This window comes from Dendropsophus ebraccatus, chromosome 9 (assembly GCF_027789765.1).
Source record: "Dendropsophus ebraccatus isolate aDenEbr1 chromosome 9, aDenEbr1.pat, whole genome shotgun sequence".
Lineage (NCBI taxonomy): Eukaryota > Metazoa > Chordata > Amphibia > Anura > Hylidae > Dendropsophus > Dendropsophus ebraccatus.
This window is the reverse complement of record NC_091462.1, coordinates 3,935,737-4,007,825: the sequence shown is the minus strand read 5'-3', so window position 1 is coordinate 4,007,825 and position 72,089 is coordinate 3,935,737. Positions and strand designations below refer to the sequence as shown.

At 50.4% G+C, this 72,089-nt stretch overlaps 1 protein-coding gene across 2 annotated transcripts; it reads left to right on the top strand.

Annotated features, from left to right (window-relative positions):
- The first annotated feature begins 13,740 nt into the window (after nt 1–13,740).
- Nucleotides 13,741–65,104, top strand: SMARCAL1 (SNF2 related chromatin remodeling annealing helicase 1). Of its 2 annotated transcripts, XR_011364482.1 has the most exons (18): nt 13,741–13,811; nt 18,945–20,167; nt 21,204–21,254; nt 22,442–22,702; nt 32,985–33,035; nt 33,896–34,079; nt 34,665–34,815; nt 35,875–36,033; nt 36,114–36,179; nt 51,636–51,776; nt 51,856–52,074; nt 53,385–53,455; nt 54,039–54,141; nt 56,438–56,620; nt 62,865–62,965; nt 63,046–63,142; nt 64,282–64,500; nt 64,850–64,933. XR_011364482.1 is itself a non-coding variant. In XM_069982377.1 (17 exons), the coding sequence occupies exons 2-17, from the start codon at nt 18,985–18,987 to the stop codon at nt 65,015–65,017; spliced, it is 3,189 nt and encodes a 1,062-aa protein (XP_069838478.1). In that variant the 5' UTR covers nt 13,741–13,811; nt 18,945–18,984; the 3' UTR covers nt 65,018–65,104. The 2 variants fall into 2 exon arrangements, 1 of the variants encoding a protein (XP_069838478.1); XM_069982377.1 differs by lacking the exon at nt 64,282–64,500 and having other exon boundaries at nt 64,850–65,104.
- Nucleotides 65,105–72,089: the final 6,985 nt, after the last annotated feature.

Sequence of the window (72,089 nt, the reverse complement as noted above, 5' to 3'; positions counted from 1 at the left end):
TGCAAACTTTCCGCAGTTGTTTAGGGATCTCAGGGTCCTTCTGGGGAAGTGGGCCTCCCAGTATATCTCCCTCTTGGGTCGCATAGCCTCGGTAAAAATGACCATTTTGCCAAAGCTCCTATATTATTTTGAAACCCTCCCTGTCCGAGTTCCCTTGAGTGAGCTGAAAACATTGCAGGCGGCGGTCTTTCGTTTTGTATGGGCTAATAAGCGTCATAGGATGCCTAAATCAGTGATGATGCATAGTAGGTCCCAGGGGGGCTTGTCTACCCCCAACATCCTCCATTATTATTGGGCCGCTCACCTGCGCCAGATCTCAGGATGGGCGTCCCAATCCACGTTTAAAGTCAGTAGTAAGCCATAGGATAGGTAGACAGTTGTTCCACTATGCGGACATTGTGGACCCAGTGACGCGAATCCTCCAGCCCTTTGACAAGCTCAGGGATAAGTACGACCTCCCTAGGTCGGAGTACTTCTCCTATCTGGCCATACGACACTATATGCACTCGATTTTTGGGTCATTCACGGTCTCGAGGGCCACAGCCTTTGAGCAGTTGATAAGGGCGGGAGGATCCACCAGAGGCCTCATCTCGGCCATATATCAAATTTTGAACTCTCCTGTGGGGGATTTGCCTGTTCGACACAAGTATATGGATAGATGGGAGGCTTCACTGGGTAGAGTGATCTCCCCTGAGCTATGGCAGGTGATATGGAGCAGGGCAGCCTCTTCTTCTATCTGTACAAACTATAAGGAGACCCACTACAAGTTCCTGATGCTCTGGTATCACACCCCTGAATTGCTACATAAATTGAATAGCAGTATTCCCTCGGCCTGCTGGAGGTGTAATGGTGCAGTGGGTACCCTGCTCCATATCTTCTGGGACTGCTCGCTCATAACGGGCTTCTGGCTCCAGGTGGCTGCAATGCTTTCATCAGTCTTGGAACTTTCGGTCCCTTTAGATCCCCTAACCTATCTTTTTAATGTTACGCATAAAACACTAGGTAAAAAACCCACCAAATTGATGCTTCAGATACTTACAGCAGCCAAGACCCTCATCCCCCGTAATTGGAAGCAGACATCCCCTCCATCCTTTGAGGACCTATTGGCTAGGGTAAAAGAAATCAGGGGCCTCGAAAGATTCACCGCATCCCTGAACAACCAACTTCCATTGTTTGAATCTGTTTGGGCTCCCTGGGAGGCTTACTGCGGGCGCTCTGGAGTACCTCACTAATAGAGTAATGTTTTGGATATGTTGATCTGTACCCCCCCCCCCTCCCTTTCCCTGCCTTTCCTTTATGTGTATTCCCTAAGTCTGCGTGTATCTGTGTTTCCACTCCCAGTTCTATTTTGATGTGGGGCTACACATTGTTTTTGGTAAATTGCATAGGTGTATTGATGGTTTCGGCTGATATGCTGTCTCTTTTGGTTCGAGATGTTATGTGTCTGTTTTCTAACTTCTCATTTAGCCATACACCCAGATCGGCATGTATTGGGTAGCCCTATATTCCTGTTTACCTTGTTTTTCTTCTAAAAATGTTAATAAATATTACACTTATAAAAATAAAAAAAAATCTGATGTCAAGCAAGAGGTCAGAACACGGGCAGAGCAATAGCAAGGGGATTCGGAGAGGGAATGCTGGGAAAGGAGCAGGGGAGCTGGGACTAGTAACAACTAATAGCCAGCTCTGAATGCTGGGCTTACCTACTATTTATACAGGATCAGGAACTCAGTCCAGCAGCTAATTGAACCAGCCCCTGATCCTCCACACAGCTCACCTGCACAGCAGCAGGTTAACCCTCAAGCTGCCAAGGTACAAGAAGCAAGACGGGTGGGGCTGAACAAACCTAAAATAAACCTGTGTTCAGACAGGATTCTGGAATGCAGCAGCTCAGCGCCTTCTCAGCCGCACAGCTCGAACCGAGGAACACCAGCGCACAGTCCTGACACTCCCCAATGAATATAGTCCTTAGGGAGGCAATGAACAGGCTCTGCCCTCTACTGGAAGAATACTCATAAGAAGAAGATTTATAAGAAGACCCTGTATTTCCCATAGAAAAAATATAGTTCTATAGGAGACCACTGGAACTTGAAGGAAAAGAATGATAGTGAGAGTAAAATCACTGATAAAAACTGGCTTAGTTCCACCTTACTGCAAGGTAATAAACAATGCGGACCATGTAAATACTGTTCCTGTCTGTTACATGTGGCTTACATTCGCTTAGGCCAGGGGTGGGGAACCTCCGGCCCGCGGGCCGCATCCGGCCCCTGAGACCTCCCGATGCGGCCCGCGGCCCGCGGCTCCCCTGTGACACGCGCTGCTTTGGAGGAGGAAGGAGCCGGCGCACACAGCATCCTCTGTGACAGCTGCCGTGCTGTCTGTGTCGGCTCCTTCCTCCTCCAAAGCGGCGCGTGTCTTCAGTCTCCTGCGGGCCGCGCGCGATGACGTCATTTCATCGCGCGCCGCCTGCAGGAGAAGACCGGCACAGAGGACCTGGGAGAGAAGAGGACCTGGACAGCGTGGGAACGGAGGAAAGGTGAGAGGGATGTTTATTTTTTTTATTTGGGGGTTAAATAGGCTACCAGGGACATGCCTGATGGGGGGGGGGGGGGATAACTAGGCTACCAGGGACATGACTGATGGGGGGGGATAACTAGGCTACCAGGGACATGACTGATGGGGGGGGGGATAACTAGGCTACCAGGGACATGACTGATGGGGGGGGATAACTAGGCTACCAGGGACATGACTGATGGGGGGGGATAACTAGGCTACCAGGGACATGACTGATGGGGGGGGGATAACTAGGCTACCAGGGACATGACTGATGGGGGTTAACTAGTCCACCAGGGACATGAGTGATGGGGGGGGATAACTAGGCTACTAGGGACAAGACTGTTGGGGGTTAACTGGTCCACCAGGCATATGACTGTTGGGGGTTAACTGGTCCACCAGGGACATGACTGTTGGGTGTTTACTGGTCCACCAGGCATATGACTGTTGGGGGTTAACTGGTCCACCAGGGACATGACTGTTGGGGGTTAACTGGTCCACCAGGGACATGACTGTTGGGGGGGGGGATAACTAGGCCACCAGGGACAAGACTGTTGGGGGTTAACTGGTCCACCAGGGACATGACTGTTGGGGGTTAACTGGTCCACCAGGCATATGACTGTTGGGGGTTAACTGGTCCACCAGGGACATGACTGTTGGGGGTTAACTAGGCTACCAGGGACATGACTGTTGGGGGTTAACTAGGCTACCAGGGACATGACTGTTGGGGGTTAACTAGGCCACCAGGGACATGACTGTTGGGGGTTAACTGGTCCACCAGGCATATGACTGTTGGGGGTTAACTGGTCCACCAGGGACATGACTGTTGGGGGTTAACTAGGCTACCAGGGACATGACTAATGGGGGTTAACTAGGCCACCAGGGACAGGCCTGATGGGGGGTTAACTAGGCTACCAGGGACATGACTGAGGGATTAACTAGGCTACCAGGGACATGACTGATGTGGGTTAACTAGGCTATCAGGGATATGCCTGATGGGGGTTAAATAGGCCACCAGGGACATGACTGATGTGGGTTAACTAGGCTACCAGGGACATGACTGATGTGGGTTAACTAGGCTACCAGGGACATGCCTGATGGGGGTTAACTGGTCCACCAGGGACAGGCCTGATGGGGGTTAGCTAGGCCACCAGGGACATGACTGTTGGGGGTTAACTAGGCCACCAGGGACATGACTAATGGGGGTTAACTAGGCTACCAGGGACAGGCCTAATGGGGGGTTAACTAGGCTACCAGGGACATGGCTGATGTGGGTTAATTAGGCTACCAGGGACATGCCTGATGGGGGTTAACTAAGCCACCAGGGACATGCCTGATGGGGGTTAACTAGTCCACCAGGGACAAGACTGATGCGGGTTAACTAGGCTACCAGGGACATGACTGATGGGGGTTAACTAGTCCACCAGGGACATGACTGATGGGGGTTAACTAGGCTACCAGGGGCATGACTGATGGGGGTTAACTAGGCTACCAGGGACATGGCTGGGGGTTAACTACAATAGCAGGGGCACTAGGCGAACAATACTTTGCCTTGCCCTGGGTGCTGCAAACCCCCGCTACTAACTGCCGCGCACGGTATGCGGCCCTCGAATGATTTTATAAATGCCTGACCGGCCCTCGACATGGAAAAGGTTCCCCACCCCTGGCTTAGGCGGTGAGCAAATTCTGATTCGCGATTTAATTACCTGCAAGTCCTGCTACGTGGTATACGCCCTTACATGTGACTGCAATATGTTCTACGTGGGAAAAACTAATGCTGTGTTTGCACGGAGTGATAATTCGCCCAATCGAACGATTAACGATTTCGAAGTAACAATGTGTGTTTTATAACGATTAGTGTTTAGACAGAACAATGTATCGTTTGGAAAATTCGTTGTTGCGATAGTTTTGAGATCACTAAAGCCCATCTCACGCACAGGGTTAGTGAAAGTGAAAGACCGTTTACACAATGCGTTCTGCAAATTTTTAGCGAACGACCAACGACGATTTGAAAACATGTTGCAAGATCAAAATGAACGATTTCTTGCTCAATGCTGATCGTTACACAAGCCGATTATCGCTCAAATGCCATCGGTATCGCGAATATTCTAAGGATTAGAACAGGAACAGGGGGACCACGTCTAATAGAACAGGAACAGGGGGACCACGTCTAATGGAACAGGAACAGGGGGACCACGTCTAATGGAACAGGAACAGGGGGACCACGTCTAATAGAACAGGAATAGGGGGACCACGTCTAATAGAACAGGAACAGGGGGACCACGTCTAATGGAACAGGAACAGGGGGACCACGTCTAATAGAACAGGAATAGGGGGACCACGTCTAATGGAACAGGAACAGGGGGACCACGTCTAATAGAACAGGAATAGGGGGACCACGTCTAATGGAACAGGAACAGGGGGACCACGTCTAATAGAACAGGAACAGGGGGACCACGTCTAATGGAACAGGAACAGGGGGACCAAGTCTAATAGAACAGGAACAGGGGGACCACGTCTAATGGAACAGGAGGACCACGTCTAATGGAACAGGAACAGGGGGACCACGTCTAATGGAACAGGAACAGGGGGACCACGTCTAATAGAACAGGAACAGGGGGACCACGTCTAATGGAACAGGAACAGGGGGACCACGTCTAATGGAACAGGAACAGGGGGACCACGTCTAATGGAACAGGAACAGGGGGACCACGTCTAATAGAACAGGAATAGGGGGACCACGTCTAATGGAACAGGAGGACCACGTCTAATGGAACAGGAACAGGGGGACCACGTCTAATGGAACAGGAACAGGGGGACCACGTCTAATAGAACAGGAACAGGGGGACCACGTCTAATGGAACAGGAACAGGGGGACCACGTCTAATGGAACAGGAACAGGGGGACCACGTCTAATAGAACAGGAACAGGGGGACCACGTCTAATAGAACAGGAACAGGGGGACCACGTCTAATAGAACAGGAACAGGGGGACCACGTCTAATGGAACAGGAATAGGGGGACCACGTCTAATGGAACAGGAACAGGGGGACCACGTCTAATAGAACAGGAACAGGGGGACCACGTCTAATAGAACAGGAACAGGGGGACCACGTCTAATGGAACAGGAACAGGGGGACCACTTCTAATGGAACAGGAATAGGGGGACCACGTCTAATAGAACAGGAACAGGGGGACCACGTCTAATGGAACAGGAATAGGGGGACCACGTCTAATAGAACAGGAACAGGGGGACCACGTCTAATGGAACAGGAACAGGGGGACCACGTCTAATAGAACAGGAACAGGGGGACCACGTCTAATGGAACAGGAACAGGGGGACCACGTCTAATGGAACAGGAACAGGGGGACCACGTCTAATGGAACAGGAACAGGGGGACCACGTCTAATGGAACAGGAACAGGGGGACCACGTCTAATGGAACAGGAACAGGGGGACCACGTCTAATGGAACAGGAACAGGGGGACCACGTCTAATGGAACAGGAACAGGGGGACCACGTCTAATAGAACAGGAACAGGGGGACCACGTCTAATAGAACAGGAACAGGGGGACCACGTCTAATAGAACAGGAACAGGGGGACCACGTCTAATAGAACAGGAACAAGGGGACCACGTCTAATAGAACAGGAACAGGGGGACCACGTCTAATAGAACAGGAACAAGGGGACCACGTCTAATAGAACAGGAACAGGGGGACCACGTCTAATAGAACAGGAACAGGGGGACCACGTCTAATAGAACAGGAACAGGGGTAACACGTCTAATAGAACAGGAACAGGGGGACCATGTCTAATAGAACAGGAACAGGGGGACCACGTCTAGTAGAACAGGAACAGGGGGACCATGTCTAATAGAACAGGAACAGGGGGACCACGTCTAATAGAACAAAGGGAATACAGGAACTTTGAGATTCCTCGGACTCGAGAGGGTTAACTCCCTTCCTGACGGTCTTGATAGACATCAGACTCTCTTGAAAAGAGAATCCTTATGGATTTCACGTCTCAATGCTGTAGGTCCTCTCGGGCTCAATAAGTGTATTTGTCTGATACTTGTTGTTTTTATGTTTAGACCCTTTTTGTCATGTGCACCTTATCACTAGGTATATAGCACTCCTCCATGACACATGCACCTGGTCGACAAAGGGCTGGTCCCCGAAACGGCCGTCCCAGGACGCGTCTGCACCCTTCCACTTCCCCTCCCCGCTAACCTCAGACTATGGGTGAGCGCAGCATTTATTTCTCCCCATACATAACTACTATAATAGTGCTGCTGCTATGGACAGGTCAGGGTTGTGCTGTGGACGTCACCATCTGAAGTCTCATTACATTACATGGATGACCGCTGTTTATCGGCAGTTAGCGGGGAGGCAGAGATCATTATTTGCAATCCCATAGAACATAGCGATATGTGATGTTATCCGCCCTATTTCTGCTACAAATTTCCCCTGAGTTTCAGCATTAACAGATGGGATGAAATGATTTATCGGTGACAGAATGAGAGACGAGCGGCGGCCGATCATATTAAAGGGGAATGACACCGCTGCGGTATTCATTACTGGAGAGAAATGGCAGAAATAATAAAAATGTTACAAGTTTACAAGCAGAGGTGTCAGTGTGGTTGGTGCAGAGCGGCGGAGGTATTGTGCTGCCATATACATGCCCCCATACATCTACACCTCCCCCCCCATTAATCCCTCAGAGTGCTGACAGGTGATGTCACTGCTGTCACTGACCCCTCAGAGTGCTGACAGGTGATGTCACTGCTGTCACTGACCCCTCAGAGTGCTGACAGGTGATGTCACTGACCCCTCAGAGTGCTGACAGGTGATGTCACTGCTGTCACTGACCCCTCAGAGTGCTGACAGGCGATGTCACTGCTGTCACTGACCCCTCAGAGTGCTGACAGGTGATGTCACTGACCCCTTAGAGTGCTGACAGGCGATGTCACTGCTGTCACTAACCCCTCAGAGTGCTAACAGGCGATGTCACTGCTGTCACTGACCCCTCAGAGTGCTGACAGGTGATGTCACTGACCCCTCAGAGTGCTGACAGGCGATGTCACTGCTGTCACTGACCCCTCAGAGTGCTGACAGGTGATGTCACTGCTGTCACTGACCCCTCAGAGTGCTGACAGGTGATGTCACTGACCCCTCAGAGTGCTGACAGGTGATGTCACTGACCCCTCAGAGTGCTGACAGGTGATGTCACTGCTGTCACTAACCCCTCAGAGTGCTGACAGGTGATGTCACTGCTGTCACTGACCCCTCAGAGTGCTGACAGGTGATGTCACTGACCCCTCAGAGTGCTGACAGGTGATGTCACTAACCCCTCAGAGTGCTGACAGGTGATGTCACTGACCCCTCAGAGTGCTGACAGGTGATGTCACTGCTGTCACTAACCCCTCAGAGTGCTGACAGGTGATGTCACTGCTGTCACTAACCCCTCAGAGTGCTGACAGGTGATGTCACTGCTGTCACTGACCCCTCAGAGTGCTGACAGGTGATGTCACTGACCCCTCAGAGTGCTGACAGGCGATGTCACTGACCCCTCAGAGTGCTGACAGGTGATGTCACTGCTGTCACTAACCCCTCAGAGTGCTGACAGGCGATGTCACTGCTGTCACTGACCCCTCAGAGTGCTGACAGGTGATGTCACTGACCCCTCAGAGTGCTGACAGGTGATGTCACTGACCCCTCAGAGTGCTGACAGGTGATGTCACTAACCCCTCAGAGTGCTGACAGGCGATGTCACTGCTGTCACTGACCCCTCAGAGTGCTGACAGGTGATGTCACTAACCCCTCAGAGTGCTGACAGGCGATGTCACTGCTGTCACTGACCCCTCAGAGTGCTGACAGGCGATGTCACTGCTGTCACTGACCCCTCAGAGTGCTGACAGGCAATGTCACTGCTGTCACTGACCCCTCAGAGTGCTGACAGGTGATGTCACTGCTGTCACTGACCCCTCAGAGTGCTGACAGGTGATGTCACTGACCCCTCAGAGTGCTGACAGGTGATGTCACTAACCCCTCAGAGTGCTGACAGGCGATGTCACTGCTGTCACTGACCCCTCAAAGTGCTGACAGGTGATGTCACTAACCCCTCAGAGTGCTGACAGGCGATGTCACTGCTGTCACTGACCCCTCAGAGTGCTGACAGGTGATGTCACTGACCCCTTAGAGTGCTGACAGGCGATGTCACTGCTGTCACTGACCCCTCAGAGTGCTGACAGGTGATGTCACTGCTGTCACTGACCCCTCAGAGTGCTGACAGGTGATGTCACTGACCCCTTAGAGTGCTGACAGGTGATGTCACTGCTGTCACTAACCCCTCAGAGTGCTGACAGGTGATGTCACTGACCCCTCAGAGTGCTGACAGGTGATGTCACTGACCCCTCAGAGTGCTGACAGGTGATGTCACTGCTGTCACTAACCCCTCAGAGTGCTGACAGGCGATGTCCCTAACCCCTCAGAGTGCTGAGAGGTGATGTCACTAACCCCTCAGAGTGCTGACAGGTGATGTCACTAACCCCTCAGAGTGGTGACAGGTGATGTGACTAACCCCTCAGAGTGCTGACAGGTGATGTCACTAACCCCTCAGAGTGCTGACAGGTGATGTCACTAACCCCTCAGAGTGCTGACAGGCGATGTCACTGACCCCTCAGAGTGCTGACAGGTGATGTCACTGCTGTCACTAACCCCTCAGAGTGCTGACAGGCGATGTCACTGCTGTCACTGACCCCTCAGAGTGCTGACAGGTGATGTCACTGACCCCTCAGAGTGCTGACAGGTGATGTCACTGACCCCTCAGAGTGCTGACAGGTGATGTCACTAACCCCTCAGAGTGCTGACAGGCGATGTCACTGCTGTCACTGACCCCTCAGAGTGCTGATAGGTGATGTCACTAACCCCTCAGAGTGCTGACAGGTGATGTCACTAACCCCTCAGAGTGCTGACAGGTGATGTCACTAACCCCTCAGAGTGCTGACAGGTGATGTCACTAACCCCTCAGAGTGCTGACAGGTGATGTCACTGCTGTCACTGACCCCTCAGAGTGCTGACAGGTGATGTCACTGCTGTCACTGACCCCTCAGAGTGCTGACAGGTGATGTCACTAACCCCTCAGAGTGCTGACAGGCGATGTCCCTAACCCCTCAGAGTGCTGACAGGTGATGTCACTTCTGTCACTAACCCCTCAGAGTGCTGACAGGTCATGTCACTGCTGTCACTAACCCCTCAGAGTGCTGACAGGTGATGTCACTGCTGTCACTGACCCCTCAGAGTGCTGACAGGTGATGTCACTGCTGTCACTAACCCCCCAGAGTGCTGACAGGGGATGTCACTGCTGTCACTAACCCCTCAGAGTGCTGACAGGTGATGTCACTGCTGTCACTGACCCCTCAGAGTGCTGACAGGTGATGTCACTGCTGAGGCCATGGTGTGGCCTGGGTTGTCTGCCAGTAGTGCACACATAGGGATTTCTTTCCCTTCCTTGTCGGACCACTCACAGCACTGCACATACTCCTCTCTGCTATGAGGTAGTGCTGGTAAAGGTGCACTGAACTAGCTGGTTGTAATGTTGTCATGTTGCGGCAGTCCCAGTCCATCTCTGGTTACCAGTCACACTGACAGTGCAGCTGGTTAACCCTTCAGGTATTGGGCATGCTGGGTCGGTTAGGCTTGGGACCTTTTGCTGGTCACAGTCACTTTCCTGCTTCGTACTGGTCCTGCTGCCCCATGCTGACTCCTGAGTTGCTCCTCTGGTTTTCACCTCCTCACATCCCCTCCTGGTTCCGCTTCTTTGTCCTTGATCTTACCTCCTGGCTCTGGTGAGTGACTTCCGTTTTGGTTCTTACCCGGCGTGCTGACTAGCCTTACCTTTACTCCGCACTTCACCAGGGGCCATCGCCTACGACAGATACTTCCAGTAGGTAGGGAGGGTGGTGCGGGTGGAGTATATGGCTGTATTTTCCTGTCTCCTACCATTTACTGTGCTGGGGATGAGTTACAGTGTACAGCACAATAAATGCTATGTGTGTGGGGGGGAGGGGTTACTGATACACTGGGTCTCCAAAGTGCCATATGAGCAGCAGCAAGGAAGGGGTTAACTGAAGTGCTGAACTTCTGCTGCTGAGAAGCCAAAGGGCGGGGGCGGAGAGGACTTACACTGCAGCACAGTGAACAAACAGCAGTAGCATCACTGATATTTACACAAGACACATCTGCCCTGAGCTTTATCAGTGGTGAGAGAGAAGCCCTGATTTACCTTGTGTGAGCAGTGTGGATCACCTTCTGCAGGCAGCACGTACACAGCCCAGGCATTGTCAGGCTCAGACAGCCCAGGCACACAGCACATGCTAAGCCACTCCCCCACTTCCTGTGTTCTGTCTTGATTTAGCTCTTACTAGAGAAAGAGTTTCCCTAAGACCGGACAGTGGACAGCAGACTGCAGGGAGGGGATACAACAATTTTTTAAGGTGTATGGAGTAATTTGTTTTGTATGGAGTAATTTGTTTTGTTAAATCTGTTACAGATCACATGGCTGATCACATGACTGATCAGCACGAGGGAAGATGTGTGACACCACAGCCACCATTTTTAAATGACTTTAAATTCAAGTGATTGAAATAAACTGCACAAATATGGATCCACGTGCATAAAAGCGGTAGCTGAAATGTGACCCGGACCCCCGGAACGCATCGCCACAACGTTTCAATGAGTAAAGATGTAAATAATACAGAATAATAATCTGGAAGTGTGAATGAGGCCGAATAATGGCGACTCTGTGCTCACCCTGGTGGAGCGCTCCTCCCATTACCCCATCCGACTTATCTATACCAATCTACTGCCATGATGACACACCCGCCCCCGATGACCACACAATCTAATACCAGCCACACACAGCTGTACAGTGGATATGATGGTAGATGTGGAGCCCAAGGGTGAGGAGCGCTGCTCTGCAGTCACCAGGATCACATGCATTAAAGGGGAACTCCAGCAAAAATCTTTTTCTATCAAATCAGCTGGTGTCCGAGAAAGTTATATAGATTTGTAATTTACTTCTATTAAAAAATCTCCAGTGTTCCCATACTTATCAGGTGCTGTATGTCCTGCAGGAATTGGTGTATTCTTCTCCAGTCTGAAACAGTGCTCTCTGCTGCCACCTCTGTCCATGTCAGGAACTGTCCAGAGCAACGTCCTGCTCCTCCTGGGGATCCTGCACATCTTTGACCGATAACCGCACATCACTACTAATCCTAATAAAACCCCTAATGGTAAGATACTGTACCTAATGGTAAGCTACTGTATCTAATCCCATCAAGTGCGATACTACTGGGGTGTATATAAGCCCTTAAATTAATTGATACTATTGTATCTACGGATTATCGTGTGAGCCCTTGTATCTAAGCCTATCATGTGGTATACCGTCTGCTGAGCCCATGTTTTTAAGCCTATCATGCGGCATACCATCTGCTGACGCCTTATGTATCTAAGCCTCATGCGGTATACCATCTGCTGAGCCCATGTATCTAAGGAGTTCCATGTGTGATATTATCTTTTGAGCCCAGGTATCTAAGCTTATCACCTGGTATACCATCTGCTGAGCCCATGTATCTAAGGAGTTCCATGTGTGATATTATCTGCTGAGCCCATGTATCTAAGCTTATCACCTGGTATACCATCTGCTGAGCCCATGTATCTAAAGAGTTCCATGTGTGATTTTCTCTGCTGAGCCCAGGTATCTAAAGTGTATCACGTGTTATATCACCCGCTGAGTCCAGGTATCTAAAGTGTATCACATGTTATATCACCCGCTGAGCCCATGTATCTAAGCCTGTCATGTGGTATACCATCTGCTGAGCCCATGTATCTAAGCCTGTCATGTGGTATGCCATCTGCTGAGCCCATGTATCTAAGGAGTTCCATGTGTGATATTATCTTTTGAGCCCAGGTATCTAAGCCTGTCATGTGGTATACCATCTGCTGAACCCCTGTATCTAAGCCTATCATGTGTGATATTATCTGCTGAGCCCATGTATCTAAGCCTATCATGTGGTATACCATTTGCTGAGCCCATGTATCTAAGCCTATCATGCGGCATACCATCTGCTGAGCCCATGTATCTAAGCCTATCATGTGGTATTCCATTTGCTGAGCCCATGTATCTAAGCTTATCATGTGGTATGCCATTTGCTGAGCCCATGTATCTAAGCCTATCATGCGGCATACCATCTGCCGAGCCCATGTATCTAAGCCTATAATGTGGTATACCATTTGCTGAGCCCATGTATCTAAGCCTATCATGCGGCATACTATCTGCTGAGCCCATGTATCTAAGCTTATCATGTGGTATACCATCTGATGAGCCCATGTATCTAAGCCTATCATGTGGTATACCATCTGCTGAGCCCATGTATCTAAGCCTATCATGTGGTATACCATTTGCTGAGCCCATGTATCTAAGCCTATCATGTGGCATACCATCTGCTGAGCCCATGTATCTAAGCCTATCATGTGGTATTCCATTTGCTGAGCCCATGTATCTAAGCCTATCATGTGTGATATTATCTGCTGAGCCCATGTATCTAAGCTTATCATGTGGTATACCATTTGCTGAGCCCATGTATCTAAGCCTATAATGTGGTATACCATTTGCTGAGCCCATGTATCTAAGCCTATCATGCGGCATACTATCTGCTGAGCCCATGTATCTAAGCTTATCATGTGGTATACGATCTGATGAGCCCATGTATCTAAGCCTATCATGTGGTATACCATCTGCTGAGCCCATGTATCTAAGGAGTTCCATGTGTTATATTATCTGCTGAGCCCATGTATCTAAGCCTATCATGTGTGATATTATCTGCTGAGCCCATGTATCTAAGCCTATCATGTGTGATATTATCTGCTGAGCCCCTGTATCTAAGCCTGTCATGTGGTATACCATTTGCTGAGCCCCTGTATCTAAGCCTGTCATGTGGTATACCATCTGCTGAGCCCATGTATCTAAGCCTATCGTGTGCTATATAAGGCTGGTAATTATGTGTATCTAATCCCATCTTGTGATACAGCGCTGTCGCTCTCCTCCCGTATAGCGGGCGGCTCTGCCAGGAGTCATCATGGCGGCCGGAGCCCGGTGACGTCACTCAGGCGCCTCAGGTCTCCGCGGTCGCGGACTGATGACGTCAGATGGTAACAGGCGGGCAGCGCCGCTGGTAACAGTCATGGGGAGTGAGGCGGGTAAGTTATTCTATGGCTCGGTGTGGGCTGTGGGGATGCTGGGAGTGGTAGTCATCTCCGGGGGTTATACCTTACACTGTATACAGGGCGCAGTGAGAATGTGACGTATAAGCTGCAGGATACAGACAGCTGCGTGATGGTGGATATACATATATATATATAGTAATATTCTCACACACACCAGCCGCCATCATCATCATATTCTATGGCAGAGTCTCCTGCTGCTACAAAACTACAGCCTCCCATCATGTCCTGACGCCTTATAGCATGCTGGGAGTTGTGGTTCTTCCATAGCTGGATACCCTCAGGTATTGTGTCATGTGACCATGTTGTCTGCTTCCTGATTGGTTGGAGAGCGATGACATGAGATAATCGCCATCTCACACAGCACACCTGGATATAGCAGCAGAAAGCTCCTCCCACACAGCACACCTGGATACAGCAGCAGGGAGCTCCTCCCACACAGAACACCTGGATACAGCAGCAGGGAGCTCCTCCCACACAGCACACCTGGATACAGCAGCAGAAAGCTCCTCCCACACAGCACACCTGGATACAGCAGCAGAAAGCTCCTCCCACACAGCACACCTGGATACAACAGCAGAAAGCTCCTCCCACACAGCACACCTGGATACAGCAGCAGAGAGCTCCTCCCACACAGCACACCTGGATACAGCAGCAGAAAGCTCCTCCCACACAGCACACCTGGATACAGCAGCAAAGAGCTCCTCCCACACAGCACACCTGGATACAGCAGCAGAGAGCTCCTCCCACACAGCACACCTGGATACAGCATCAGGGAGCTCCTCCCACACAGAACACCTGGATACAGCAGCAGAGAGCTCCTCCCACACAGCACACCTGGATACAGCAGCAGAGAGCTCCTCCCACACAGCACACCTGGATACAGCAGCAGGGTGCTCCTTCTACACAGCACACCTGGATACAGAAGCAGGGAGCTCCTCCCACACAACACCTGGATACAGCAGCAGAGAGCTCCTCCCACACAGCACACCTGGATACAGCAGCTGGTAGCTTCTCCCACACAGCACACCTGGATACAGCCTCAGGGAGCTCCTCCCACACAGCACACCTGGATACAGCAGCAGAGAGCTCCTCCCACACAGCACACCTGGATACAGCAGCAGGGAACTCCTCCCACACAGCACACCTGGATACAGCCGCTGGTAGCTCCTCCCACACAGTACACCTGGATACAGCAGCCGGGAGCTCCTCCTACACATCACACCTGGATACAGCCGCCGGTAGCTCCTCCCCTACAGCACACCTGGATGCAGCCGCAGGGAGCTCCTCCCACACAGCACACCTGGATACAGCCGCAGGGAGCTCCTCCCACACAGAACACCTGGATACAGCAGCAGGGAGCTCCTCCCACACAGCACACCTGGATACAGCAGCTGGTAGCTCCTCCCACACAGCACACCTGGATACAGCCGCTGGTAGCTCCTCCCACACAGTACACCTGGATACAGCCGCTGGTAGCTCCTCCCACACAGCACACCTGGATACAGCCGCAGGGAGCTCCTCCCACACAGCACACCTAGATACAGCCGCTGGTAGCTCTTCCCACACAGCACACCTGGATACAGCCGCAGGGAGCTCCTCCCACACAGCACACCTGGATACAGAAGCAGGGAGCTCCTCCCACACAGCACACCTGGATACAGCCGCAGGGAGCTCCTCCCACACAGCACACCTGGATACAGCCGCAGGGAGCTCCTCCCACACAGCACACCTAGATACAGCAGCAGGGAGCTCCTCCCACACAGCACACCTGGATACAGCAGCAGGGAGCTCCTCCCACACAGCACACCTGGATACAGCAGCAGAGAGCTCCTCCCACACAGCACATCTGGATACAGCAGCAGGAATCTCCTCCTACACAGTACACCTGGATACAGCCGCAGGGAGCTCCTCCCCTACAGCACACCTGGATACAGCCGCAGGGAGCTCCTCCCACACAGCACACCTGGATACAGCCGCAGGGAGCTCCTCCCACACATCACACCTGGATACAGCAGCAGGGAGCTCCTCCCACACAGCACACCTGGATACAGCAGCAGGGAGCTCCTCCCACACAGCACACCTGGATACAGCCGCTGGTACCTCCTCCCACACAGCACACCTGGATACAGCTGCTGGTAGCTCCTCCCACACAACACACCTGGATACAGCAGCAGAGAGCTCCTCCCACACAGCACACCTGGATACAGCTGCTGGTAGCTCCTCCCACACAACACACCTGGATACAGCCGCTGGTAGCTCCTCCCACACCATGGGTGTCAAACTCAAGTACACAGTGGGCCAAAATAAAAAAATTAGACCAAGTCGTGGGCCAACCTTGATAATTATCAAAGCGCGAATGCCGTGGTGCTGGCACTGTCAGAGCAGCATCAGTGGTGCGCATCTGCCATCGCTGTGCACTATGATAAATGACATGATGAATTGTTATGGCATAATTAAACCCCATCCCATGTAATAACCAGCCCTCCCCCATAGTCTCTTAAATAGTAGACAGCCCTCCCCATAGTCTCTTATATAGTAGCCAGCCCTCCCCCATAGTCTCTTATATAGTATCCAGCCCCCCCAATAGTGTCTCATATAGTAGACAGCCCTCCCCATAGTCTCCTATATAGTAGCCAGCCCTTCCCCATAGTCTCTTATATAGTAGCCAGCCCTCCCCAATAGTCTCATATAGTAGCCAGCCCTCCCCCATAGTCTCTTATATAGTAGCCAGCCATCCCCATAGTCTCTTATATAGTAACCAGCCCCCCCAATAGTCTCATATAGTAGCCAGCCCTCCCCATAGTCTCTTATATAGTAGCCAGCCCTCCCCATAGTCTCTTATATAGTAGCCAGCCCTCCCCAGTAGTCTCTTATATAGTAGCCAGCCCTCCCCAGTAGTCTCTTATATAGTAGCCAGCCCTCCTTCATAGTCTCTTATATAGTATCCAACCCCCCCAATAGTGTCTCATATAGTAGCCAGCCCTCCCCATAGTCTCCTATATAGTAGCAGGCCCTCCCCCATAGTCTCTTATTAGTAGCCAGCCCTCCCCATAGTCTCTTATATAGTAGCCAGCCATCCACATAGTCTCTTATATAGTAGACAGCCCTCCCCAATAGTCTCATATAGTAGCCAGCCCTCCCCCATAGTCTCTTATTAGTAGCCAGCCCTCCCCATAGTCTCTTATATAGTAGCCAGCCATCTCCATAGTCTCTTATATAGTAACCAGCCCCCCCAATAGTCTCATATAGTAGCCAGCCCTCCCCATAGTCTCTTATATAGTAACCAGCCCCCCCAATAGTCTCATATAGTAGCCAGCCCTCCCCATAGTCTCTTATATAGTAGCCAGCCCTCCCCAGTAGTCTCTTATATAGTAGCCAGCCCTCCCCAGTAGTCTCATATAGTAGCCAGCCCTCCCCATAGTCTCTTATATAGTAGCCAGCCCTCCCCATAGTCTCTTATATAGTAGCCAGCCCTCCCCATAGTCTCTTATATAGTAGCCAGCCCTCCCCAGTAATCTCATATAGTAGCCAGCCCTCCCCATAGTCTCTTATATAGTAGCCAGCCCTCCCCCATAGTCTCTTATATAGTAGCCAGCCCTCCCCCATAGTCTCCTATATAGTAGCCAGCCCTCCCCATAGTCTCCTATATAGTAGCCATGGCGGGCCAGATGTAATTCAAACTCTGAATTGCCTGGCGGGCCAAAAGTAATGGAACCACGGGCCAGAGTTTTACATGACTGTCCTACACAGCACACCTGGATACAGCCGCAGCTAGCTCCTCCCACACAGCACACCTGGATTCTGCTGCAGGTAGCTCCTCCCACACAGCACACCTGGATTCTGCTGCAGGTAGCTCCTCCCACACAGCACACCTGCATACAGCAGCAGGAAGCTCCTCCCACACAGCACACCTGCATACAGCCGTAGGTAGCTCCTCCCACACAGCACACCTGGATACAGCCTCAGGTTGCTCCTCCCACGCTAGCAGGTATGCGTTCTGTTGCTAGTAGCAGAGGATTGGTTGGGGACCCTCCCTTGACATGTCCCGTATGTAAGTCAGGTGTGACTGACAGCTTAGATACGCCCCCTGAGGAAGCATCTATCAGGTGAGATGTGTGTTGGGGAGATTTGGCCCAGTGAGATATGGGGGGGTGATATGATGAATACTAATAGGGTAGGAAGGCCCAGGTACCTCAATGTTATTGGGGGTTCAGACTGTAACTCCAGTGTGACTGCTGTGCATTGTGAAGGTTATAGCCTGTTGTTATGGATGACTTGGAATCCTAGAGCACCGTGCATTGTCTTTTAATATGTGATTCTAATAAAGAATACTGTCTGCTGGAGCCTGTAGTGTCCAGGTATATAGGTGTATATAGGCTAATATAGCTTGTGTCTGGGCGTTAACTGTGTGATAAGATATATTATAGTCCAGTGGGATTGGCTCCACCCACACGGCACACTGGACCCCTGGCCCTATATTAGCTGTATGTAGTTGTACCCCCATACTAGACCCTGGGCATATAGATGATGACCCCCATCCTAGACCCCGGGCATATAGATGACGACCCCCATGCTAGACCTCGGCATATAGATGATGACCCCAATCTAGACCCCAGGCATATAGAGGACGACCCCCATCCTAGACCCCGGACATATAGAGGACGACCCCAATCCTAGACCCCGGACATATAGATGATGACCCCCATCCTAGACCACGGACATATAGACGATGACCCCAATCTAGACCATGGGCATATAGATGATGACCCCCATCCTAGACCCCGGACATATAGAAGATGACCCCCATCCTAGACCCCGGACATATAGATGATGACCCCATCCTAGACCCCGGACATATAGATGATGACCCCCATTCTAGACCCCGGACATATAGATGATGACCCCCATCCTAGATCCCGGACATGTAGTGGATGACCCCCATCCTAACCCTAACCCTAACCCTAGACCCCAGACATATAGAGGATGACCCCCATCCTAGACCCCAGACATATAGAGGATGACCCCCCACCCTAGACCCCGGGCATTATCTATTCCCAAATATGCCCAATTTCCTGCGCACTGTCTGACCTTCCTTTATCTTCTCAGTTTTCGACAGGTGACTGTGGTCGTTGACGAAACCGTCACAATGTCAGCTTGTCTGACCGAGGAGCAGAAGAGGAGGATGGAGGAGAACAGACAGAAGGCTCTGGCCAGAAGAGCGGAGAGACTTGCTGCCCAGACAAACAGATCTAATCAGACCGCGCCTCAGCCCACCGGGGCTCGTCCCCAGCCTCAGCCCACCGGGGCTCGTCCCCAGCCTCAGCCCACCGGGGCTCGTCCCCAGCCTCAGCCCACCGGGGCTCATCCCCAGCCTCAGCCCACCGGGGCTCGTCCCCAGCCTCAGCCCACCGGGGCTCGTCCCCAGCCTCAGCCCACCGGGGCTCGTCCCCAGCCTCAGCCCACCGGGGCTCGTCCCCAGCCTCAGCTCACCGGGGCTCGTCTCCAGCCTCAGCCCACCGGGGCTCGTCTCCAGCCTCAGCCCACCGGGGCTCGTCTCCAGCCTCAGCCCACCGGGGCTCATCCCCAGCCTCAGCCCACCGGGGCTCATCCCCAGCCTCAGCCCACCGGGGCTCGTCCCCAGCCTCAGCCCACCGGGGCTCATCCCCAGCCTCAGCCCATTGGGGGTCATCCCAAGCCTCAGCCCACCGCGGGTCATCCCAAGCCTCAGCCCACCGGGGCTCATCTCCAGCCTCAGTCCACCAGGGGTCACCACCTGGAGAATGCACCACCAGCCACAATTAATAGTATTAAATACGTCCCTCCAAACACTGGAAATGCCAGCGCAAATCTGTCTAATAATATACAGGCGAATCTGCCTGCTATCACCCAGGAACACACAGCCAGCAATAAACCGCCCACAACCGCTCCGGCAAAGGTGGATTATACCACAACCAGGTGTAATATGACTGCTGGTCAGATATGTCAGCCGGTTACCACAGACTTCCTACAAGACTTCTCCAGACCTCACGGTAACTCAGGATCCGGGAAAGCTGGGGCCGAGCTGGTGAAGAGCACAAGTACAGCCACTAAATTTTATGGTTCTGGCCGGGCAACGACAACTGGTGGTAAGACCACAGGGCCGGCACTACGGACAGAGGCAAAGGAGGTGACGGGCAGCGTCGCGAGTTCTGTCGCTGCACCTGCCAAAAAAAACGCAGCCGTCATAAAAGGAAGGTGTGTCCGGCACACAGAGGAGAGGTTCCGGGTAGAGGTTGGATACAACGCAGAACTCATCACCCTCTTCAAGGGAATTCCCAGCAAAAATTATGGTGAGTGCGGCACATGGCTAAATAGGGGGTCCTTAAGGTTAAAGACAACCTGTCACGCCACCCCAGCTGCTCCACCCCTACTCTCACAATCCTACTTCTGTCCATTTAATTCCATTATGGAGGTGGCTTCGGCTCCTGAGACGCTGCAGCTCAGTGTTCTTTTTATTGATGTGATTGGTGGCAACTTGGGCCCCTTATTGCTCCTGCAAACTGCAGGAGATGAGAGCGGCCGGGTCCTGTGCGCGGGAGAGGAGAGCGGCCGGGTCCTGTGCGCGGGAGAGGAGAGCGGCCGGGTCCTGTGCGCGGGAGAGGAGAGCGGCCGGGTCCTGTGCGCGGGAGAGGAGAGCGGCCGGGTCCTGTGCGCGGGAGAGGAGAGCGGCCGGGTCCTGTGCGCGGGAGAGGAGAGCGGCCGGGTCCTGTGCGCGGGAGAGGAGAGCGGCCGGGTCCTGTGCGCGGGAGAGGAGAGCGGCCGGGTCCTGTGCGCGGGAGAGGAGAGCGGCCGGGTCCTGTGAGCGGGAGAGGAGAGCGGCCGGGTCCTGTGCGCAGGAGAGGAGAGCGGGTGGGTCCTGTGTACGGGAGAGGAGAGCGGCCGGGTCCTGTGTGCGGGTTAGGAGAGCGGCCGGGTCCTGTGCACAGGAGAGGAGAGCGGCCGGGTCCTGTGCACAGGAGAGGAGAGCAGCCGGGTCTTGTGCACAGGAGAGGAGAGCAGCCGGGTCCTGTGCACAGGAGAGGAGAGCAGCCGGGTCCTGTGGGCGGGAGAGGAGAGCGGCCGGGTCCTGTCTACAGCGTTATTGTGATCGTTATGTTCAGATGTATCCAGAAAAGCTGACTATAAGGAACCAGAACGTTCAGCCTCTCCAGTCTCTGCTTACTGCACAGGAGATTACAACGGCTGAAGGTTATTATTCTCTGTTATCAGACATTTTACACCAAGGGCAGGCTGTTTATTCCAGGAAAAGGCATGCTGGGGATTGTAGTACCCTTCTTCCCCAGTGCTGGATGCCATTCATGACTGATGATTCTTTTCTTCTTATAGATCCTGCAACGAAAATGTGGAATTTCAGCCTGGAAGATTATCCAAGTCTGAGTAAGTATCATCTTATACCAAAAACTACAGCTCCCAGCATGGCCTCACAGGTTGTAGCGTTCCCACAGTTATGTCTGGGCGCGATAGGAAATGTGGCATGACTGTATATCTATCTAGATGGCTGTATACTGCTCCGTGCAGTATATACCATGTTTTCTGGCTTCTTGGTAGCTCTCAGGCTGCTCATCTGTCTGCAGCCTCAGCTGATTCATTAGTGCATTGTAGGAGATGTAGTGTGGTGTGTACAAACAGGAGCAGACCTACATCTTCAACAATGCAAAGCAGAGTCACCTTCATCTCTGTTAAACCTTTGGGGAAAGGGGTAAAATTACAAAAAAGTTTCCAGAACAGTGCCATTCAGCAACTATTCATTGTAATATATATATATATATATATATATATATATATATATATATATATATATATATATATATATATATATATATATATATATATATATATATATATATATATATGTGTGTGTGTGTGTATATATATATATATATATATATATATATATATATATATATATATAGAGAGAGAGAGAGAGAGAGCAATCACTGGTCTGCAGACAATTGGTTCCACCCCCCCCCCCCCCCAAATATAATAATTTATTATTCTGAATAACATGTAGAGCAAATGAAACAATGAGAAGCAGCAGAATATGTGATATTATAAGTTACTGGACAGTAATGGAGAGGATGGGAAACACAAGGGCGGACAGAGACTGCAGGGAGGATGAAGGAATGAGCAGGACAGATGGGGGCACATACATGTAGCGCTCTGTCCGGGGAGAGAGGGGTTACAGCTATGGAGAGATTACCTCCACAGTCCTGTCCCCTGATGCAAGCCCCAGCCTGAAGTGGATCTGCTATGATTTGGAAGGTGAGGGAGACTTCCTGGGTCAGAGTACAGGGCTGTAGACCCCGCTACAGGGAGTACAGGGAGCTCTTACACCAAAGCAGTGCTCTTACACCAAGTTATAATTTTGAAGAACTGTGATCTTTTCTTGAAAAACGCTCTTAATCCAAGTTACTCTTAAACCAAGGTACCACTGTATGTGTGTATATATATATATATATATATATATATATATATATATATATATATATATATAGTGTGTGTGCGTGTGTGTTGCTCTCAGTATGTGACTACAGCTGTTACATTTTTCTCCCGTTTCTCCGCAGTGAGTGAGATCCAGAGGTTGCAGAATGTCACCCTGAAACCCTTGGAGGGGATGGAGGACATTGATATCCCTGCACTACTGTCCGCAGCCAGCGGGGGCGCCACACTCAGTGCTCTGCTTGCCATGTGCAACAGCTGGCAGAGAACTAATGCCACTTTAAAGGGAAAGTGCGTGTTGGTTTCTCGTTCTCGCTTTGAGGTGGACATTGGTTATCACGCGGAGGTCATTGGTCTGTTCAAACAGATGAATTCACGGAATTACGGTAAGAGGCCAATTGGGTTTGGCTCCTGCTCTGGTGAATTTCTGGTGTTTTTACTGTGATCCCGGGATCTGGCTTCTGCCGCACATCTTACAAAGTGTAAGTATCATTTGTAAAAACTCCCGACATGTCATAGTGTGGGGGTCCGGGTGCTGAGACCCCCGCCGATCACTAGAATGAAGGGGCAGAAGCGCTCGGCAAAGCCCACTCTGCCCCTTCATTTCCTCTATGACTTCAGTCTGCTGAATCATAATGGAGCCTTCCGGCTGGAAGTTCCTTGGGCTTCCATTAAAATTCTGTAGACGGCTCGTATTAGCAGTCTTTGGAATTATTCATCTCCATATAGCAGAGATGAAGGGGCAAAGCGTGTCTCATCATACATTACCTGTCCAGGCGCAGGTCTTCTCCTTCTCCCGATCCCGCGCAGCAGCATCAGCTTCGGTGCGGCCTGACTGAACTGACAGAACGCCCAGCCAATCACTGGCCAGGACTGCCGCGGCTAGTAATCGGCTTGGCGTTCAGTCAGGCCGAACGGAAGCTGATGCTTCCCCGCGGGATCGGGAGAAGGAGAAAACCTGGACAGGAAATGTATGAAACAAGGGCTGCAAGGACATCGGTAACGATGTCCCTGCAGCCCTCGCTAACGATTGTCGGGCCGTGGAATAGGCCCAGTAAACGAGCACCGTTCTAGCAGATCGTTGGTAGGGCCCTGCTCGGCCCGTGGAATAGGACCCTTAGGGACGGTCTCCCTGTAGGAGTCTGGGAAAGCTGTAGGGCTGGAGCTGTAATGGTGAACATAGTCTGAGATATTTGGATACTTATTGTACATCCATACTTTGTTATTCCTGGAGAAGAAAACAGGTTTACTACTCCCCTTCCATAGATGTCTGTGCGGCGCTCCACCGACTTTAGCTCAAGGATTTCTGGATCTGTCTATGTGAAATGCTTGTCAGGTCTGGGGAATAATGGATGAGACTGAAGTGCAACGTATGCATAAAAGAAAGAGAGTCTCCCTAGAAGGCGGCACACAGCTCAGCCGTGGCCTGAGCCCAGAGGTGAAGCCGCCGCACTTTACATTGCATCCCCGTCCTGGTCTGGAGCCGCGCTCACGTTCTTAGAGGAGACCTGTCAAGCTGCAGGAAATTCACAGACTTCCCTGCTTGTAAATGTCCCTGCTTGTAAATGTCAAGAAAGGCAACGGCTCCGGAGACGGAAGAGAGAAGCGAAACGGAAAATAACAAGGGGCTTAGATAGTATTCATAGAAATGATGGTGAGATACCCCAAACCTTCATAACAAGGGGTTATCTAAGGCTCCGTCCTGGTATGATGATAACTGCAGCCCCCTGGGATTCTCCATCATCTCTGCCGGCAGATCCACCGGGAAACAAGGAATGTTACATCTACAGCTTCCATCTTATTCCGGCTCACCCCCCTGATAGATCATGTGGCACCTGTCACTACATATAACAGGTCATCAGACATGTCAGAAGTCATTGCTCACAGCGGCTGTGATCAGGAGATCCGAGGAGAGATGGTGGCAGGGAGATGCTGTATTTCTCAGTGTAAGTCTATGAGAGATTATTGGTGGAATGAGCGGCCGGCTGCTGTGATCGCCCATCTGATGACATCTCAAGAGTTGTCATCTAAAAACAAAACAAAGAAGAGCTTTTTCCATGTTGCAGAGATGTATGAGGAGATTTGCTTGGTGTCAGATCAGTGCTGAGACCCCCTGATGGCTATGGAACAGGGGGCTTCACTCCCTGGTCACCATTCAGGAGATGGCCTCCATGTAAGGTCTCCTACAATCAGTCTGATCAGTGCTGAGACTCCCCTGATGGCTATGGAGCAGCTGGCTGCACTCCCTGGTCACCAATCAGGAGATGGCCTCCATGTAAGGTCTCCTACAATCAGTCTGATCAGTGCTGAGACCCCCCCGATGGCTATGGAGCAGCTGGCTGCACTCCCTGGTCACCAATCAGGAGATGGTCTCCTACAATCAGTCCGATTGGGTGCTGAGTCAGGAAGTGCAGCCCACCTCTGTTCCCAGCTGTATTTAGAGATTGATGGGGGTCTCAGCACTGTCCCCCACTGACCAGAACTTGTGACATGTCAGACTGTAACTCTTTAAAGGGAAACTATTAGCAGGATAGAGGTATATAATCTGTTGATATGTCCCTATAGCACACGGGACACCAAGGATCTAGGTGAGTTTCGGTGCCTGCTCAATGCCATTTCCATGGTTTGATCTTTATGCTAATTAAGCATTTTGATGCATGGGGGGCGGATCTGCCCTGGCTGGTCCATAACCATCAGTCCTCATCCCAGGCGTCCGTAACCATCAGTCCTCATCCCAGGCGTCCATAACCATCAGTCCTCATCCCAGGCGTCCATAACCATCAGTCCTCATCCCAGGCGTCCATAACCATCAGTCCTCATCCCAGGCGTCCATAACCATCAGTCCTCATCCCAGGCGTCCATAACCATCAGTCCTCATCCCAGGCGTCCATAACCATCAGTCCTCATCCCAGGCGTCCATAACCATCAGTCCTCATTCCAGGCGTCCATAACCATCAGTCCTCATTCCAGGCGTCCATAACCATCAGTCCTCATTCCAGGCGTCCATAACCATCAGTCCTCATTCCAGGCGTCCATAACCATCAGTCCTCATCCCAGGCGTCCATAACCATCAGTCCTCATCCCAGGCGTCCATAACCATCAGTCCTCATTCCAGGCGTCCATAACCATCAGTCCTCATTCCAGGCGTCCATAACCATCAGTCCTCATTCCAGGCGTCCATAACCATCAGTCCTCATCCCAGGGGTCCATAACCATCAGTCCTCATCCCAGGCGTCCATTTCTCAGTGTAAGTCTATGAGAGATTATTGGTGGAATGAGCGGCCGGCTGCTGTGATCGCCCATCTGATGACATCTCAAGAGTTGTCATCTAAAAACAAAACAAAGAAGAGCTTTTTCCATGTTGCAGAGATGTATGAGGAGATTTGCTTGGTGTCAGATCAGTGCTGAGACCCCCTGATGGCTATGGAACAGGGGGCTTCACTCCCTGGTCACCATTCAGGAGATGGCCTCCATGTAAGGTCTCCTACAATCAGTCTGATCAGTGCTGAGACCCCCCTGATGGCTATGGAGCAGCTGGCTGCACTCCCTGGTCACCAATCAGGAGATGGTCTCCTACAATCAGTCCGATTGGGTGCTGAGTCAGGAAGTGCAGCCCACCTCTGTTCCCAGCTGTATTTAGAGATTGATGGGGGTCTCAGCACTGTCCCCCACTGACCAGAACTTGTGACATGTCAGACTGTAACTCTTTAAAGGGAAACTATTAGCAGGATAGAGGTATATAATCTGTTGATATGTTCCTATAGCACCCGGGACACCAAGGATCTAGGTGAGTTTCGGTGCCTGCTCAATGCCATTTCCATGGTTTGATCTTTATGCTAATTAAGCATTTTGATGCATGGGGGGCGGATCTGCCCTGGCTGGTCCATAACCATCAGTCCTCATCCCAGGCGTCCATAACCATCAGTCCTCATCCCAGGCGTCCATAACCATCAGTCCTCATCCCAAGCGTCCATAACCATCAGTCCTCATCCCAGGCGTCCATAACCATCAGTCCTCATCCCAGGCGTCCATAACCATCAGTCCTCATCCCAGGCGTCCATAACCATCAGTCCTCATCCCAGGCGTCCATAACCATCAGTCCTCATTCCAGGCGTCCATAACCATCAGTCCTCATTCCAGGCGTCCATAACCATCAGTCCTCATCCCAGGCGTCCATAACCATCAGTCCTCATTCCAGGCGTCCATAACCATCAGTCCTCATCCCAGGGGTCCATAACAATCAGTCCTGATCCCAGGCGTCCATAACCATCAGTGCTTATCCCAGGCGTCCATAACCATCAAGCCTCATCTCAGGGGTCCTCAATCCTCCATCCTTCACCCTTCATTCTCTGTATTTCATCCTTATCCGAGGTGTCCACAACCAACAAACCTGATCTGAGACGTCCATTACCATCAGTCCTCATCCAAGGTGCCCATAACCATCAGTCCTCATCCCGGGCGTCCATAACCATCAGTCCTCATCCCAGGTGTTCATAACCATCAGTCCTCATCCCGGGCGTCCATAACCATCAGTCCTCATCCCGTGCATCCATAACCATCAGTCCTCATCCCGGGCATCCATAACCATCAAGCCTCATCCCAGGAATCCTCCATCCTTTATCCTTTACCCTTCATTCTCTGTATTCCATCCTTATCCGAGGTGTCCACAACCAACAAACCTGATCTGAGGCGTCCATAACCATCAGTCCTTATCCAAGGTGTCCATAACCATCAAGCCTCATCCAAGGTGTCCATAACCATCAAGCCTCATCCCAGGCGTCCATAACCGTCAAGCCTCATCCCAGGTATCCTCAATCCTCTAGAGCAATGCTTCCCAACCTTTTCCACCTCGATGCCCCCATGAACTAATAATGCCCCCAGAGGTGCCCCCCATGAACTTATAATGCCCCCAGAGGTGCCCCCATATACTAATAATGCCCCCAGAGGTGCCCCCATATACTAATAATGCCCCTAGAGGTGCCCCTATGAACTAATAATGCCCCCAGAGGTGCCCCCATGAGCTAATAATGCCCCCAGAGGTGCCCCCATATACTAATAATGCCCCCTGAGGTGCCCCCATATACTAATAATGCCCCTAGAGGTGCCCCCATATACTAATAATGCCCCCAGAGGTGCCCCCATATACTAATAATGCCCCCAGAGGTGCCCCCATATACTAATAATGCCCCCAGAGGTGCCCCCATATACTAATGCCCCCGAGGTGCCCCCCATGAACTAATAATGCCCCCATATACTAATAATGCCCCCAGGGGTGGCCTCCATATACTAATAATGCCCCCAGAGGTGCCCCCATGAGCTAATAATGTCCCCAGAGGTGCCCCCATATACTAATAATGCCCCCAGAGGTGCCCCATGAGCTAATAATGCCCCCAGAGGTGCCCCCATGAGCTAATAATGTCCCCAGAAGTGCCCCCATGTACTAATAATGCCCCCAGAGGTGCCCCATGAGCTAATAATGCCCCCAGAGGTGCCCCCATGGGCTAATAATGCCCCCAGAGGTTCCCCCATGAGCTAATAATGCCCCCAGAGGTGCCCCCATATACTAATAATGCCCCCAGAGGTGCCCCCATGAGACAAAAATGCCCCCAGAGGTGCCCCCATATACTAATAATGCCCCCATGAGCTAATAATGCCCCCAGAGGTGCCCCCATATACTAATAATGCCCCTAGAGGTGCCCCCATATACTAATAATGCCCCCAGAGGTGCCCCCATATATTAATAATGCCCCCAGAGGTGCCCCCATATACTAATAATGCCCCCAGAGGTGCCCCGATATACTAATAATGCCCCCGAGGTGCCCCCCATGAACTAATAATGCCCCCATATACTAATAATGCCTCCAGGGGTGGCCTCCATATACTAATAATGCCCCCAGAGGTGCCTCCATGAGCTAATAATGTCCCCAGAGGTGCCCCCATGTACTAATAATGCCCCCAGAGGTGCCCCCATGAGCTAATAATGCCCCCAGAGGTTCCCCCATGAGCTAATAATGCCCCCAGAGGTGCCCCCATATACTAATAATGCCCCCAGAGGTGCCCCCATGAGCCAATAATGCCCCCAGAGGTGCCCCCATATACTAATAATGCCCCCAGAGGTGCCCTCATGAGCTAATAAGGCCCCCAGAGGTGCCCCCATGAACTAATAATGCCCCCAGAGGTGCCCCCATATACTAAAATTGCCCCCAGAGGTGCCCCTATATACTAATAATGCCCCCAGAGGTGCCCCATATACTAATAATGCCCCCAGAGATGCCCCCATATACTAATAATGCCCCCAGAGGTGCCCCCATGAACTAATAATGCCCCCAGAGATGCCCCCATATACTAATAATGCCCCCAGAGGTGCCCCCATGAACTAATAATGCCCCCAGAGGTGCCCCCATATACTAATAATGCCCCCAGAGGTGCCCCCATATACTAATAATGCCCCCAGAGGTGCCCCCATATACTAATAATGCCCCCAGAGGTGCCCCCATACACTAATAATGCCCCCAGAGGTGCCCCCATGAACTAATAATGCCCCCAGAGGTGCCCCCATGAACTAATAATGCCCCCAGAGGTGCCCCCCATATACTAATAATGCCCCAGAGGTGCCCCCCATATACTAATAATGCCCCCAGAGGTGCCCCCATATACTAATAATGCCCCCAGATGTGCCCCCATATACTAATAATGCCCCCAGAGGTGCCCCCCATATACTAATAATGCCCCCAGAGGTGCCCCCATATACTAATAATGCCCCCAGAGGTGCCCCCATATACTAATAATGCCCCCAGAGGTGCCCCCATATACTAATAATGCCCCCAGAGGTGCCCCCATATACTAATAATGCCCCCAGAGGTGCCCCCATATACTAATAATGCCCCCATATACTAATAATGCCCCCAGAGGTGCCCCCATATACTAATAATGCCCCCAGAGGTGCCCCCATATACTAATAATGCCCCCAGAGGTGCCCCCATATACTAATAATGCCCCCAGAGGTGCCCCCATATACTAATAATGCCCCCTGCTCTGCCCCTAAAAAAAAAAAAAACATCCTACTCACCTAATCCGCTCTGTGGCTGCAGGAAGCAGCTCCTCCTCCTCTTCGGGCTCCATCTTGCGAGCCGCGGGGACGGGACTTCCGGCAGGCATGATGACGTCACATCCTCACGCCTGCCGGAGAGGTCACGTCCCGGGCTCCCATAGGCTGCTGGTATGAAGTGCCGGCAGCCTATGGGAGTGAATATAGGAGCAGGACGCTGACACTTCCTGCACCTATATTCTGCTTACTTTAATGTTCCGCCCGCTCATAGTGCTCATAGTGCGGGCGGAACATCAAAGCGATCTGTGCATCCCGAGAAGCTGTGTGGCCGCAGCTTCTCGGGATGCTTAAAGAGACAGCGCACATTTCCCACCGGGATCCCGCGGCACCCCTGGCAGGTTCTCCCGGCACCCTGGTTGGGAAACGCTGCTCTAGAGTGTCTCAGAATCACGTATAAAATCTAACTTATATTGGATATACAATAAAATAATAAATAAAATTGTTCTACACAAAAAAATTGGGAACTGAACAACAAGTCTAAGGTGTTGACCTTCCAATAGACTGGTTCGTAGCGGGTCAGTCAATCGGGATATATATGTATAGAACCAGGCTAAGGCAACGATAATTACACACTTCTATATCTCTGTCTTAGTCTCTACGCGTTTCACCCAGATCTGGGATCATCAGGAGACCTTCACATAACACAATGGTTAATATTCAAGCTGTAAAGTAGATAGAGTAGTTGTATTTAGATAAAGAAGTATATATATATAATGGGGTAGGTAACAAGTGGGGATGGCACTAATATGTATACTGTGTATGCATATAGGGTATTTATCCTGACCCGGCCTCCGATAAATGCCTGGAGCGACAGGTCAGGCCCACACCGACATACACATGATACACACTATATGATATATACTTGTGCAGCACAAATGTTAAATAATAAATATTATGTACAACACTAATGTCCTATGGTACCATTAACCTCTTAAGGACGGAGCCAATTTTCGTTTTTGCGTTTTCGTTTTTTCCTCCTTGTGTTTAAAAGGCCATAGCACTTGCATTTTTCCACCTAGAGCCCTTATTTTTTGCGACACTAATTGTACTTTGCAATGACGGCTGAATTTTTGCATAAAGTACACTGCGAAACCAGGAAAAAATTCAATGTGTGGTGAAATTGAACAAAAAATTTTTATTTGGGGGTATTTGTTTTTACGCCATTCGCCCTGGGGTAAAACTGACTTGTTACGCTTGTTCCTCTAGTCGTTACGATTACAACGATATATAACATGTATAACTTTTCTTTTATCTGATGTCTTGTAAAAAAATTCAAACCATTTCTAACAAAAATATGTTCCTTAAAATCGCTCCATTCCCAGGCTTACAGCGCTTTTATCCTTTGGTCTATGGGGCTGTGTCAGGTGTCATTTTTTGCGCCATAATGTTTACTTTCTATTGATACCTTGATTGCGCATATATGACTTTTTGATCGCTTTTTATTACAATTTTTTGGATTTGATGCGACTAAAAATGCGCAACTTTGCACTTTGGGATTTTTTGCGCTTACGCCGTTTACCGTGCAAAATCAGGAATGTGATTAATAGTTTGGGCGATTAGTATTGCCGCGTGCGTAAACATGTTTGTTTATTTACTATTATTTAAAACATGGGAAAAGGGGGGTGATTCTGACTTTTATTAGGGGAGTGGGCTTTTTACTAATAATACTTTTTATTTTTTTTTAACACTTATACTAGAAGCCCCACTGGGGTTAGGGTTATTCCCCCCTGGGGAATGCATCTCATCTATACCTGTACTACTACTACTACTACTACGCGCTTCATCTATACCTGTACTACTACTGCACCCCTCATCTATACCTGTACTACTACTACACCCCTCATCTATACCTGTACTACTACTGCACCCCTCATCTATACCTGTACTACCACTACTGCACCCCTCATCTGGTTATGTACTACTACTACACCCCTCACCTGTACCTGTACTACTACTACACCCCTCATCTATACCTGTACTACTACTACACCCTTCATCTGTACCTGTACTACTACAATCCTTATCAGCTATACCTCCACTACTACTCCCTACCTAGGTGGAGGCATAAAGAAGATCTTTTATACTATATAAGGGCACAGAATGGCACATATTGGGCAAACCTACTTATATCGGGCACAGAGGGGGCTTGTCTACTACATGGGGCACAGGTTGGAGCACTGGTACAGTGGGAAGTAATATAGTTGTTGTATAAAACATCATTAAGGGTAGCTTCATACATACGTATCGCAGCGGATCCGCAGTAGATTTTATCTAAATAACTAAACACAGCATCAAATCTGCTGCGGATCCTATGCGTGTGAACGCACCCCAAAATAGTATCTGACATTGCAAAGAGAAAAATGTTCTGTTTATTTAGCAAAAAAATAAATAAAATAGAGATCTTAATCGAGAATTGTCCAACATTTTTTTTAAATCTAGATTTCCATATCACCCAGCCCTACCCTTCATTCTCTGTCCACCATCCTCCATGCTACATCCTCCACCCTCCATTCTCCGTCCTCCGCCCTCCATTCTCCGTCCTCCGCCCTCCATTCTCCGTCCTCCGCCCTCCATTCTCCGTCCTCCATTCTCCGTCCTCCGCCCTCCATTCTCCGTCCTCCGCCCTCCATTCTCCGTCCTCCGCCCTCCATTCTCCGCCCTCCGCTCTCTGCCCTCCATTCTTCGTCCTCCACCCTCCATTCTCCGTCCTCTACCCTCCATTCTCCCTCCTCCGCCCTCCACCCTCCATTCTCCGTCATCTACCCTCCATTCTCCGTCCTACGCCCTCCATCCTCCACTCTCCATTCTTCGCCCTCCATTCTCTGTCCTCCATCCTCCATTCTCCGTACTCCATCCTCCACTCTCTGCCCTTCGTTCTCCGCCCTCCATTCTCCGTCCACTGCCCTCCATTCTCCGTCCACTGCCCTCCATTCTCCGTCCTCCGGCCTCCATTCTCCGTCCACTGCTCTCCATTCTCCGTCCTCCTCCCTCCATTCTCCGCCCTCCACCCTCCATTCTCCGCCCTCCACCCTCCATTCTCCGCCCTCCACTCTCCGCCCTCCATTCACCGTCCTCCGCCCTCCATCCTCCGCCCTCCATTTTCCACCCTCCATTCGCCGCCCACCACCCTCCATTCTCCGTCCTCTGTCCTCCGCCCTCCACTCTCCATTCTCCGCCCTCCATTCTCTGTCCTCCAATCTCCGTACTCCATCCTCCATTCTCCGCCCTCCACCCTCCATTCTCCGCCCTCCACCCTCCATTCACCGTCCTCCACCCTCCATCCTCCGCCCTCCATTCTCCGCCCTCCATTCTCCGCCCTCCACCCTCCATTCACCGTCCTCCACCCTCCATCCTCCGCCCTCCATTCTCCGCCCTCCATTCTCCGCCCTCCACCCTCCATTCTCCGTCCTCTGTCCTCCGCCCTCCACTCTCCATCCTCCGCCCTCCATTCTCCACCCTCCATTCTCCGTACTCCATCCTCCACTCTCTGCACTCCACCCTTCTTGGATCTGTCTTCTCTTTATCGTCTTGAAATAAGAAATCTCCATTTTTTGTTGCAGACATGAAAACCAGAAAATGGAGTTTCCTGCTGGAGGATTACCAGAAGCTGAGTGAGTGTCTCCCTCGTTCCTCCTCTTTGTATCATCCATCTGAATGTACATTAAATAGAGATGAGCGAAACTCAAGCATGCTGGAGTCCATCCGAAGCCGAGCGTTCGGCATTTGATTAGCGGGGGCTGCTGAACCTGGATAAAGCTCTAAGGTTGTCTGGAAAACATGGATACAGCCAATGACTATATCCATGATTTCCACATAGCCTTAGGGCTTTATCCAACTTCAGCAGCCGCCGCTAATCAAATGCTGAACGATCGGGTTCAGATGGACTCCAGCTGCTCCAGGTTCACTCATCTCTAACATTAAAGGGGCTATCCAGCGCTACAAAAACATGGCCACTGTTGTCCCCAGTTTGGGTGGGGTTTTGAAACTCAGTTCCATTGAAGTAAATGGAGTTAAATTGCAAACCGCACCTGAACTGGAGACAACAGTAGGGGGAAAAGTGGCCATGTTATTGTAGCGCTGGATAACCCCTTTAATGTATCCATAGACCCCCCCCCCCCCCCCCCCCGCCTAATTCCTAATTATCTGAGTAAATCTGTTTATGATGGCGTTGCCCCTTTTACCCCTTTGAATGGCATCCAGCTGTGTAGGTGTGTATAGAGGTGTAATAACTATCCCAATGATGGGCAGAGGTGTCCTTTAGTCCTGAGGCCTCCTGCTCCTCCTCTGACCTGATGGTTACCCGGCAGTGTATCCATAGCAACCAGACTGGCTCCCTGTTGGGTATAGGGGCTTGGATGCGGTCACTGTGCCATCTACGTGCTGGAGTTGTTATTCTGCTATGTATATTCAGGTGGAGAGCCCCTTTATATCACCATGTCATTGATCACTCTGCTCCTGTCTCTCCTTGCAGTGGAAGCATTACATAGAATCCCGCAGGTGGAGACAGAGCCGCTCCCCAGACCCGTAGTACAAGCCTTCGCCTCCCAGTTTGAGAAGACATCAGTGAGTCAGACGGAGGTCCCGGACGTAGATCTGTCTGCGGTGGACACTAACCTGGTCACCAGCCTGATGCCTTTCCAGAGGGAGGGGGTGGGGTAAGTGCCCCAGGGGCCCCCGACTCACAGCAAGGGGGTTCCCGGCTCTCATTGGATGGAGCCATACAGCAGGGGGGTCCCCGGTTCTCATTGTATGCAGCCATACAGCAGGGGGGTCCCCGGTTCTCATTGTGTGCAGCCATACAGCAGGGGGGTCCCCGGTTCTCATTGTATGCAGCCATACAGCAGGGGGGTCCCCGGCTCTCATTAGATGCAGCCATACAGCAGGGGGGTCCCCGGCTCTCATTGTATGCAGCCATACAGCAGGGGAGTCCCCGGCTCTCATTAGATGCAGCCATACAGCAGGGGGGTCCCCGACTCTCATTGGATGCAGTTATATTGGTACGTTGTATCCTCGCAGGATATTAGAGGACACAGTTTTTTTAATTATAAATGCCTTATACCTCTGATGCATATAATTTGCAAATCCGCCCCAGAAGAGGCCCTGACTTCAGCATGTGCTATGTGAGGACCACGCTGCTGGCATCATCCATTGCATTATATGGAGGCCATGCTACAGGGTTATGTGGATGTGGTTTACATTCACCTACTGCTACACGTGTGACCCGACCTCCTTCTCCGCAGCTTCGCCATCTCCCGGGAGGGTCGGCTGCTCCTTGCTGATGACATGGGCCTAGGGAAGACGATCCAGGCCATCTGCATTGCTGCCTATTACAGAAAGGAGTGGCCGCTGCTTGTGGTGGCTCCGTCATCTGTCAGGTTTACCTGGGCCGAGGTGAGGAGAGTTCTGTATAAGTGTCTGTCTGGTTCTTGCAGTATGTGTGTCAGTAGTTCTCGGTGCAGTGTATGTGGACGGCTCTTGGTGCGTCTGTCTCTGTGCTGTAGAGGTGCGGCTGTCTCTGTGCGGCTGTCTTTGTGTGGCTGTCTCTGTGTTGTAGAGGTTCGTCTGTCTCTGTGCGGTTGTCTCTTTGCTGTAGAGGTGGGTCTGTCTCTGTGTGTCTGTTTCTGTGTTGTAGAGGTGTGGCTGTCTCTGTGTTGTAGAGGTGCGGCTGTCTCTGTGCGGCTGTCTTTGTGTTGTAGAGGTTTGTCTGTCTCTGTGCTCTAGAGGTTCGGCTGTCTCTGTTGTAGAGGTGCGGCTGTCTCTTTGCTGTAGAGGTGCGTCTGTCTCTGTGCTGTAGAGGTGCGTCTGTCTCTGTGCTGTAGAGGTGCGTCTGTCTCTGTGCTGTAGAGGTGCGTCTGTCTCTGTGCTGTAGAGGTGCGTCTGTCTCTGTGCTGTAGAGGTGCGTCTGTCTCTGTGCTGTAGAGGTGCGTCTGTCTCTTTGCTGTAGAGGTGCGTCTGTCTCTGTGCTGTAGAGGTGCGTCTGTCTCTGTGCTGTAGAGGTGCGTCTGTCTCTGTGCTGTAGAGGTGTGGCTGTCTCTGTGTTGTAGAGGTGTGGCTGTCTCTGTGTTGTAGAGGTGCGTCTGTCTCTGTGCTGTAGAGGTGCGTCTGTCTCTGTGCTGTAGAGGTGCGTCTGTCTCTGTGCTGTAGAGGTGCGTCTGTCTCTGTGCTGTAGAGGTGCGTCTGTCTCTTTGCTGTAGAGGTGCGTCTGTCTCTGTGCTGTAGAGGTGCGTCTGTCTCTGTGCTGTAGAGGTGCGTCTGTCTCTGTGCTGTAGAGGTGTGGCTGTCTCTGTGTTGTAGAGGTGCGGCTGTCTCTGTGTTGTAGAAGTGTGGCTGTCTCTGTGTTGTAGAGGTGTGGCTGTCTCTGTGTTGTAGAGGTGCGGCTGTCTCTGTGCGGCTGTCTCTTTGCTGTAGAGGTGTGGCTGTCTCTTTGCTGACGCTTCTCCCCTCTGTCAGGCCTTCCATAGATGGCTGCCCTCTGTCCAATCAGACAGCATTAATGTCATAGTGACCGGCCGCGACAGCCAGTCCGCCAGCCTCATCAACATTGTCAGCTTCGACCTCCTCGGCAAGATGGACAAGACCATTGCCTCCACCTTCAGAGTCATCATCATCGTAAGTTCCTTCCGCCTCCGGCTCTTCTCTGGATTTTCGGCTCCGTGAATCACTTGTTGCCATTTTCTCGGATTTTCTAGGATGAATCACATTTCCTGAAGAATGTGAAGACGGCGCGATGTAAGTCCGCCATGCCACTGCTAAAGGTACACACCACCGTAGGGTCACAGTGCTGTGCAGGAAATGGGGGGATGGAAAAATGGCTGAAGTTCTGTTGGGAATAGTGTTGAGCGAGTACGGTGCTCAATCCATCATCAGGGAGTTCTGCACCTCCTGGTGCTCGAGTACAAATGTCTCCTCCCTGCATCTTTTATCAGCCAGGAAGCATGCGGGAAGGGGCTGGCACCTCCTGTTATGCTGCAGCCATCTTGGCTACTGGCATAGCAGTGATTGGCCGGCTGCATCAGGTGACCTGGGTCTATAAAGGTCGGGGTAACCTGATTCTTGGCTCAGCAGCAGTCTGGTAGTGAGGAGAGAGAGGGGAAGCCTAGGGATTAGTGTTACTAGGCACGCAGGCCAGTAGCTGATGAAGACCTAAAAGTCCTACTCCAGGACTAGTAATCTCCATGTGTGTGATCTGAGATTACTGGTATACAGCTAACACTACACATTTCTGCTTCCATATTGTTATTGGGAAGAAAGACATATCCTTTCTTCCCAATATTCTCAGTAGAGCAGCAATGATCTGTAGGTCCCTATACGTCGTTATGACGGGCTCTCCTTAAGGAGTCACTACTTCTTTGATATTATTGAAAATGTTTCTATTAACCCCTTAAGGACAAAGCCCAAAGTGGCCTTAAGGATCGGGCCAATTTTCAGTTTTGCATTTTCGTTTTTTCTAAGACCAATAACTTTTACTTTTCCACCTATAGGGCCATGTTAGGTCTTGTTTTTTTCAGGAACTTGTGTACTTTGTAATGGCGCCCTTCAATCCACCATAAAATGAATAATGGAACCCATAAAATATCATCTATGGGGTGAATTTAGGACAAAAAAATACAATTCCGCAAATTTTAGGGGGTTTCATGTTTACGTAATGCCCTTTACGGTAAAACTGACAGGATATCTTTATTCTATAGCTCGGTCTGAACACAGCGATATGCAGGTTACAGCTTTCCTAAACTTTTACTATTTTTATTTACAGTAAAACTTTTTTTTTTTTTTTTGCTAATTTTATTTTAATAGATCAGATGATTACGTATGTTACGACATATAATGTTTGTCTATTTTATTATATTGTGTTTTATTTATAAAATGGGAAAGGGGGTGATTTAGACTTATTGGGGGAGGGGCTTTGGGACATTTTTAAAAACATTTATTTATTTTACTACACTTTTTTTAGTCTTCCCAGGGGACTATTACATACATAAAATAGATTGAACACACTGATCACTGCTACGCCATAGCATAGCAGGGATCAGTGTTATCTGCAATCTTCTGATAGAGCCTGCCTGTGGCAGAAGACTGACGATCAGACTGCACGAAGATAAGCTACATACCTCCAGCAGTCAGGCAGTGCGATCAGGACCCCCACAGACAAGCTGCAGGGGTCCTGATCTGTAAGTGACAGGAGATGCTTCTGTCACTTACAGTTAAACGCCCACGTAGCGTGGCGATCACGGCGTTTAAAGGGGTAATGTCGGGCAATCGCGGCAGCCCGCCATTGAGGGTGGGGGCCTGGATGCTGATAGCAGCCAGTCCTCGCCTGTTATGAAGCGAGCTCACATGCTATAGTGTGGCCCTGCTGCGTTAAGACCCTGGCGATGGGGGGCGTACATGTACGCCTGCCATCGTTAAGGGGTTAAACCTATTACTTTATAGTACAACATAGAAGCATCTCATAAAGTCATACAAACAATGGAAGGACGTTGTTATTTAGGAACACAAACAAATCGTGACATGTCAGGCCTGCTCAGTCACTCAGTGTCCGGAGGACCGGGAATCAGAGCAGGGGAGAGCGTATATACTGGTTATATATAAACCTAGAGAGAAAGAGAAGCTACTGCACCTCACACCTATGGCTGACACCAATGCCTCTCCAAAGCGTCACTGTCTTATTTTCTTTTTGCTTTTGCAGTAATCAATAGTCCAGGCGATTTTTAGAAACTTTGTAATTGGGTTTATTAGGCAAATATGCCATTATCTGCATTCAAAAAGACTTTCCCCGGGTCCCCCCCCCCTCCTCTCTCTCATCCACTGCTCATTATCAGGAAATCTCAACTCTTTTACATCAGTCGGCCCTGTCTGTTCTATGGAGAGGGGAGGGGGAGGAGGGAGATTAGTCGCCAGCAGAGAACAAAGGATTACACAACATGGAGCTGGGTAAAAGCCGGTATTCAGAGGTCAGACAGGTCAGTGCTGACTTTAGAGGAGATAGCCAGTGATGTAGCTGTAAATTAACTCTTTGTTGTCCTGTTTTGGTGCCTCATCTCCCTCCCTCCACCCCTCCCCTCTTCATAGACAGTCATAAAGACAGGGGGGAGAGATTTTAACTGCTTTTTCATGATAAAAATGCATTTTTCAGCTAATAAACCCAATTACAACGTTTCTTAAAGTGACTGTACTGTTGATTTCTGCAAAAAAAAATTAAACAACAGTGACACTCTGAAAACCAACTCCAAAACACTAAACAACACTTTGCCGGTCAGCGACTGCCAACCAGAGGTAGACTGGGAGAAATAGGAGGTACTTACCATGTGTGCACAGGTGCTTCCTGCTAATTGGGGTCACATGGGTCTTACCAGGAGTTCTAGCCACAAAGAAAAGGGAGAAAAGTAAAATACGCACATGGAGAGAAAGGAGTTGCTGCATCTCACACCTATGGCTGACACTAATGCCTCTCGGCTACATTTAAAAACCAACGTCAGAGTGTTGGTATATAATTTGATCAAACCATACTGCCTCATGTACCACGTACAGGTCTCCTGGCTCACATGGGTCCTTTTACACCACGTTGCTTGGTGGCCGCTTTTTCCGCCGGCTGCGCCTGCTGGGTTTGGGGGGGCCCTTGGGGTTTGGTCCTGTGACATTGGGGTTGCAGGGCTATTCTATGGCCTCCCTTTCCTGCTTGCGCACGCTTTGTGGGGTTAGTGGTCGGTGACTGACACGGTGTTGTTTGGTTAGGGACTCATGTGAACCAGGGGAACTGCACGTGGTACATGGGGCAATATGGTTTGATCAAATTATATACTACTCATGTTGGTTTTTAATGTAGCTGATAGGCTTTCGCATCAGCCATGGGTGCGATGTGCACCCATTTCTGTCTCTCCAGGCTTGTGCATATACTGGTTACATACTACGCTGAATTATAGTACCCATTTATAAACAGCCTGTTTCCTTGTTCAGCTGCATTGATGACCAAATCTTCTGCAGTCTTAGGGCCCTTCACCTGCCCCAGATACAATACAGGCATGTGTGCCCTCCCGCCTTTCACCTGCCCCAGACACAGGCATGTGCTCTCTCCACCTGCCCCAGACACAGGCATGTGCTCTCTCCACCTGCCCCAGACACAGGCATGTGCGCCATCCACCTGCCCCAGACACAGGCATGTGCTCTCTCCACCTGCCCCAGACACAGGCATGTGCTCTCTCCACCTGCCCCAGACACAGGCATGTGCGCCCTCCACCTGCCCCAGACACAGGCATGTGCGCCATCCACCTGCCCCAGACACAGGCATGTGCGCCATCCACCTGCCCCAGACACAGGCATGTGCGCCCTCCACCTGCCCCAGACACAGGCATGTGCGCCCTCCACCTGCCCCAGACACAGGCATGTGCTCTCTCCACCTGCCCCAGACACAGGCATGTGCGCCCTCCACCTGCCCCAGACACAGGCATGTGCTCTCTCCACCTGCCCCAGACACAGGCATGTGCTCTCTCCACCTGCCCCAGACACAGGCATGTGCGCCCTCCACCTGCCCCAGACACAGGCATGTGCTCTCTCCACCTGCCCCAGACACAGGCATGTGCTCTCTCCACCTGCCCCAGACACAGGCATGTGCTCTCTCCACCTGCCCCAGACACAGGCATGTGCTCTCTCCACCTGCCCCAGACACAGGCATGTGCTCTCTCCACCTGCCCCAGACACAGGCATGTGCTCTCTCCACCTGCCCCAGACACAGGCATGTGCGCCCTCCACCTGCCCCAGACACAGGCATGTGCGCCATCCACCTGCCCCAGACACAGGCATGTGCGCCATCCACCTGCCCCAGACACAGGCATGTGCGCCCTCCACCTGCCCCAGACACAGGCATGTGCGCCCTCCACCTGCCCCAGACTCAGTCATGTGCTCTCTCCACCTGCCCCAGACACAGGCATGTGCGCCCTCCACCTGCCCCAGACACAGGCATGTGCTCTCTCCACCTGCCCCAGACACAGGCATGTGCTCTCTCCACCTGCCCCAGACACAGGCATGTGCGCCCTCCACCTGCCCCAGACACAGGCATGTGCTCTCTCCACCTGCCCCAGACACAGGCATGTGCGCACTCCACCTGCCCCAGACACAGGCATGTGCGCCCTCCACCTGCCCCAGACACAGGCATGTGCGCCCTCCACCTGCCCCAGACACAGGCATGTGCGCCCTCCACCTGCCCCAGACACAGGCATGTGCTCTCTCCACCTGCCCCAGACACAGGCATGTGCTCTCTCCACCTGCCCCAGACACAGGCATGTGCTCTCTCCACCTGCCCCAGACACAGGCATGTGTGCCCTCCACCTGCCCCAGACACAGGCATGTGCTCTCTCCACCTGCCCCAGACACAGGCATGTGCGCCCTCCACCTGCCCCAGATACAGGCATGTGCGCCCTCCACCTGCCCCAGACACAGGCATGTGCGCCCTCCACCTGCCCCAGACACAGGCATGTGCGCCCTCCACCTGCCCCAGACACAGGCATGTGCTCTCTCCACCTGCCCCAGACACAGGCATGTGCTCTCTCCACCTGCCCCAGACACAGGCATGTGCGCCCTCCACCTGCCCCAGACACAGGCATGTGCTCTCTCCACCTGCCCCAGACACAGGCATGTGCTCTCTCGACCTGCCCCAGACACAGGCATGTGCGCCCTCCACCTGCCCCAGACACAGGCATGTGCTCTCTCCACCTGCCCCAGACACAGGCATGTGCTCTCTCCACCTGCCCCAGACACAGGCATGTGCGCCCTCCACCTGCCCCAGACACAGGCATGTGCGCCCTCCACCTGCCCCAGACACAGGCATGTGCGCCCTCCACCTGCCCCAGACACAGGCATGTGCGCCCTCCACCTGCCCCAGACACAGGCATGTGCTCTCTCCACCTGCCCCAGACACAGGCATGTGCTCTCTCCACCTGCCCCAGACACAGGCATGTGCTCTCTCCACCTGCCCCAGACACAGGCATGTGTGCCCTCCACCTGCCCCAGACACAGGCATGTGCTCTCTCCACCTGCCCCAGACACAGGCATGTGCGCCCTCCACCTGCCCCAGATACAGGCATGTGCGCCCTCCACCTGCCCCAGACACAGGCATGTGCGCCCTCCACCTGCCCCAGACACAGGCATGTGCGCCCTCCACCTGCCCCAGACACAGGCATGTGCTCTCTCCACCTGCCCCAGACACAGGCATGTGCTCTCTCCACCTGCCCCAGACACAGGCATGTGCGCCCTCCACCTGCCCCAGACACAGGCATGTGCTCTCTCCACCTGCCCCAGACACAGGCATGTGCTCTCTCCACCTGCCCCAGACACAGGCATGTGCTCTCTCCACCTGCCCCAGACACAGGCATGTGCTCTCTCCACCTGCCCCAGACACAGGCATGTGCGCCCTCCACCTGCCCCAGACACAGGCATGTGCTCTCTCCACCTGCCCCAGACACAGGCATGTGCGCCCTCCACCTGCCCCAGACACAGGCATGTGCTCTCTCCACCTGCCCCAGACACAGGCATGTGCGCCCTCCACCTGCCCCAGACACAGGCATGTGCTCTCTCCACCTGCCCCAGACACAGGCATGTGCGCCCTCCACCTGCCCCAGACACAGGCATGTGCTCTCTCCACCTGCCCCAGACACAGGCATGTGCGCCATCCACCTGCCCCAGACACAGGCATGTGCTCTCTCCACCTGCCCCAGACACAGGCATGTGCGCCCTCCACCTGCCCCAGACACAGGCATGTGCGCCCTCCACCTGCCCCAGACACAGGCATGTGCGCCCTCCACCTGCCCCAGACACAGGCATGTGCTCTCTCCACCTGCCCCAGACACAGGCATGTGCGCCCTCCACCGGCCCCAGACACAGGCATGTGCTCTCTCCACCTGCCCCAGACACAGGCATGTGCGCCCTCCACCTGCCCCAGACACAGGCATGTGCTCTCTCCACCTGCCCCAGACACAGGCATGTGCTCTCTCCACCTGCCCCAGACACAGGCATGTGCTCTCTCCACCTGCCCCAGACACAGGCATGTGTGCCCTCCACCTGCCCCAGACACAGGCATGTGCTCTCTCCACCTGCCCCAGACACAGGCATGTGCTCTCTCCACCTGCCCCAGACACAGGCATGTGCGCCCTCCACCTGCCCCAGACACAGGCATGTGCTCTCTCCACCTGCCCCAGACACAGGCATGTGCGCCCTCCACCTGCCCCAGACACAGGCATGTGCTCTCTCCACCTGCCCCAGACACAGGCATGTGCTCTCTCCACCTGCCCCAGACACAGGCATGTGCTCTCTCCACCTGCCCCAGACACAGGCAAGTGCGCCCTCCACCTGCCCCAGACACAGGCATGTGCGCGCTCCACCTGCCCCAGACACAGGCATGTGCTCTCTCCACCTGCCCCAGACACAGGCATGTGCTCTCTCCACCTGCCCCAGACACAGGCATGTGCTCTCTCCACCTGCCCCAGACACAGGCATGTGCGCCCTCCACCTGCCCCAGACACAGGCATGTGCTCTCTCCACCTGCCCCAGACACAGGCATGTGCGCCCTCCACCTGCCCCAGACACAGGCATGTGCTCTCTCCACCTGCCCCAGACACAGGCATGTGCTCTCTCCACCTGCCCCAGACACAGGCATGTGCGCCCTCCCCCCGCCCCAGACACAGGCATGTGCTCCCTCCACCTGCCCCAGACACAGGCATGTGCGCCCTCCACCTGCCCCAGACACAGGCATGTGCGCCCTCCACCTGCCCCAGACACAGGCATGTGCTCTCTCCACCTGCCCCAGACACAGGCATGTGCGCCATCCACCTGCCCCAGACACAGGCATGTGCTCTCTCCACCTGCCCCAGACACAGGCATGTGCTCTCTCCACCTGCCCCAGACACAGGCATGTGTGCCCTCCACCTGCCCCAGACACAGGCATGTGCTCTCTCCACCTGCCCCAGACACAGGCATGTGCTCTCTCCACCTGCCCCAGACACAGGCATGTGCGCCCTCCACCTGCCCCAGACACAGGCATGTGCTCTCTCCACCTGCCCCAGACACAGGCATGTGCTCTCTCCACCTGCCCCAGACACAGGCATGTGCTCTCTCCACCTGCCCCAGACACAGGCATGTGCTCTCTCCACCTGCCCCAGACACAGGCATGTGCGCCATCCACCTGCCCCAGACACAGGCATGTGCTCTCTCCACCTGCCCCAGACACAGGCATGTGCTCTCTCCACCTGCCCCAGACACAGGCAATTGCAGCCCCCCACCTGCCCCAGACACAGGCATGTGCTCTCTCCACCTGCCCCAGACACAGGCATGTGTGCCCTCCACCTGCCCCAGACACAGGCATGTGCTCTCTCCACCTGCCCCAGACACAGGCATGTGCTCTCTCCACCTGCCCCAGACACAGGCATGTGCGCCCTCCACCTGCCCCAGACACAGGCATGTGCTCTCTCCACCTGCCCCAGACACAGGCATGTGCTCTCTCCACCTGCCCCAGACACAGGCATGTGCTCTCTCCACCTGCCCCAGACACAGGCATGTGCTCTCTCCACCTGCCCCAGACACAGGCATGTGCTCTCTCCACCTGCCCCAGACACAGGCATGTGCGCCATCCACCTGCCCCAGACACAGGCATGTGCGCCATCCACCTGCCCCAGACACAGGCATGTGCTCTCTCCACCTGCCGCAGACACAGGCATGTGCTCTCTCCACCTGCCCCAGACACAGGCAATTGCAGCCCCCCCACCCGCAGACACAAGGACAATGTGCAAATTGCTAAACTTTCTAACACTACAGATGTTGTGGTACAGGCTTGTGGAAACTGCGGCATTCTGCAGCCTCATGGTGAGAGCTGTCCCTCACTTCTCTGTCTGATCCCTATTTTTCCCGCTGGGCCGTTCCTGCCTTACTCCAGAACATGACCTGTAACATCTACCATGCCCAGACCAACACAGTTACCGGGAAGGTCCCCTATATTACTGACACATTGACAAGTGCTTGCGGCCCGGGATGCTACATTTCCCTGGAGGCAGACTGGGTGAAAACTGTGGAAGCCGGGAACGAGGGGGACCCTTGGTCGTCACACAATCTACCACGACGGAGGATTACGGGCCTGGCCTTTGTCAGGGTTTCCCCTACAGATTACGCAGGTTCCATCAATTCACCTTCAGCACTGCTGTGGGGAAGCGTCAACAGGCTGTGTGGAAACTGCTCAGCCTAGGTGACAAATAGCACACTGCTGCACGGCTGCTGAGTGGTATGATGGATACATAGCCGTAACCAGTAGGTGGCTCTGCAGCTTGGCAAACTCCAACACATGCCGGGCATGGCCCATGTGTTCAAGTTGATGGTTGTTCCTGTTGGTGCACCGTGGGTATACTGATGGTGCTGCCCTGAAGACACTGCAGCAGAGCTTTCACTTGCCAGCTCGCTAACTGTTGTGCAGCGTGGCCACATGCTGGGATGTGCAGGGTTTGTAAGCAGCAGCGAGCCATGATGGCATACCAGCTGCAACGTGCCCATAGGGTTGCCGGTCAGCTGCCACACTTCACAAAGAAGAAGTGGACATTGATGGCTGACATCAGATGGTGAGTGGAGGTGCCACTATTGTCATCGTAACCATACCACTGCTGTATCTACTGAAACACTGCTGACTGTTAAGGCCATCACTTTATGCGTGAGCCAGGAGATGTGAGAAGGAAGTATGACGGATGATGGCCAGATCACCCTCAGTTCTCAGGGCGTATTGGAGGAGCAGGAGACTATTCGCACCGCAGAGGATATTACCCATGGTAGCTGTATCCCATCTGTTCAGCACAGATGGCCCCAGAAGTAGGAGATGGAGTCATCCTCATCCTCCTGGTGAGGACAACAAAGTCTTGCCTGTTTGGAGTCTGGTGCACATGGCTGACCTCATGTTGGCCAACATCTTGGCCAACAGCGGTTACTGGCTGTTCACCATTCTTGACCTCCGGTATAAGGAAAACTAATCTTTAATTCTTGGAGAGGAGAACTTGAGCTTGACAACGCTAGTGGCAGAGGACCTAGTCCTCTGCTGCAGGCCAACAAGGAAAGGAAATCAGGGTAACAGGTTGCATGTCCAATACAGGAAGGGGAGCACTCTCCAAGCTCTGGAACATGATACTCCCCCAGCATGTCCAATACAGGAAGGGGAGCACTCTCCAAGCTCTGGAACATGATACTCCCCCAGCATGTCCAACACAGGACGGGGAGCACTCTCCAAGCTCTGGAACATGATACTCCCCCAGCATGTCCAATACAGGAAGGGGAGCACTCTCCAAGCTCTGGAACATGATACTCCCCCAGCATGTCCAACACAGGACGCGGAGCACTCTCCAAGCTCTGGAACATGATACTCCCCCAGCATGTCCAACACAGGACGGGGAGCACTCTCCAAGCTCTGGAACATGATACTCCCCCAGCATGTCCAACACAGGACGGGGAGCACTCTCCAAGCTCTGGAACATGATACTCCCCCAGCATGTCCAACACAGGACGGGGAGCACTCTCCAAGCTCTGGAACATGATACTCCCCCAGCATGTCCAACACAGGACGGGGAGCACTCTCCAAGCTCTGTACCCTGATACTCCCCCAGCATGTCCAACACAGGACGGGGAGCACTCTCCTAGCTCTGGAACATGATACTCCCCCAGCATGTCCAACACAGGACGGGGAGCACTCTCCAAGCTCTGGACCCTGATACTCCCCCAGCATGTCAAACACAGGACGGGGAGCACTCTCCAAGCTCTGGAACATGATACTCCCTCAGCATGTCCAACACAGGACGGGGAGCACTCTCCTAGCTCTGGAACATGATACTCCCCCAGCATGTCCAACACAGGACGGGGAGCACTCTCCAAGCTCTGGACCCTGATACTCCCCCAGCATGTCCAACACAGGACGGGGAGCACTCTCCAAGCTCTGGAACCTGATACTCCCCCAGCATGTCCAACACAGGACGGGGAGAACTCTCCAAGCTCTGGACCCTGATACTCCCTCAGCATGTTCAACACAGGACGGGGAGCACTCTCCAAGCTCTGGACCCTGATACTCCCCCAGCATGTCCAACACAGGACGGGGAGCACTCTCCAAGCTCTGGACCCTGATACTCCCCCAGCATGTCCAACACAGGACGGGGAGAACTCTCCAAGCTCTGGACCCTGATACTCCCTCAGCATGTCCAACACAGGACGGGGAGCACTCTCCAAACTCTGGAACCTGATACTCCCCCAGCATGTCCAACACAGGACGGGGAGAACTCTCCAAGCTCTGGACCCTGATACTCCCTCAGCATGTCCAACACAGGACGGGGAGCACTCTCCAAGCTCTGGACCCTGATACTCCCCCAGCATGTCCAACACAGGACGGGGAGCACTCTCCAAGCTCTGGAACATGATACTCCCCCAGCATGTCCAACACAGGACGGGGAGCACTCTCCAAGCTCTGGAACATGATACTCCCCCAGCATGTCCAACACAGGACGGGGAGCACTCTCCATGATCTGGAACATGATACTCCCCCAGCATGTCCAACACAGGACGGGGAGCACTCTCCAAGCTCTGGAACATGATACTCCCCCAGCATGTCCAACACAGGATGGGGAGCACTCTCCAAGCTCTGGACCCTGATACTCCCCCAGCATGTCCAACACAGGACGGGGAGCACTCTCCAAGCTCTGGAACCTGATACTCCCCCAGCATGTCAAACACAGGACGGGGAGCACTCTCCAAGCTCTGGAACATGATACTCCCCCAGCATGTCCAACACAGGACGGGGAGCACTCTCCTAGCTCTGGAACATGATACTCCCCCAGCATGTCCAACACAGGACGGGGAGCACTCTCCAAGCTCTGGACCCTGATACTCCCCCAGCATGTCAAACACAGGACGGGGAGCACTCTCCAAGCTCTGGAACATGATACTCCCTCAGCATGTCCAACACAGGACGGGGAGCACTCTCCTAGCTCTGGAACATGATACTCCCCCAGCATGTCCAACACAGGACGGGGAGCACTCTCCAAGCTCTGGACCCTGATACTCCCCCAGCATGTCCAACACAGGACGGGGAGCACTCTCCAAGCTCTGGAACATGATACTCCCCCAGCATGTCCAACACAGGACGGGGAGCACTCTCCAAGCTCTGGAACATGATACTCCCCCAGCATGTCCAACACAGGACGGGGAGCACTCTCCATGATCTGGAACATGATACTCCCCCAGCATGTCCAACACAGGACGGGGAGAACTCTCCAAGCTCTGGACCCTGATACTCCCTCAGCATGTTCAACACAGGACGGGGAGCACTCTCCAAGCTCTGGACCCTGATACTCCCCCAGCATGTCCAACACAGGACGGGGAGAACTCTCCAAGCTCTGGACCCTGATACTCCCTCAGCATGTCCAACACAGGACGGGGAGCACTCTCCAAGCTCTGGAACCTGATACTCCCCCAGCATGTCCAACACAGGACGGGGAGAACTCTCCAAGCTCTGGACCCTGATACTCCCCCAGCATGTCCAACACAGGACGGGGAGCACTCTCCAAGCTCTGGAACATGATACTCCCCCAGCATGTCCAACACAGGACGGGGAGCACTCTCCAAGCTCTGGAACATGATACTCCCCCAGCATGTCCAACACAGGACGGGGAGCACTCTCCATGATCTGGAACATGATACTCCCCCAGCATGTCCAACACAGGACGGGGAGCACTCTCCAAGCTCTGGAACATGATACTCCCCCAGCATGTCCAACACAGGATGGGGAGCACTCTCCAAGCTCTGGACCCTGATACTCCCCCAGCATGTCCAACACAGGACGGGGAGCACTCTCCAAGCTCTGGAACCTGATACTCCCCCAGCATGTCAAACACAGGACGGGGAGCACTCTCCAAGCTCTGGAACATGATACTCCCCCAGCATGTCCAACACAGGACGGGGAGCACTCTCCAAGCTCTGGACCCTGATACTCCCCCAGCATGTCCAACACAGGACGGGGAGCACTCTCCTAGCTCTGGAACATGATACTCCCCCAGGAGAACTCTGGACTTGTGGCAGGAACTGGCCTGACCTGCTGCTAGCGCTGTGTCAGAGAGGGTATTCCGAGCTGCTGGGGGTAACATCACCGATAAGCGTCCCCGCCTGTCAATGCTGACACTTATTGAAATGGGTAAAGCTTGGATTTCCCAGACTTTGCTTCTCCGCCAGTGGAAAGCAGTGTACCAGTGCCAGGCGGGTTCTCAAGCAGTAGCTGGATAGCCATGTGCCCCTATCACCCCAATAATAAGAGGGGTCACACCAGGCTCTCGCCCACAATAATAAGAGGGGTCACACCAGGCTCTCACCCACAATAATAAGAGGGGTCACACCAGGCTCTCGCCCACAATTATAATAGGGGTCACACCAGGCTCTCGCCCACAATTATAAGAGGGGTCACACCAGGCTCTCGCCCACAATTATAAGAGGGGTCACACCAGGCTCTCGCCCACAATTATAAGAGGGGTCACACCAGGCTCTCGCCCACAATTATAAGAGGGGTCACACCAGGCTCTCGCCCACAATAATAAGAGGGGTCACACCAGGCTCTCGCCCACAATTATAAGAAGGGTCACACCAGGCTCTCGCCCACAATTATAAGAAGGGTCACACCAGGCTCTCGCCCACAATTATAAGAGGGGGCACACCAGGCTCTCGCCCCCAAAAATAATAGGAGAGGTCACACCAAGCTCTCGCCCACAATAATAAGAGGTCACACCAGGCTCTCGCCCACAATAATCAGAGAGGGGGCACACCGCTCTCACCCACAACAATAAGAGGGGGCACACCAGGCTCTCGCCCACCATAATAGGAGTCACATCAGGCTCTCACTCACTATAATGAGGGGGCACACCAGGCTCTCGACCTCAATAATAAGAGGGGGCACACCAGGCTCTCGCCCACAATAAGAGGGGTTACACCAGGCTCTTGCCCACAATAATAATAGGATCCACATCAGGCTCTCACTCACAATTATAAGAGATGGCACACCATTCTCTCACCCACAATAATAAGAGGGGGCACACTAAGCTCTCGCCCACAATAAGAGGGGTTACACCAGGCTCTCGCCCACAATAATAAGAGGGGTCACACCAGGCTCATGCCCACAATAATAAGAGGGGTCACACCAGGCTCATGCCCACAATAATAAGAGGGGGCACACCAGGCTCTTGCCCACAATAATAATAGGATCCACATCAGGCTCTCACTCACAATTATAAGAGGGGTTACACCATTCTCTCACCCACAATAATAAGAGGGGTCACACCAGGCTCTCGCCCACAATAAGAGGGGTTACACCAGGCTCTCGCCCACAATAAGAGGGGTTACACCAGGCTCTCGCCCACAATAATAAGAGGGGGCACACTAAGCTCTCGCCCACAATAAGAGGGGTTACACCAGGCTCTCGCCCACAATAATAAGAGGGGTCACACCAGGCTCTCGCCCACAATAATAAGAGGGGTCACACCAGGCTCATGCCCACAATAATAAGAGGGGGCACACCAGGCTCTCGCCCACAATTATAATGGGCTGCCATCAGGCCCTGGCCCATCGTTTTTAAGCGCGTGCATGAGGCCTTACATGTAATGAGGGGTGTATGGGGTTTCCCCTCTCCGGCGGATCTCTGGCAGTCCTTGGCTTGCTGAGTCCAGGATGGGTCTGACCATGTCCCACACCTGCAGTCACCGATGAGTACCCCTCCTCACCTATAGCATCAGTGCTGAGGTCAGAGGTAGGCCACCTTATAGGGTGCAGGGGGAGTTTTATAAGTCTACAGGAAGGAGGGTTTCCTAACTTTTCTTCCTCACTTTAAATTGGACTTTCTGTTGGGCTGGGTGAGCATCCTATTATTATTGTTAGGGCCCTATTCCACCGGACGATTATTGTTCGCATAATCATTAACGATCTCAAACGACCGCTATTGCGAAAGACCTGAAAACGTTCACTCATTTCCATGAAACGATAATTGTTACTTATGATCATATTTGCGATCGCTATTTCTTCGCTATTGCGTTCGTATCTACTGCGAACGACCAAACGACGTCTTATTCAATGCGAACGATTTGCGAACGAGCAACGATAAAAATAGGTCCAGGTCTTATAAAGCGATCAACGATTTCTCGTTCGGTCGTTAATCGTTAACTGCATTTCAACCAAATGATTATCGTTTAGATTCGAACGATTTAACGATAATCTGAACGATAATCGTCCGGTGGAATAGGGCCCTTAGTCTGTCAAAGTGGTGTAATTCAGCAACCTGGGGGCCCTAGGTGCATCCATGCTCCCCTGCTGGGCCAGTTCCATTTCTGTGGTGTTTTCGTCACTTTCTGTTGTTTTCAGGTGGACTAGACACCCACTTGTCTGCCAAGCAGGGGGCACCTGGGTAAAGGGTTGTTCACCCCCAAAAATTTTTATTCAAAACTGGTGCCAGAAAATGTCAGAGTTTTGTAAATTGCTTAAAAAAAAAACAAAAAAAAACAACTCCTGTCTTCCTGTACTTATCAGCTGCTGTATGTCTTGCAGGAAGTGGTTTATTCTTTCCAGTCTGGAGAGCAGCAGAGGTTTTCTGGTTCAATGTTTTTATTAGTTTTTTTTAAAGAACAAATTACAAAAGAGTCTATAAGCACTGACTTTAGTGCCAACAGTATAGTTTACATGTTTAGAAACAACAGTAATAACATTAGGTATATGATTTGCTGCTGCTCTGGACAGTTCCTGACATAGACAGAGGTGGCAGCAGCAGAGAGCACTGTGTCAGACTGGAGAGAATACACCACTTTCTGCACGACATGCTGCAGCTGATAAGTACTGGAAGACTGGAGATTTTTTTTTTTTATAAAAGTTAATTACAAATCTCTGGCACTTGCTGTGACCAGTTGATTTGAAAGACATTTTTGGTGAACTACCCCTTTAAATCCGAGTCTCCCATTGCTTTAACCAATTGACTTTAATGGGGTTTATTACTTGAGTCTATCACAGTCTATAAAATCTGAGCTCTCACTGGTTGCTATTTGTCTGACACATAAATCTGCTGCTGCTCCGGTGGAGGTTGTCACTCAGCTTTCTTACAGTCCTGAGCGGTGCAGCGCAGAATACAAGGTCAGTGTTGTGTTCAGTTCTTTGCCGAATGATTTTGAGCGTGACCTTTGTTGCAGAGCGCTAAGAGAGTAATCCTGCTGTCCGGCACTCCCGCCATGTCCAGGCCCGCTGAGCTCTACACCCAGATTGCCGCTGTCAGACCCAGTTTTTTCCCACGTTTTCATGACTTTGGGGTTCGTTACTGTGACGCTAAGCAGGTAAGTGTCATGTGACCCTACAAGAGTGATGACATCAGAGGGGAGATCAGTGATGACATCAGCGCCTTCTCCTGTCCAGATGCCCTGGGGATGGGATTACTCCGGATCCTCTAACATGAACGAGCTGAAGCTCCTGCTGGAAGAATCCATAATGATCCGACGGCTGAAGTCCGACGTTCTGTCCCAGCTGCCCGCCAAGCAGCGCAAGATGGTGGTCATCGCTCCGGAAGGCATCAATGCAAAGACTAAAGCAGCCTTAGCTGCCGCGGCCAAGGAAATGGCGCAGGGCTTCAAGAGTGTGAGTTATAACCCCGACACCAACCAAATGCATGGACTACATAGCATGGGGGGGGACATTGCATCAGAACCTCACCATGGTAACAGACTACAGACAACATATCCAGCGTATACAGCAACATATATAGCATATCCAATGTGTACAGCAACATATATAGCATATCCAGTGTATACAGCAACATATATAGCATATCCAGCGTATACAGCAACATATATAGCATATCCAGTGTATACAGCAACATATATAACATATCCTGTGTATACAGCAACATATATAGCATATCCAGTGTATACAGCAACATATATAGCATATCCAATGTGTACAGCAACATATATAGCATATCCAGTGTATACAGCAACATATATAACATATCCTGTGTATACAGCAACATATATAGCATATCCAGTGTATACAGCAACATATATAGCATATCCAATGTGTACAGCAACATATATAGCATATCCAGTGTATACAGCAACATATATAGCATATCCTGTGTATACAGCAACATATATAGCATATACAGCAACATATATAGCATATCCTGTGTATACAGCAACATATATAGCATATCCTGTGTATACAGCAACATATATAGCATATCCAGTGTATACAGCAACATATATAGCATATCCTGTGTATACAGCAACATATATAACATATCCAGTGTATACAGCAACTTATATAGCATATCCTGTGTATACAGCAACATATATAGCATATCCAGTGTATACAGCAACATATATAGCATATCCTGTGTATACAGCAACATATATAACATATCCAGTGTATACAGCAACTTATATAGCATATCCTGTGTATACAGCAACATATATAGCATATCCAGTGTATACAGCAACATATATAGCATATCCTGTGTATACAGCAACATATATAACATATCCAGTGTATACAGCAACTTATATAGCATATCCAGCGTATACAGCAACATATATAGCATATCCAGGGTATACAGCAACATATATAACATACACAATGTATACAGCAACATATATAGCATATCCAGCGTATACAGCAACATATATAGCATATCCAGTGTATACAGCAACATATATAGCATATCCTGTGTATACAGCAACATATATAACATACACAATGTATACAGCAACATATATAGCATATCCAGTGTATACAGCAACATATATAGCATATCCAGTGTATACAGCAACATATATAGCATATCCAGTGTATACAGCAACATATATAGCATATCCAGCGTATACAGCAACATATATAGCATATCCAGTGTATACAGCATTATCTGTGACTTGTGCCCTCTTTTATTATAGAAAGTACAAGAGAAGGAAGCCTTACTCCTCTTCTACAACAGAACTGCCGAGGCCAAGATCCGATGTGTTATGTGAGTAACAGAGGGCGGCGGGCAATCCTTTACAGTGACCCCACCAGCAGAATAGTGAGTGCAGCTCTGGGGTATAATACAGGATGTAACTCAGGATCAGTAATGTGTGTACACAGTAACCCCACCAGCAGTATAGTGAGTGCAGCTCTGGGGTATAATACAGGATGTAACTCAGGATCAGTAATGTAATGTATGTACACAGTGACTCCACCAGCAGTATAGTGAGTGCAGCTCTGGGGTATAATACAGGATGTAACTCAGGATCAGTAATGTATTGTATGTACACAGTGACCCCACCAGCAGAATAGTGAGTGCAGCTCTGGAGTATAATACAGGATGTAACTCAGGATCAGTTATGTAATGTATGTACACAGTGACTCCACCAGCAGTATAGTGAGTGCAGCTCTGGCTAATAATGCTGTATAGAATAATTCCATTAATAGCCTATAATACTACTTGTGTGCAGTAAGGCAGACCACCTACAGTAATTTCCATTATATTTGGGTCAGAGCCGTCTGTATGTTGCTTCCCTATAGAATCATCACTGATAATTATCGGCCTCATTTGCTTTGGATATTTGCAGAGAATACATCCTGGATCTGCTGGAGAGCGGGAGAGAGAAGTTCCTGGTGTTCGCTCATCACAAGTTGGTTTTGGACAGCGTCTGTGAGGAGCTGGAGAAGAAGGTGAGCTGCTCCGCCCTCTGCTGCACGTACTGACCCTTCACACCTGTATACATCTGAATTCCAGAAGCTTCCATCCTAGTTGATTGTTCTGCTTATAGAGTCACATTCACTGCATCTTTTCTGTTATTTCTCATTGAAGTCGACCATGAAAACAATGCAACAAAATACAACACGTAGGACTGACGGAGTGTAAAACGGGGGTGATGGTGTGTGTGTGTGGGGGTGCTTTGTTACGGTTTTAGCAGCACTTTCTCTCTTCCATCGTTCGCTGACAGACTGCTGAATTGTCCTGTGCTGCGGCCTGGTGAGTTACGTCACCACCACGGAGTGATTTATTAACCCTTTGACGACAGTAGACGTAAATGTATGCCATGAAAGTCGTGGCCCAGATGACACGTCATACATTTACATGATGGTGTGCAGGGGCTGTATGAAGCGAGCTAAGCTCACCTCATAGAGAGTGAGGTCCGACTGCTGTGACTGACAGGCCGCCACCATCCCGGTATTTTAATGTCAGTGACAGGAGCTGTGCTCCTCCCAGCAGTCAGCTCGGCGATCTTCTGATGGAGTCTGCCACAGGCATGCTCTATGTGAAGATTGCCGATAATACTAATCAATGCTGTACCATGGAAAAGCATTGACCAGTGTTAGTAGTGTAAATGTGAGCATGTTATAGTCCCCTGGAGGGGCTTGAAAAGTGAAGAAAATACCGTTTTTAAAAATATGACGTAGCCCCTCCCCCATTAAAAGTTAACCCCCCCCCCCCCCCCCTTTATTATTTTATATATTAAACACATAAAAATAAATAAACATTATGGGGGAGATTTATCAGACATGGTGTAAAGTGACACTGGCTCAGTCGCCCCCGGCAACCAATCAGATTCCACCTTTAGTTTTCCAAAGTGTCTGTGAGGAATGAAAGGTGGAATCTGATTGGTTGCCGGGGGCGACTGAGCCAGTCTCACTGTACACCATGTTTGATAAATCTCTCCCTATATCTCATAGTGTGCGCCCTTGTCAGATCTATAAGGCTTCGTTCCCACTGAGCAAAACTAGCAGAATTGTCTGCCACGGAATGCCGTTAGCCTCCCTCTCATAATGGGAGTCTATGGGAGGCGCACACTCCTGCTCTGTCCGCGCTAAAGAATGAACATGTTCATGCTTTAGCGCGGACAAAGCAGGAGCGCCCGCCTCCCATAGCCTCCCTCTCATAATAGGAGTCTAACGGCATTCCGCGGCGGACAATTCCGCTAGTTTTGCTCAGTGGGAACGAAGCCTAAAGATAAACAATACAATTTCTGTATTGTGAACGGCGTAAATGAAAAGGAAAAAAGCGCCAGAATTGTGGATTTTTTTAGTCACATTATTACATAGGTTATTAAAAATGATGATATTAATAAAAACTAAAGATATTAGCGCACAAAATGATGCCCCAGCCAACCCTGTAGGTGGTGAAACCAAAGCGCTATGGCTCTTAGAAGGTGAGAAGGAAAAAGCAAAAAAGCTAAATTAAAAATTGGTTCTGTCATTAGCACCAAAGTCCACGGTGTCCTTTAGGGGTTAAAGTCCAGAGAAAATTAGCATTTAGGAACATAATAAACAAGTGCTACTCACCTCTCCTGGTGCCCCCGCAGTGCTGCCTTACTGCTCTGCAACTCCTGCATGCCCTTCTCCAGAGACAAAGTCACAATGTGGCTGATGGATTGCCCGCTGCAGTCACCGATTGGCTGATGCATTGCCCGCTGCAGTCACCGATTAGCTGACAGATTGCCCGCTGCAGTTACCGATTGGCTGATGCATTGCCCGCTGCAGTCACCTATTGGCTGACAGATTGCCCGCTGCAGTCACCGATTGGCTGATGCATTGCCCGCTGCAGTCACCGATTGGCTGACAGATTGCCTGCTGCAGTCACTGATTGGCTGATGGATTGCCGCTGCAGTCACTGATTGGCTGACAGATTGCCTGCTGCAGTCACTGATTGGCTGATGGATTGCCGCTGCAGTCACTGATTGGCTGACAGATTGCCCGCTGCAGTCACTGATTGGCTGACAGATTGCCCGCTGCAGTCACCGATTGGCTGACAGATTGCCCGCTGCAGTCACTGATTGGCTGATGGATTGCCGCTGCAGTGATGCTTTGGGGGCACAGGGGGAGATGAGGAGGGCTTGTTTATTATGTTTCCCCCCGCCGGCTGAAACATGATCATTTTCTCCTTTAATTTGATATTAATACATAAGTTGTTTTATCCCTTTAAATATTCAGACCCTGGAATAAAACTTCCTGTTCCTTCCTGCAGAATGTGGGCTTTATCCGTATTGATGGGACCACGTCCTCAGCCGATCGCCAGGCCCTCTGCCAAAAGTTCCAGTTTTCACAGAAGGCCAGTGTCGCTGTCTTGTCCATCACAGCCGCCAACATGGGGCTGACCCTGTCCTCCGCTGACTTGGTGGTGTTTGCAGAATTGTTCTGGAACCCGGGGGTGAGTGTTTTATCACCTTGGTTACTCATCCTATTTCCACAGAAGCTGTCAACACCTGCCCCCCAAACCCTGACATAGTGTAGGAGGTACTCCCCCCCCCCCCCCCCAAAAAAAAAAAACAAAAAAACTGACATAGTGTAGGAGGTACTCCCCCCCCCCCCCCCCAAACCCTGACATAGTGTAGGAGGTACTTCCCCCCCCCCCCCCAAAAAAAAAAACCTGACATAGTGTAGGAGGTACTCCCCCCCCAAACCCTGACATAGTGTAGGAAGTACTCCCCCCCCCCAAAAAAAAAAAACCTGACATAGTGTAGGAGGTACTCCCCCCCCCCCAAACCCTGACATAGTGTAGGAAGTACTCCCCCCCCAAAAAAAAAAAAAAAAAAACTGACATAGTGTAGGAGGTACTCCCCCCCCCCCAAACCCTGACATAGTGTAGGAGGTACTTCCCCCCCCCCCAAACCCTGACATAGTGTAGGAGGTACTCCCTCCCCCCCCCCCAAACCCTGACATAGTGTAGGAGGTACTCCCTCCCCCCCCCCCCAAACCCTGACATGGTGTAGGAGGTACTCCCCCCCCCCCCCCAAAAAAAAAAAAAAACTGACATAGTGTAGGAGGTACTCCCCCCCCCCCCCCCCAAACCCTGACATAGTGTAGGAGGTACTTCCCCCCCCCCAAACCCTGACATAGTGTAGGAGGTACTCCCCCCCCCCCCCCCCCAAAAAAAAAAACAAAAACCTGACATAGTGTAGGAGGTACTCCCCCCCCAAACCCTGACATAGTGTAGGAGGTACTTCCCCCCCCCCCCCCCCAAAAAAAAACAAAACTGACATAGTGTAGGAGGTACTCCCCCCCCCCCAAACCCTGACATAGTTTAGGAGGTACTCCCATCCCCCCCCCCCCCCCAAACCCTGACATAGTGTAGGAGGTACTCCCTCCCCCCCCCCCCAAACCCTGACATAGTAGAGCTGCTGTTGGAGGTACTTCTGCCCCCCCCCCATCTCTTCTTGCTGTCAGTGAATGCAGCCGTACAGTGCTATCTCTGCTTGCTGTCACTGAATGCAGGTATATGTCTAGATGGAACTAGAAGGTTTTCATTCACTGTCAGCAAGCAGAGCTCTTAACCCACACCCCCACCCCCGGCAAACAGATGCCCGTTATGCAGCACATAGTTACACCATGTGCTTGTCAGCTCTGCTACATCATCAGCTAGTACATACTGGGGTGATGTAATGCAAGATCACTGAAAAAACAGCCCTGTGGTTACTGTGTAAAGCCTCTATTCCTTGGGTCGTTTAGAGGAGCAAACGACAATAATCGCTTTTATAGGCCTTTATAGTAATGACAGCAGTGGGAAGGAGGAAAGATAAGGGGGCGAGTACTCAAACCAACCAAAGGGAGATGCATGATGGGAAAGTTTCCTAGCCGGTGCCATCTTGGATATAGATTGGCTTTTAGAAAAACTTGTAACTCAGGAACGGCAGCAACTAGGAAGAGAGGAGACGGCTTGGTGAGCGAGGGTTCGGAGCATTTAATTTTTTTTTAGCTCTTAGGTGGAGAATCACTTTAATTAGGTTGAAAAAACAGAGTCCATTAAGTTCAACCTACAGAAACCTGACTGTGCTGATCCAGAGGAAGCAAATACCCCTGTGAGGCAGGAGACAATTGCCCCATCACAGAGAGAAATATTCCTTCCCAACTCCATTGGCGATCAGCATAATCCCTGGATCAGCGTCCTATCACATGTAATCTAGTGACCATAACCTGTAATGTTATATATATGGAGAAGCATCCAGCCCCCCCCCCTGTAATATTATATTCTCCTGCTCTGTAATATTATATCCCCCTCCTCCTCTGTAATATTATATCCTCCTCCTTCTCTGTAATATTATATCCTCCTCCTCCTTCTCTGTAATATTATATCCTCCTCCTTCTCTGTAATATTATATCCTCCTCCTCCTCTGTAATATTATATCCTCCTCCTCTGTAATATTATATCCCCCTCCTCCTCTGTAATATTATATCCTCCTCCTCCTCTGTAATATTATATCCCCCTCCTCCTCTGTAATATTATATCCTCCTCCTTCTCTGTAATATTATATCCTCCTCCTCCTTCTCTGTAATATTATATCCTCCTCCTTCTCTGTAATATTATATCCTCCTCCTCCTCTGTAATATTATATCCTCCTCCTCTGTAATATTATATCCCCCTCCTCCTCTGTAATATTATATCCCCCTCCTCCTCTGTAATATTATATCCTCCTCCTCCTCTGTAATATTATATCCTCCTCCTCCTCTGTAATATTATATCCTCCTCCTCTGTAATATTATATCCCCCTCCTCCTCTGTAATATTATATCCCCCTCCTCCTCTGTAATATTATATCCCCCCTCCTCCTCTGTAATATTATATCCTCCTCCTCCTCCTCCTCCTCCTCCTCTGTAATATTATATCTCCCCCCGTGTACTATTATATCCTCTTCCTTCTCTGTAAAATTATATTCCCCTCCTCCTCTGTAATATTATTTCCTCCTCCTCTGTAATATTATATCATCCTCCTCCTCCTCCTTTGTAATATTATATCTCCCCCCGTGTACTATTATATCCCCCTCCTCCTCTGTAATATTATATCCCCCTCCTCCTCTGTAATATTATATCCTCTTCCTTCTCTGTAAAATTATATCCCCCTCCTCCTCTGTAATATTATATCCCCCTCCTCCTCTGTAATATTATATCCTCTTCCTTCTCTGTAAAATTATATTCCCCTCCTCCTCTGTAATATTATATCCTCCTCTGTAATATTATATCCCCCTCCTCCTCTGTAATATTAAATCCTCCCCCTCCTCCTCTGTAATATTATATCCTCCTCCTCTGTAATATTATATCCCCCTCCTCCTCTGTAATATTATATCCTCCTCTGTAATATTATATCCTCCTCCTCCTCTGTAATATTATATCCCCCTCCTCCTCTGTAATATTATATCCTCCTCCTCCTCTGTAATATTATATCCCCCTCCTCCTCTGTAATAACATATCATCCTTCTCTGTAATATTATTTCCTCCTCCTTCTCTGTTATATTATATCCTCCTCCTCTGTAATATTATTTCCTCCTCCTCCTCTGTAATATTATTTCTTCCTCCTCCTCTGTAATATCATATCATCCTCCTCTGTAATATTATATCCTCCTCCTCCCTAATATATCCTCCTCCTCCTCTGTAATATTATATCCTCCTCCTCCTCTGTAATATTATATCCTCCTCCTCTGTAATATTATATCCCCCTCCTCCTCTGTAATATTATATCCTCCTCTGTAATATTATATCCTCCTCCTCCGTAATATTATATCCTCCTCCTCCTCTGTAATATTATATCCTTTTCCTCCTCTGTAATATTATATCCTCCTCCTCCTCTGTAATATTATATCCTCCTCCTCTCTATTATATCATATCCTCATCCTCATACCATCATCCTCTGTAGCCGCTCTACAAGGTCATTAATGTATAATAAAGAAGTGACTCCAACACTGCCCCCTGCTGTACCCCACTAGTAACTGTGACCCAACACTGCCCCCTGCTGTACCCCACTAGTAACTGTGACCCAACACTGCCCCCTGCTGTACCCCACTAGTAACTGTGACCCAACACTGCCCCCTGCTGTACCCCACTAGTAACTGTGACCCAACATTGCCCCCTGCTGTACCCCACTAGTAACTGTGACCCAACACTGCCCCCCGCTGTACCCCACTAGTAACTGTGACTAATAGTGACCCCTCCTGTACCCCACTAGTAACTGTGACCCAACACTGCCCCCTGCTGTACCCCACTAGTAACTGTGACCCAACACTGCCCCCTGCTGTACCCCACTAGTAACTGTGACTAATAGTGACCCCTGCTGTACCCCACTAGTAACTGTGACCCAACACTGCCCCCTGCTGTACCCCACTAGTAACTGTGACTAATAGTGACCCCTGCTGTACCCCACTAGTAACTGTGACCCAACACTGCCCCCTGCTGTACCCCACTAGTAACTGTGACCCAACACTGCCCCCTGCTGTACCCCACTAGTAACTGTGACCCAACACTGCCCCCTGCTGTACCCCACTAGTAACTGTGACTAATAGTGACCCCTGCTGTACCCCACTAGTAACTGTGACCCAACACTGCCCCCTGCTGTACCCCACTAGTAACTGTGACCCAACACTGCCCCCTGCTGAACCCCACTAGTAACTGTGACTAATAGTGACCCCTGCTGTACCCCACTAGTAACTGTGACCCAACATTGCCCCCTGCTGTACCCCACTAGTAACTGTGACCCAACACTGCCCCCTGCTGTACCCCACTAGTAACTGTGACCCAACACTGCCCCCTGCTGAACCCCACTAGTAACTGTGACTAATAGTGACCCCTGCTGCACCCCACTAGTAACTGTGACCCAACATTGCCCCCTGCTGTACCCCACTAGTAACTGTGACTAATAGTGACCCCTGCTGTACCCCACTAGTAACTGTGACCCAACACTGCCCCCTGCTGTACCCCACTAGTAACTGTGACCCAACAATGCCCCCTGCTGTACCCCACTAGTAACTGTGCCCCAACAATGCCCCCTGCTGTACCCCACTAGTAACTGTGACTAATAGTGACCCCTGCTGTACCCCACTAGTAACTGTGACCCAACACTGACCCCTGCTGTACCCCACTAGTAACTGTGACCCAACACTGCCCCCTGCTGTACCCCACTAGTAACTGTGACTAATAGTGACCCCTGCTGTACCCCACTAGTAACTGTGACCCAACACTGCCCCCTGCTGTACCCCACTAGTAACTGTGACCCAACAAAGCCCCCTGCTGTACCCCACTAGTAACTGTGACTAATAGTGACCCCTGCTGTACCCCACTAGTAACTGTGACCCAACACTGACCTCTGCTGTACCCCACTAGTAACTGTGCCCCAACAATGCCCCCTGCTGTACCCCACTAGTAACTGTGACTAATAGTGACCCCTGCTGTACCCCACTAGTAACTGTGACCTAACACTGACCCCTGCTGTACCCCACTAGTAACTGTGACCCAACAATGCCCCCTGCTGTACCCCACTAGTAACTGTGACTAATAGTGACCCCTGCTGTACCCCACTAGTAACTGTGACCCAACACTGACCTCTGCTGTACCCCACTAGTAACTGTGCCCCAACAATGCCCCCTGCTGTACCCCACTAGTAACTGTGACTAATAGTGACCCCTGCTGTACCCCACTAGTAACTGTGACCCAACACTGACCTCTGCTGTACCCCACTAGCACGCGGCACAGTATCATATACTATAGAAAAGTCCACAGCCTCCTCAGGTCCAGTCTATATACACATATACAGCCTCCCCCAGGTCCAGTCTATATACATATATACAGCCTCCCCCAGGTCCAGTCTATATACACATATACAGCCTCCCCCAGGTCCAGTCTATATACACATATACAGCCTCCCCCAGGTCCTGTCTATATACACATCATGCACAGCCTCCCCCAGGTTCAGTCTATATACACATATACAGCCTCCCCCAGGTCCTGTCTATATACACATATACAGCCTCCCCCAGGTCCTGTCTATATACATATATACAGCCTCCCCCAGGTCCAGTCTATATACACATATACAGCCTCCCCCAGGTCCAGTCTATATACACATATACAGCCTCCCCCAGGTCCAGTCTATATACACATATACAGCCTCCCCCAGGTCCAGTCTATATACACATATACAGCCTCCCCCAGGTCCAGTCTATATACACAGCCTCCCCCAGGTCCAGTCTATATACACATCATGCACAGCCTCCCCCAGGTCCAGTCTATATACACAGCCTCCCCCAGGTCCGGTCTATATACACAGCCTCCCCCAGGTCCGGTCTATATACACAGCCTCCCCCAGGTCCGGTCTATATACACAGCCTCCCCCAGGTCCGGTCTATATACACAGCCTCCCCCAGGTCCGGTCTATATACACAGCCTCCCCCAGGTCCGGTCTATATACACAGCCTCCCCCAGGTCCAGTCTATATACACAGCCTCCCCCAGGTCCAGTCTATATACACAGCCTCCCCCAGGTCCAGTCTATATACACAGTTTCCCCCAGGTCCAGTCTATATACACAGCCTCCCCCAGGTCCAGTCTATATACACAGTTTCCCCCGAGGTGCCTGTAAGGTGAAGACTCTATCCGTGTTCATGGTTGTTCCTCATGCCGTTTTTCTTTGTAGGTTTTGATTCAGGCGGAGGATCGGGTGCACAGGATAGGGCAGACCAGCTCCGTCAACATCCACTACTTGGTGGCGAAGGGAACAGCGGACGACTACTTGTGGTAAATCCTCATCTCTATAGTCGTCCGTAATATTCCTGACGCTGCAGACTCAGCTCTTCTCTTCTGTTACTATTCATAAGGCCGATGATCCAGGAAAAGATTAAGGTTCTGGGCCAGGCCGGACTGTCAGAGGCCAACTTCACCGAGAGCACCGAGTCTACGGACTACTACTATAAGGTGAGAAGAGAAAGCCCTAACCATCACAATTTTATTTATCTCCTAAATATCTATCAGATAGATAGATACAAGGACATACATTCATGTAAAGGGATACTCTGGAAAAAAATTTTTTATTTTTTAAATCAACTGGTGTCAGAAAGTTTTATACAGATTCTGGCTTGTAAAAGTTGAAAATCTTTAATAAATTTTCTGTTAGAAAAAAAAGTCATACAGATTTGTAACTTCCAGTCTTCCAGTACTTATCAGCTGCTGTATGTCCTGCAGGAAGTGGTGTATTCTCTCCTGTCTGACACAGTGCTCTCTGCTGCCTCCTCTGTCCATGTCAGGAACTGTCCAGAGCAGCAGCAAATCCCCATAGAATTCTTTTTCTGGAGTACCCCCTTAAACTGATTTGTCAAAAGTATAGAAGATAGTAGAAGTGATCTGTAATAAATATCTATGATAAGTCCATCAAAAATGAAAAACGTTAGGCAGGGAAGGGGATGCCAGAAAACAAAGAAGTAAACTCACCCGTCCTTGTGCCTCTGTTGGGCTGCTCCTGGGTTGCGTTGGCCGCTCCCTGCTCCCGCTGGGCCGCTCCCGGATGCCGTTGGGCTGCTCCCGGGTTACACTGATAGCCGTCGTCTGTCATTTTCTGCTGGAAACCAGGTATGTCAAATACTTGTCTCTTCCAGCTGCAACGTCACAGCCTGGCAGAGCAATGGGTGGCTTAGCCAGTGACTGGGGCGGTGTACAATCACTCAACCAGAGAGCTGCAGGACACTGGCGGCTGCCAGCAGGACCCGGGAGCAGCACTGTGGGGCAGGAGGATCAGTATGTTTACTTTGTTTTCCCACATCCCCCTGTCTGCAGTTTTTCAGTTTTGTGGGACTTTTCCTTTAGTATAGTTGCCCTGGGCTTAGGCTGCAGTGGTTCCTGTTATATTGACTAAGGGTCCTTTTACACCCACAGATTTATCTGACAGATCATTGAAGCCAAAGCCAGGAACAGACTATAAACAGAGAACAGGTCAGAGGAAAAAGACTGAGCTTTCTCAGATGAACTGGTCAGATATCTGTGTGTGTAAAAGGCCCCTCAGGCTGTGGCTACAAGGCAGCATCACAGGACCACGCACCGTCTCTCTGCTTGTATCACAGCTCAGTGTGGTGGTACTGCAGCCCATAGCTGATGCCCCCTGACAGCTGCTGGATTGGTAGCAATCAGCCATGACACCTCATGTCCGGTGACCGCGTTCATCTTCATTGGCCGCGATGCATGCAGAGCAACATTGCAATCTGAAAAAAATATGTGGCATCCAAGAATCACCATGTGTCTCCACCCTGAAATCCTTCAAGAAGATAACAGCTAATATCCAGGTGCAGACTTGTCGGCCGCCATCTTTTGTGACTCTTCAGTGACACGGTTTATGCCCAAACTTTGTGTAAACTGCTTAGTAAGTGTGGCCACTAGTTTTATCTACATAGGTATAGGCGTAGAAAGAGGTGTCTAACGTCTCGTCACAAGTCTACGCATATGCAGACATCTTCTGACAGGTTTTCTGGATTATTGGTTGGCTAGAGCCCGGCAGTCTGGCATCTATACAGTCATGTGATCCAGAATGAAATCCCAGGGGTTCAGCACCACAGTCCACTGCTATTTCTAGCGCTGGACATTCTCTACCCCTGCATACACTCAGTGCCTCATGTCATGTGATCTTCCCCGCAGGACCCCAAACAGAAGAGCATCTATGACCTGTTCCAGAGGTCGTTCTCCCAGGACGCGGCTGCAGACGACCCCCATGAAGCTCTGTTACTGGAGGCCTGTGAGGAGTTGGACCAGGAAATTCCAGAAGGAAATCTCTGTAAGAAAAGGAAAATTGACGATTACTTCTGAGCCAGGATACGAACTGTACAGAGTTATGGAAGAATTTATTTTATAGTTTATATTGTTTATATTTCAAATTAAAGAGAAATATCTGTCCCCTCATCTGCATATTACTATGAACGCTCCGAGAGTAGAAGCACCTGCTAAACCGATATATTACACTACACTGTGTCTGACCTATGCCCAGTATTTGCAAGGTTATTATACTCCAGAGCTGCACTCACTATTCTGCTGGTGAGGTCACTGTTACATACATTACATTACTGATCCTGAGTTACATCCTGTATTATACCCCAGAGCTGCACTCACTATTCTGCTGGTGGGGTCACTGTGTACATACATTACATTATTGATCCTGTATTATACTCCAGAGCTGCACTCACTATTCTGCTGGTGGGGTCACTGTGTACATACATTACATTATTGATCCTGTATTATACTCCAGAGCCGCACTCACTATTCCGCTAGTGGGGTCACTGTGTACATACATTACATTACTGATCCTGAGTTACAACCTTTATTATACCCCAGAGCTGCACTCACTATGCTGCTGGTGGGGGTCACTGTGTACATACATTACATTATTGATCCTGTATTATACTCCAGAGCTGCACTCACTATTCTGCTGGTGGGGTCACTGTGTACATACAGGATGTAACTCAGGATCAGTAATGTAATGTATGTACACAGTGACCCCACCAGCAGAATAGTGAGTGCAGCTCTGGAGTATAATACAGGATCAATAATGTAATGTATGTACACAGTGACCCCACCAGCAGAATAGTGAGTGTGGCTCTGGGGTATAATACAGGATGTAACTCAGGATCAGTAATGTAATGTATGTAACAGTGACCACACCAGCAGAATAGTGAGTGTGGCTCTGGAGTATAATACAGGATGTAACTCAGGATCAGTAATGTAATGTATGTACACAGTGACCCCACCAGCAGAATAGTGAGTGCAGCTCTGGAATATAATAGAGGATGTAACTCAGGATCAGTAATGTAATGTATGTACACAGTGACCCCACCAGCAGAATAGTGAGTGCAGCTCTGGAGTATAATACAGGATCAATAATGTTATGTATGTACACAGTGACCCCACCAGCAGAATAGTGAGTGCAGCTCTGGAGTATAATACAGGATGTAACTCAGGATCAGTAATGTAATGTATGTACACATTGACCCCACCAGCAAAATAATGAGTGCAGCTCTGGGGTATAATACAGGATGTAACTCAGGATCAGTAGTGTAATGTATTATACTGCAGAGCTGCACTCATTATTTTGCTGGTGGGGTCACTGTGTACATACATTACATTACTGATCCTGAGTTACATCCTGTATTAAACTGCAGAGCTGCACTCATTATTTTGCTGGTGGGGTCACTGGGTACATACATTACATTACTGATCCTGAGTTACATCCTGTATTATACCCCAGAGCTGCACTTACTATTCTGCTGGTGGGGTCACTGTGTACATACATAACATTATTGATCCTGTATTATACTCCAGAGCTGCACTCACTATTCTGCTGGTGGGGTCACTGTGTACATACATAACATTATTGATCCTGTATTATACTCCAGAGCTGCACTCACTATTCTGCTGGTGGGGTCACTGTGTACATACATTACATTACTGATCCTGAGTTACATCCTGTATTATATTCCAGAGCTGCACTCACTATTCTGCTGGTGGGGTCACTGTGTACATACATTACATTACTGATCCTGAGTTACATCCTGTATTATATTCCAGAGCTGCACTCACTATTCTGCTGGTGAGGTCACTGTGTACATACATTACTGATCCTGTACTGATCCTGAGTTACATCCTGTAATTCTTTTTATTAGAAAAATATAAAAATTAACAAACAAGGCATATCTGGCCATAACTTAAACATAACAGTAAATTACATAAATAACAAATAATAATGATAAACCATTATAATAGTATAAAGCAAAAATGAAATCTTTAACCTTTTGCCACCAGGCCGGCCCAGCATTCCTACTTAACAAAAAATAAATAAATAAAATAAAATAAATAAATAAAAATGTTTTCAATCCAGGCAAAATAAGCCATAAAACTTAAACTACAAAGCCATCCTCGGCTGTAATCATAACTAAAGAGAAGCCGCCCTGGTTAAAAAAACTCCCACACCTGGGTTATAGTAAATTAACAAAACCTAAACACAGACATACAACCACCTTTAGACCAACACACGACCACCTGATACTACAAACAATAACTATACATGAACTGAAAATGAAAGCCATCCAGGCGTAACCAAAAGAAAGCTTATAACATATATCAGTATAAGAATAAAATACTAACTAACTAACTGGTTATTCCAGTACAACACTCGGGCCCGGCTGCCCTGAAAAACTAAAAAGGGACCTAAACACCAGTAACAGCGAAACAAAACACATAACAATTCTATCTATTACCCACGTGCCCCTCCACCTTCCCATAGACCCCAGTGTGAGCTCAGTTCATGGAGTCAAAGTTCAGTCCATTTTTGGTGTCCGCTCCATTCAGCCCACACCTTCCCACAGACCCCGCCCCCCATATCCCCCCTCCCAACCTATTCTGTATCCCCTCATATATACAATATATACAATGACTATAATGTCCATAAAGTTCATATGGCTTATTCAGCCATAACCCTGCCAACACGTATAACATAACATATATTAACATAAACAGGGCCGGACTGGGACTTAAAATCAGCCCTGGCACTCAAACCTCAGCAGCCCACATACCATATCCTTCCTTATAAATTAGAGATAGCATTGTACTATACATGCTGTAGCGAATTCTACTCACTACTTCCTTAAATATTGAACCCTACCATCAACACATAAAAAAGAAAAAATCTTTTGTGCATATTTATGTATTTCAGCAGCACCAAATCCGCAATAGATTAGGTATGTACGGGCATCTGTGAGGTCCATACTAGGTACAGAGCTGTAGAAAGGTGCGGGGGAGATACAGTATAAGTAACAGGACTTTTAGTCCAGTGTAAACTTTAATAATCATCCTTTTTCTTTACCAGCTGAAGTGTCAGAGAGGAGGAGCCTTCCTGCTGCGGCTGTCACTGTGACACTTCAGCTGGTAATAAAAAGGATGATTATAAAAGGAGTGCTTATAGTGCAATTACATCCAGTGACTTACAGGAGGCGTCTTCTCTGCATGAATTGCAAGTGACGTTTTTGCTAAAGTTGTTGTCTTTTTCTTGCTCGCCTATCATGAAGACTTCTCCGGCCGTGACTCCCCTCTGTAGGATCTACCAGACAAACATTTTAGGATCCTTGTTCCAGCATCATACCCAAGTGTATTGCTTCACAAAGTAACCTTTGCCAAACTGTCTGGGGCCTCCCTAACAAAAGGGCCAATGCCCCACTTGGACTGTACAGATATGCTGTAATGAAGCAGCCGTGCGGCTTTGTCATTACAGTGCGGCGCATATCTGTACAGTTCCCCCGCTCCCAGCATCTTATCACAGATGCTGTCCGGGCGGGGGAGAGTCCGTTACAGGCATTCCACATTCATGTTCCGTGCAGAACACGGAACGTGTGAATGCGGCTTATGGCTCAAAAAAGTGTGTGTGAACATAGCCTGACAGACAAAAGTCCAGCACCTCGTTCTGGTGTATTAGAATTCACAGCTTCATAACAGATCCATAATGTAAGACACCCTTGTTACCAACAACTGCATCATGTGATGGTGATGGCGTCTTGTATCAGGGAGTTACAATAAAGATGTGAATATAATTACATAGGAAGAAAGTGCTGGACTTTTGTCTATGGAATCCTACATATATTTACAGTCACATTTAAAGGGGTAGTGCGGCGGTAAACAATTATTCACAGAATAACACACATTACAAAGTTATACAACTTTGTAATGTATGTTATGTCTGTGAATGGCTCCTTCCCCGTGTCCCACCACCCCCACCCGTGTACCCGGAAGTGTGGTGCGCTATACATACCTGTCACGTGCCGACTCGTCTCCGATCTTCAGTCAGCGATGTCGTCTTCGGACGGCCGGGCCGAATCCCTCCGACCGTCTTGAGTGCCGGCCACCCTCTTCAGTGTCACCAGATGCTCAGCCGCGATTGGCTGAGCATAACTGTGCTCAGCCAATCGCGGCTGAGCATCTGATGACTGAAGATCGGAGACCGTGGTCGGCACGTGACAGGTGAGTATAGCGCACCACACTTTCGGGTACACGGGTGGGGGTGGTGGGACACGGGGAAGGGGGCCATTCACAGACATAACATACATTACAAAGTTGTATAACTTTGTAATGTGTGTTATTCTGTGAATAATTGTTTACCGCCGCACTACCCCTTTAACTACAGATTATTACAGATTATTCCAGTGGTGTAAACACCCAGCACACACTGTGCATACATACATATATATATATACATACGTACGTACACATGTAGCCGGCATTAAACAGATTGTGCTGACGCTACAGTTCAGGTATGGTCACATGTCAGCGCAATGTGTCTAACACTGGCGGCATACACTTTCTGTAGCGCTGTGTACTGCCGATACCCTGGGATGGGCACACTACAACCAACCCATGGCATCCCTGTCACACAATGGAGACTATAAACTAGGACAGCATCTCCTTCATACAAAAAATGTGTTTTCATATTCTGCCATATTGCATATACAAAAAATATGTAATACTGTATGTGCAATATGTCAGAATAAGAAGGCACAATTTTTGCATGAAGTAGATGCAGTCCTCTGGATTTTTTTTAACACATGTATATCATATATGAGAACATTCTGTACAAACATAAAATTATATACACATAAAATTATATACACATATGCCTACTGCACATACATGCATACAATATATCATAAGCATACTACAGAAGCATGTATACACTATAAACTGTACATACAAATACACAAACACACTATACATATATTGATACATCATAAACATACTACAGAGGCATGTATACACTATTCACACATCTACACACACACACTATACATATATTGATACATCATAAACATACTACAGAGGCATGTATACACTATTCACACATCTACACACACACACTATACATATATTGATACATCATAAACATACTACAGAGGCATGTATACACTATATACTGTACACACATATACATACACATACTAGAGGCATGCATACACTATATACTGTACACACATATACATACATCATACACATACTAGAGGCATGCATACACTATATACTGTACACACATATACATACATCATACACATACTAGAGGCATGCATACACTATATACTGTACACACATATACATACATCATACACATACTAGAGGCATGCATACACTATATACTGTACACACATATACACACATCATACACATACTAGAGGCATGCATACACTATATACTGAACACACATATACATACATCATAAGCATACTAGAGGCATGCATACACTATATACTGAACACACATATACTGTGTACATTACACACTTGAACACACTCCATATAGTAACACACTTACACATACAATCACTTACTTCTCATCACTAAGCTCCTTAGTTCTCTGGTCCTGGCAGGTCCTCCTCCCTCACAGCCAGCATGGTTCTCCCCGGCCCCTCTGACTGCAGAGCAGGAAGGAGATGATGAAATCACTGTGAGGGGGAGGGAGACTTGGTTGCTTCCTCACCCAGCCCAGCAGGGGGCAGATGACAGGCCCGGGCCCCCCTCTGACTGACACCTCAGCAGCCTCTCAGTGCTGCAGCGTGGGGCAACTTCTTCTCCTCTCTCCTCCAGGAAGCTGATCCCCTGCAGGAAATGACGTCAGCTGTGAGAGAGGAAGTTGAAGCAGACGGCCTGTGCGGCACCTCCGTTATGCTGAGGTATAGGGAAATAGGCAGAGGGGAGGGGGGAGCAGGGGAGGAATATTCCGGCCCAGTCACATTGCCAGAGGGTGAGAGAACAGCGCGGCGGCCGGCCACACTGTTCTCTCAGCCACTGCAGAGGGCCGATGCAAGTTTACAGCAGGACCAGCGGCCCCACTGACTGGTAATGTGGCGGCCCAGCGGGCATTTGCCCGGCCCGCCAGATTACCAATCCGGGCCTGAACATAAACATAGCACACCATAATAACATAACACAACAATATTATACAATAATTTTATATTAAGGCCCAAGTTCGGTAGCCTGTAAGCCCTTTATACCTACTGCTAACCAGAAAAACAAAACAAAAAGCTACAGTGGCATGCACCAGCCCTCCACCGGGATTCCCTACTGCTGTCCCTACCTGCTCTGTCCCTAACCAGAATTATGGTCCCTCACCCAGTGGGCTCAGTACCTAGGGCACAGCAAAAGAAAACTCTCTCCACAGGAGAGAAGCCCTACTTGTACCCAGCCTGCCATACTCCAAAGACCTGATCTTCCCGAGGTCACCTGTGATGTTTCTACAGACCTCCACCTCGGAGAGGACTCTACGCTGTGTAGATACTAGACACCGTGCGTTCCACGTGTGGTACCTAACCACTAAGCTGACTAAGAATACCGTGCAGCAATCTCGGCCACCCAGGTTCCTGAATGCCCCATAAGCCCACTCCGGATAGGTGGGACTGACTAACTGACTCCAACCTATGGAGGCGCCCACCCTGGTGTAAACCCCTATATTGAAGGGACAATGAAGCAGGAAATGATCCATGCTTTCCAGCGTATTACCACACTCCTCACGGGGACACCCCCGATCATCGGAGCTCCTGCACTTCAAGTTATCCCTTACATATAGCTTCCCCTGGAAGCAGCGCCAGGCCAAATCCCAAAACCTCTGAGGGATCCGTTTCGAGTTTAAAAGACTAAGCCCAACCTCTAGATCCCGACCTGGGCAGTCCCTGAGCGCCAAGGGCTTCTGGAAATGGATCAACAGAACCCTTTGGTCAAGGAATTTCCTCGACTGAGTCCTGAGCTCCCACATTCCCAGACCCCACTGACGTATCATCTTCAGAGTCGGGGTAGCGTAAGCCGGAAGATACCCATGGGGTGTACGAAGGTCCTTCACTCGCCCTCCTGTCTCCCAT

Excerpts from the sequence above, each read along its gene's own strand:
- SMARCAL1 (XM_069982377.1), top strand. The coding sequence starts at position 18,985 with ATGTCAGCTTGTCTGACCGAGGAGCAGAAGAGGAGGATGGAGGAGAAC. Across the intron at positions 36,034-36,113 it reads CCTTCAGAGTCATCATCATC|GATGAATCACATTTCCTGAA; the intron begins GTAAGTTCCTTC and ends CGGATTTTCTAG. Across the intron at positions 52,075-53,384 it reads TGGCGCAGGGCTTCAAGAGT|AAAGTACAAGAGAAGGAAGC; the intron begins GTGAGTTATAAC and ends CTTTTATTATAG.